Source organism: Opisthocomus hoazin, chromosome 5 (assembly GCF_030867145.1).
Source record: "Opisthocomus hoazin isolate bOpiHoa1 chromosome 5, bOpiHoa1.hap1, whole genome shotgun sequence".
Taxonomy (NCBI): Eukaryota; Metazoa; Chordata; class Aves; order Opisthocomiformes; family Opisthocomidae; genus Opisthocomus; species Opisthocomus hoazin.
Genome location: NC_134418.1, coordinates 12,781,937 through 12,840,382, shown reverse-complemented (window position 1 = coordinate 12,840,382; position 58,446 = coordinate 12,781,937). Strand labels below are relative to the sequence as shown.

Below are 58,446 nucleotides of genomic sequence, written 5' to 3'. Positions count from 1 at the left end.
GCCCTGGTGAGGGGGTCTGTTATCCTGTGTGAGAACCTGGAGGAGCAAGTTATGTGGGCATGGACAGACCCGAGAGGCTTCCTCAGCACTGTGCACTAAGCTGCGAGGAGCATTTCTCCACAGGATGTAGAAGTTTTGGCGTATTTCTGCACCTCTTCCTTCTTGGTTGTCCTCTCTGTGACCTTCCCCTCCCCTTTACTCCTCCACAAGATACTAGAGGTTCTACTGGAAAAAAGGCTGCAGAGTAGGCAGGATTTTACAGGATTTAGTTTATAAGACCCGTTAGAGAGGTCTGATTCTGGAAGCAGGTCACAAGTGCGTGCTTCAAAACCAGTCTCTCCCTTTTCTGATAGTTCAAGACCTCATGGAACTTTTTATCTTCTGAAAAAAATCTATAATCCTTCATTGGCTGATTCATGTTTCTGTAATTAGAGTTTTCTCCCATTCCATAATTCGCAAGCCAAGATACTGTCTGCTTTGTTTACATTTTCATGAAGCTAATACTTGGCTGATTTTACTGGAGTGTGATTTTTGACAATTTCTGTATGGATCCTTCCTTACTTCTTTTCTTATCTTATGCAGAAACCTTGCACAGTTAGTCTATCAGTTAGACTATATGAGAGACTATCAATGAGAGGATAAATTTATCCTGCATTTAATTTTGAATATTGGGAAGACACAAAATTGTAAAATTGAGCATTCAGTTTCCCTGAATTAAGGGAAAATATAAGGGAAATTGTGAATGATTTTTATTTCTCCAAAGTGGTATCAAAGCATATTTTCACATATTCTTTTTTAATTTCAGAAATTTTAACTTAAAGCTGAAACAGCTTAACATAAAGGTTCAGATTAAGCAAGCACATGCATTTTCAATGTCTCTTGGCTAGTTTAAAGTAGTCTTGTGAGCACCTAATATACTATGCATCTGGTGTTTTATTGAAGTAACAATGAGTGTGGGATATTCAGAAGTGTTTTTCCATTGTGGTTCAAGTAGTTTGGAGAATTCAAACATAATGAAAACAGTCTCATGACACTTGGAGATACTATTTTTTTTCATTTTTATCTAATACAGTGTTACTACACTGCTTTTAATGACTTTATACTCCACAAAACATCAAGCATAATCTCTAGAATATATTATGCAAAAAAATTCCTTTCAGACTACAGAAAAGAAATTAAATCTGTGCATTGGACAAGCACAGGAGAGCAATGAATCTTTAAAATCTTCATTGCACTTTCAAAAGTAGTATAATTTTTTCTCATGGTATTGATTAGTTATGCTATAGCAACTAAGTAATAAAGTCATTAAACCCACTTCTATACTACCCGTAACACATTTTGAGTGAAGAGGCTCAAATGGGTAACTGAAGAATGTGTATGCCAATAAGATTCAAGTATTCATTAGCTACATTCCCATATGAAATTCTTGGTAAAAATTAAATGTATCAAAAAAGTACAAAATTTAATTACAAATAGATGGAAGATCGCAGAACCAAGATTTGGTATAATATGTGTATTTTCAAGATCTTAGATATTTTTATTCCTTTACTGCAGCTCAGAAATTCTTCGTGTCTGTGTTTTTGCAAACATACAATTCATGTTAAGATTTTAGGCCTGGTTTTATTTCGCTTAAGTAACTGCAAAACTTATTTTCATACAGTAGAAGGAGGATTGGGACACTATACAAGATATGTGAAAACAAAGATAATTGTTACACCTCATGGAATAAAGTGTCCAAGTTACAACCCTTGAGCTTCCCAGGCCTACAGGTTCAGTCAGATGAGTATAAGCATCTCAGATATGCACGCAATATATTGGCCAATGTCTGAATTTTTACTATCATGCTCAGCTGCTGTATCCCATATTACAGGGTGTGGTGGAATATCAATGTTTAAAATCATCCATATCCCGAGGCAATACATCTGAATAAATGGTGGGAAACAACATGTATTAAGTTCATCCAAATTTGGAAAATATCTGAAAATAACCTGAAGCTATTTTTCTTCCTTTCAAATGCTCAATCCATTAAGGGGAGGTGGCTCTTTCCTGGGTGGATTCAAGTATCATTTTTCATTGGTCCAGACTCTACTGTAGATTAAAATCATGTCCATTCTTTAACTTCATCTTTCATGAATAAAAACAAACTAATAAAATGCTATGGAAGAACTCACCACGAAAATAATCTGTTTCTTTATTATGGAGGCTTAAATCATCACTTAGAAATAGGCTTATATACTTCTAATTGAATTTATTACAATAAAAAATCTTGTTACAGATTTATTTCACACACCCTTTTCCAAAGAACATAGAAATTTGATTAAATCCCAAGAGCCTACTCTTAGATGGATTTTTTTAAATTATTATAACGACTCCACTAGAAAATCACAAAGTCTCTGTGGTTTGTATTTGGCACCAACATTGCAATCCCTAGATTACCATCGTCCTTATACATTGTGATATCTGTAGTGGTCATTCCGGTAGCCACTTTTCTTCTGGAACCCCAAGGACCTCAGAAGTGGGATTTAATAAAAGCAAGGCATAATATATACCACTGGTGTGAGACTGGCAGTAGGAAATACCAAGATGATGGTAAACTGTCTTAGAGCTCACGTCAGACTTCGCTGGGATAAGTACTTTAATGGAACAGTGGATAAAGCTGAAGTAATAAATGCCAAACTATGTAAAACAGTGTCTCATCATATATTCTCTTGTACGAAAATACATTATGTCAATGTGATTCAGTAAAGATTTGAAAATGAGTTGTTGGGACTTCATAATATCAAAATGGAATGGATTTCAAACAGCAACATAATTTTGGGCCTGTTTACATCTTTTGAAGAAATCTGGGTGTCTGTAACTTGCCGATGATGGCAAATTGAAAGGGGCTAAATTCACTACTGAGGATAAGATCAGAATTCAAATATCTTTGAGAAAAGAAACTTATGTTAAAGACCTGTTATGGAAAGTAAATGTGGAATGGGGAATAGCTGTGTGACAGAAGAGGATGAACATTGTTATGGGTGACAAGTCAGACATGAATAAACATTTTGGCCATAGTATAAAAATGGCAAGTTTCAAATCAGTAGAATTGTCACAGACAACATACAGAGAAATTTATTCTCGGTCCAATGAGGCCTTGGATGAAGAACTGTGTCCAATTTAGGCACAACACAAGAAAGATGTTGACAAATTAGAGTACAAAGAGGAACAATAAAACTGATAAGAAGTTTAGAAAATATGAACTTTGAGGAACTGTTGAAGGAACAATGTTTGTTTAGTCTAGAACAGACTGAGGGTAGATATAACAGTCTTCACAATGTAAAAGCCTCTTATGAAGAAGATAGCTATTCTCAGCTGCAGGGGAAAGGAAAATAAGATTTATATTGTGTATTTTCATAATAGAAGAGTAATGAAGTACCAGGTTCTGTTACATAAGAAGAGTCTCCTTCATTGCAGCTTTTAAAAAACAAGTTAAATGTTTGGTGGTTTTTTTTTTTTTTTATATTTGGTATCCTGGTTATAGTTATTTCTGCCTCAGGGCACCAGGGTTGCACTGGATCCTTAGCGATCCTTCTGATCCCTTGCATTTGTGTGCTTTCAGAATTTAATTTGACAAAATAGAACAGCTTAAGCTACGGAGGGATCAAAAGATGGATCAAAAGAAGGATCTGTAAATGTCCCAGAGCCTCGTGGATATAAGCCAAAGCAGATGGTGATTCAGACTCTTTCATGTCTCCCTGTCCAACCACTAAGTAAAAAGGCGTTATTTCATTTGGTTGTGTTCTGTAGGCACAAACCATGCTTACATCACTGGAGTGAGAGATAGGGGAAACCTGTTTTCTTTCAATTTTGTATGCGTATAACCATTTCTTTGGCACTGTCAGTGCTGATGTGTATGTGACCAGTGCCAAAGCTGCAGGCGTTCATGTGATTTAATCAGGCTGAAGAGTTCAGAAGAGAATTTGAATGGTGGTTATACCAAAACACTGGATAGATGCTTAGTAAGGAATCCCATATACTACAGTGACTGAATGGGCTTTGGTCTACCCATGCTAAACAATAAAAAAATCTTTTTGAAATAATTAGTTTTTCAATTGTATTATTCTTGCGCTCAGACAAGCTTAGTGCTTGTGAATGAAACCAGATATGACAGCGAAAGAGACAGACATAATTTCTTTATCTGCACAGGCACAGCATGAAATACAGTGGCAATGCTGATGCTAAAAGGCTTTCTCAGTTTATGGGAGGATAGTTTAGCCTTCAGGCTGATGCAGAAACAATTACTTACCAAGACCGACAACTCTGATACGGGTGCCTGTCCACTAGGAAATGAGATTGAGAGAGGAGTGTAGGCTAATGAACAGCTGTTACTAACGTCTTAGACTTTCAACCCGTAATTTAGAACAGAAATGCAACACCCGTTGCCTGTTACTGGTCTATTCAGCAATTCATTTCCACTACTAAAACATTTTTTACAAGCAGAATTGTTTTATAGGCAGTTTTATTTCAGCTGAATGTAAGATTACCTAATTTTAACTGAAAAATGCAGCTACTTCCAAAATTTTAAAATATTTATCAGGAAGAATCATTTTCAATAGTGGGTCAAGCATGACACAATCTTTTCCAGTAATTTTTCTTGTTATATGTTTCTTCTGGCTTACATCTCTTTTCCACCCATCATCCTCAATGAGAATACTTCAAAGTACTATTGTGTGGGCTAGACAGATGAATGAATAGGTCAGATATTAGGCACCTGACACCAGTCCTCCCAACTCATGCTTATCAGCTGCTTAAAGCAGTCTAATGTCCATAGACACTTATACTTTTGGCCACTGGATTCTCTTGACTAAATGTTCTTCCTGTGGTATAACCATTGTTCCCACATCATGAGCAGCTCAAACCTTATAGCTAAGTTCCATCAGCATCTGCTAATAAGACATTCTTTTGCTTATTTTGATTGACACCTCAATACAGAAAGCAGTTTAAAACTTGCTTAATAACTAAGTCTTTTAAAAAGGATAACTGAAAGAGGTTGCTCTCCCTAACCATCAGGCACTGTTAATTTTGGGGAAGAGGTGATAGAAAATGAAGGAAGTTCTATCAATATGTTCCTAATAGGCCAGTAAGACTGTGAAATCACACGGAGTCTTTCTGGCTTTGTGGTTTACCACAAACTGATGGTCACCACTACTGAATATCTTAGTACTTATCCTAAGGTCCCAGATAATCATACATGGGCTTTGCAGTTCCAAAAGCAGGTTCTTCTTGGAAGAAAACTTTTCTTTCAGAAAATGAAGCCACACCAGTAACACCGTGGGGCAATCGCCATAAGCCTACAGTTGCTGGCTCTCAGGTGTATGAAAAGTACAATGAACTCAGTGTTGTAAACTTCCAGTAGACATCCAGTTGGCTTTGTTGATTGGCCTACATTGGCCTTTCAGCTTTGGGCATTGTGGTTTGAAGTTGATGAAAACTCAAGCAAACACCCTGACAACTAAAAGACAACTGCTTTTTCAGTGACTACAGTATTACTCCAGTAGTGCTGTAAAGTTTATGAAGATATAATCAACAATTCCATAGTGTCAAATCAATAATATGTGCAATAAATTATCTGTATCACTACATATCTCCAAAAATCTAGACTCATGAGAGCTTTCTTGTGTTTAATTGGCAAAGTTCATGCAACTGTACAAATTCTGGCAGCTGAAAGATTTGTTGTCATTGAGTTTGGTGTCCCATTTCAGGTATAAACCAAGAAACATACCCTAGAAAGTACACCATTTTTAGCCACTGAGTTTATCAATTTCATTGCCAAGGAAAATATTTTCAAAATTGAAAAACATGCAGGCGTTATTTTCATACTTGTTGAAAAAAAATTTCCACTGCTACACAAACACAAACACACCCGTGAGCACCAATCCTCAGTGAGGTAATGGCAAAGCTCAGAAGCAAGTCTGCAAGAACTGAGACTTGCTTATGTGAACAAAAAATATTAAATTTACAGGCTGGGTGGCTGACTGCTGTCTTCCACAGGTGCTAGACATAACCTAGCAAAAGAATTTTTTTAATTACTGCAGTCAGTTTTTATTTCTGTTTGCTGTTATTTATAGAATATGCCTGTCAGAAACTTTTGATCTTAATCCCTATCTTCTAATGACTGAGTCCTTTAATTTTAATGAATATGCATATTTGTGACTGAGACTAGTGGACTGAAAAGACAACACTGAGGCTGTGGTTTCAACCATGGTGTTTGCCCTTATGTGGCATAAGGGAGAATGTGGTCCTGGTTCTGTTATTAAGAACAGCCAGTCTATTACTGTAAGCAGTATGTTCTGAAATTATTTGGAAATACTTTTTTAAATTAAAAAGTACTTTCCTCTTGGTGAAAAAAGTTCAGTGTATAAAATATTGGGAAAATAAAGTACCTAGTATAATTTTTAATTTTAGAAATGTACAGAATTTTTTGCCTTTCTATAGAACTGGTGACTTAGTGAGGACAGAGAAGCGAAGATCAATAACTTCCTTTTTTTTGCCCTTCTATTTTCACTGAAAATTTACTCTTTCTTGTTAAGTTGTAACCAGAAAATCCAACAATTCCAAAGGCAATTCCCTCAGGCAAAATGACTATTAACATGCACATAAAAAGAGACGTCTTCAAGAATATTTTGTCTGTGGGGTTCATAAAAACAGATTTCTGAGGACAATTTTATCTCTCTCCAGTGGAAAATTTCTGCAGACTTATGAGCCATTTTGAGTTATGAAATGATACCAGTGCTGATCGTATTTCTCCATGGAAAATCTTAACCTATATCATGAGGCCTAAAGGAAAGCAAAACAAAACCCATTTTCTGTAGGAGAGAGCCATGAAGCTGGCTGTGAGAGTAACAGCTTATGTAAATGAGTTTCTGACCTCTCCCATAAACAGCTTCTGGGATCTCTACCAGTGTTACCCAGACTGAGCAGATATCACACAGAACAGAGATCCTTAAAGCCTGCAAAGAGAACCAAAAATTTCCCCTAGGAGCTCTGAAAAGAAATTCCTAGACACAGATGTCTGTGTACTCCTGGGTGTGCCCACAAAATCACCTCTGTAGAATGAGGACCGTAACCCCCTTCTCTAAATAGTTATAGTCTAATAGCAAAGGTGACACAACTACTAAGGATTAGAAAAAACAGCTAATGATAGATGTGGGCCACAGAAAAAGTCACACCATACTGAAGCTTCTAAGAAAGTCAGAGAGCCACCAGTGAAAGCAGAATGAGTAAGGAACACATGGTTAAAAAAACCCACACGAAAAACCTCAAAAAAACCTCCAAGCCCCAAATGGCCATCACAAGTACCATAGCATGGACTGGAGAAATTACTGTTTCACAGAAGTTTATGACTACAGAAATTCAGAGCTTCATTCTGTCCTTCCATTCAACAGTCTGGGCATTTGACATAAGTTACGCATAAGGCAGCTTTTTCACGAGCTCTTTGAGAAGGCAGACAGACTCAGTCTCTTCCCCTCAGACCTCACACAAAGATGTCCTAAAAATGCTTGCTGTGAACAAAGCGGTTACCTCCTCTGGTTCCTTGGGAAATGAAATGTCTTGCAGTGTAAGTCTGGGAAACAAAATGATGTATTGCCAGGTATACATATCTGACTGGTTTTCTATCTACAGGAAAACAAGATACATTTTGACTTAGATATATATTGAACAAAAGGTAACACACTCTCGAGCCTAGCTGAGTGCTGCTTTATCAGTCTCTGAGAAAAAGACATTTTTTTTCAAATGAAGAACATATTGGCGGTAAGTTTAGGATAGTGTTATTTAATTTTTTTTTAAAGATAATCTCTGCCTTCCTATGAAGTCTATAATGATAGCACTGAACTAAGGGATAACGAGTTTAATATGAAAAAATAGAAAGCATACAGAAAAACAGCTGCTGGTGCTTATTTAAACCTATGTATACAATCAAAAAATGGTAACAATTTATCTGTCTAAAGCATGTCAGATAATTTCTAGGTCAAAACCCAAATGAAAAACCAGAATTCCTACTACAGCAAAATTCTTCATTATGCTCCTCTGTAACATGGTAATTTTTGGAATTATTGTTGCATAGAGTAAATATTCTCCTATCTATCAGGGTTTCAAACTCCTCAGTGAAGAGGCCTGATCCAATGCCAAATGAAAGCAATGGAAAAACTAGGACAGACTTGAGTGGGAGCTGAAACAGTCCTTGGAGGAGAAAGCCTGTTGTGAATGAAGTTGCTTCCTTATGGTATGGCTTTCCTTGAATGGATGCATATTTCCATAATTAAAACTGTTTTCATAAGTGAGGTACATTAACTGCTGCAGGCCTTAATGAAGCAGACAAGCTGAAGGTCCTACATTATCTTCTTTGCTCTGCGGCAAAAGTATGGTTGCTACATCTCAAGTAATCTGCTCACAATTACTTGTGAAAGGGCTTTCAGTAACACTCTTGAAAGAAACAATGCAAAGAACAGACAACAAATATTTAGAGTTAAAATGTATCATTTGAATATCAAAATAGGATATTGAGGGGAAAGTTGGCAAAAACAATGCAAATCTTGCTAGTGTTTTCTACAGGAGAGATATTAGAACAGTTCAAGGTCCTTAATTTCATACACTGAAATAATTTTAGGTTCTTTCTTTCTGAAATTATACTTTCTTCCATCCCACAATCCAACTGGTATCATCAGTTTGGTACTGGTGCAGTGGAATGGAACTGATGACACAGGAGGATTTTTGCCCAACCCAAATGAGTCTATGTAATCAATTTTTTAGCTAACACAGATTTTCCTGCCTCTCTGGTAATCCTTGCTATGCAGGATATGTTCCCTTCTTAAGGGAAGACATATTCCTTACATTCAAAAAAACACAACCCTTTGAATGCAAATAAAATGACTAATGCTTCTTTAAGCTCATAGTGGTTCCATGCAGTAACTTAAATAAGAGGCTATTAGTTCATCTGTGACTGAAAACCAAAACCAGATGGATTAGCTTGTTAGAGTTCTCACAAAATACAGCTATGAGTTATGGTCATGGCGGGGAACAAATTTCTTTTTCAGTTGCCTTCTTTTAAGCTTCTCTTTCAGCTGTTTCATTATACTGGGCTTTTAGAAAATTGTTGCATCTAATCTCTTCTAACAAGTCTCACTGAGTAAGAAGGAAGGAGCAGATGTTATTTTCAAATGTAAAAATGTAGGTAAAAGATGAAACACAAGTTTGCTAGGGACAGTTCCTAAACCCTACACGTTCTACTACTCTCTCCTCTGTCAAATTTGAAATACAGTTACAACAACAAGAAAAAGATATATTGGTCTCCTTTTAAAAGCATATTCTCTTTTTTAGTGTTTGTATGAATTTCGGACTAACGAATTCATGTGATGGTGCCTGCTGTTCGTTGTTCTCTGTGTGTACATGAACATGCCTAATGAAACAAACTCGTCAAAGGAATTTGGTATAAAGATACCAACAGTGTGAATCGTAAGGGGCTTTATCAGGAAACAGGCAGCTATATACCCAGCTTGGTCAGGACAGTACAGTTGTATGCATGCCAAGAAACACAACTTTATACATGTAGGGAAGTTTTAACAGGAAAATGACATGTATTGCATTTCAGCTCATAAATGCACTTTTTTGGTTGCAAAGAGCTTCTGCTCTGAGAGTTCTGGCAGCAGAAGTGTGCTTTTGAGTCCCACTCCTGTTCACATTGGAGTCAGTGGGATGGCCTCCACTGCTGTCAGTGAGTGAGTGGACTTGTTGGATCGTTCAGCATGTAAGAACACTCTAGACCCTCTCAAATTTCTTTGAATCCAATAAGCAGTGTGGCTGCTCAGTCCCTGACAGAAATTCCTGAAGAGGTTCATCAGGACTTGTCACACCAACAGCCTTCCACCATTCGATATGCCTCAGATGTAACTGTCTGGGTAACTGCCATGCCTCAGCCCCCGGCTATTAGGGTAATTGCCATGCCTGCTTGGCCTTTGCTTGGTCTACTGGGACTACCAAGCAGTGTCCCACTTCAGAACGTTGGAGCTAGCAAGCTGAATCAACCTTCATTTATTGTATTATAAAATCTGAGCCTGGGATACATACCTAGTATCAACTTCATTGATTTTATTGGGGATGTAGATATCTATCTACAGGACTGAGATACCAAACAGCCATTAGATGAGAGTAAGTTTTGATTCTGACTAACTTCATTTTTATTTAAAAGTAAATAATGCAGTACGGATAGCATCAGTTTGGAGGGCTATTCAGCTTCCCAACCTGTTACGTTTATTACACATAGCTGAGCTGATTCCCATCAAAAGAAAGACTGCTGGTGTCTTCTGTGAAAGATGAACTAAGTCCTTTTCAAGCTCTCAAATGAAACAAGACACAATTAATGTGATTCCTCTCACCTAACTTCAAGGACTGAATTCAACTGTCTATCAGAGCAGATTGTGATTTTTAACACCATAATATATTCAAGGCATTTGCATAGGGCTGCCAGCAACAATAGGGCATATGAGAGAGCTATGGCCTTCTGGAGCGTCAGCGTCCTTTTGCAGACCAGATGGAATACCCTGGAGCAGCTCAAATGGCAGTAGGTCCATATGTGTGCAACTGAATTGAGTCCTAAGTAGCTGCAGTCTACATGTAACTTGGGTATCCAGGCTAATTTTAACATCAATAAAGTTAATATATCGGTAAAATACAGAGAATTATTTGTCTAACCTGAAGGTAGACACCCACATTTCATTAAATGAATTGCACCTTAAACTCTTGATGATACTTACCAAATGAACTAAACATTCTGCTTTTCTATAACTCAAAGCCCGTAACAGTAAAAATAGCCTAAAGAGCCTTCGTTTTGTGGTTGACCACTGACACCACACTGAAGTCTTCATTTCTCTGCCAGTGCATCCAGATTGATACATAAGGATTTTCTCCTCAGAGAACTGTTATGGCTCTCCAGCTCTCATAATTTTCTGTATCTCCCCCAAACTGAGTAAAGCTGTTTCAGTTTAACCATAGACTTAGATATCCAAGAGGCAGCTGTCAGACTGCAGAGACAGACTTTTTAATAAGACATCTAAGTTCCCTTTGCATTTTGCCTTTTCACTAACTTCTTTTGATCTTTCCAGTTGTGTCTTGAAATCTGTATTTGTATTGTGGAACTTGTACACACTCTGGAAATTTTATCCTGCCTGTATAATAAAGAACCAAGTTATCAGCCGTTGATTTAAAAGTTTCTTAAATTTTAAGGCACTTTCTTCAAGTCAGCCCCTATACAAACCTAGATTATGATCTCTCCAGATCTTGTAAAGCAATGCAAGCTCAGAGTGGCTAAAATCTGAATGGAAGCTGTGGTCTCAAAGAACTGCCAGGTGCTGCAATGAAATGGTGGTAGGGATTCAGAAGACGGCAGTCTTCCCTCCAAGTCAGCATCAAACCAGTGCCTGATGTGCTTCAAAGACACACTGTACTGCTGAGAAAGGTAAACCTGACTCTTGGTGACTTGTGGTCAATTAAAGATCTCACAGAACATTTCACAAGGGGGAAGACCTTAACCTTGGTGTCCTGGCCAGATTAGACAGTATTAGCAAAAACAAGTCTAGAACATTTTGGGTCTAGTTTTGCATTCCTCACTCTGAGTTGGGTGCCAGGATCTCTCCTCGCGCCTTCTGAACTCAAATGAGTACTACCAACTAAAAGCTGCATTGGATTTGGCCCTAGAATTAGTTGCCTTCTAGATCTGCTGTCAGCTGTGCACTGGGAAATCCACCAGAAGAGATGGGCTTTTGTTCTGGTTTGGTTTTGATGCTGTCAGGTGAGTGGGAGTTATCTGAACTCCAAAGGCAGAAGTGGAAATCAAAAAGCAACCTAAATCCCAAGTGGTTCTGTCCACAAGCAGATGTTTTTAGACCATTGTGATTAAAAAGCTTGCATATGAAATCATCAATTACAGAAAAAACCAGATTGTTGGCACTTAGTGCATTTCAAGAAAAGAACATTACAAAAATCTGGAAAGAAAATTGCTAAATCATATTTACTTACTAAATATTGATACCAGATGAGTTGCCATTTGTGGATAAAAGCATTTCAACATGATAAATGATTTCATCTAAAAGGTTTTGTGAAATGTATTGTAAGATGTAGAACACTTAAGAGGATAAAAAAAAGGGAGGACAGGTTGGTCTATATATGAACAAGCAAAACTTTCTAAAATGTCTTGAGTACGACATGTAAGGACAAATATCGTCACAATTCAACAGGTTGTTATACCCTGGGGACTGGATACAACAGACAGACTTGATTGATTAGTTTGGAAAACTAAAATGTTGGGATACTTGCACTAAGCGTCTGAGATACCACTGGGAATTTGCACTGAAAGGCACAACTTGTCCCAAAGCTATCTGAAATACACCTTTAGAAGCAGTTTTTTCATTATTCCATGGAATATTTTGGCATGCAAAAAACTTTTCAGCCTGACACGAAACACTATAAAGTGATATCCTTACACAGAATCCTTGGGAAAAGGAGCTATAGATTGAAAAGGGACTGACTTAACTTGAACCAATCATATAATTTATTTGAGTGATGTTCATGGCATCCAAGTCAGACACCTGGGATAAGGGTCACCTCTTCAGATGTGGGAGGTGAAGGAGGCAGGGGGGTAATGGAGAGAGAGCAGGAGAAAGATTCTTCAAGAAGGCAGATGAGAAGACAAAGGTGACGTTAAACAAAGTAGTTCTGATGTGACAACCTCTCAAGAACTTGTGGAAGTCACTACTGACAGAGTAGATGAGCAGCCAAGAGGGCCGGTGTGGATGAGGTGAAAAGAAAAAACCCAGAGACTGGGATGGGAATGAGAAGTTTGAATATCAGGTGAGGAGAATGAGTGTGTAATGAGGGGCCAGTGGTAGGGAGAAGTCAAGCAGTGGGTCTGCCTGAGAATATTCAGAGGAGGGAGCTGAAGGAGTCACATAGCAAAAATGTCAGAGTTCTGCACCAACATCAAATACCTCTGAAATCCCACGTGAGCACAGTCTAAAAGATACCTATCATCTCCTTCTTAACCCTTGCTGTTCCGTATAAGTGAAATTAAGCTATTATTGCTATAAGTTACTTTTGGATACATTGTCTATGTAGTGGCTCCCAAACACTGATCTTGCTGAGGACTCAACCCTTTTACTATGATTTCACAGCATGGAATTCTAATTCTTCACTCAATCAAAAAAAACAAAACACAAAACAGAAAACCACAACCAAAACCGTTGTCTTGCTGCCTCTCACACACACAAAAAAGTTATCAATATAGTGGAATTTTATGGTACGGGTTGATTTTAGAACTTAACTACCAGAGAGCGTGTCATAGAAAGGGCTGGTAGGGAGATTCCATTTTATAAAAAATCGTGTCCCTGAAGGAGAGACAGTTGTTTGGCCCTGTTAGACCACAGAGTACAAATACTGTGTAGCAGCAAAAGTATAAGTATTTACAGGACTTTACTAGACGTATCCCACTCAGCTGAGTATCCTAGACTGTGGAAACCATCTCTCATCTGGACCCTCGTATTTTTAGGCTCAGAGAAAATAGTGGGAGCTCTCAAAGACAATTGCCAATAGCTTGTTAAAAAAAAAAAAAAAAGGACATTAAAAAAAATTCCCTCTGGGTGAGAATGGTCCATAATTCTGTTCCTTGCTTCCAGGACAAGCTCTCCAATCAGTATATTGCCTGCTATACAAAACATGACCAAATATCCTTCTCCTCCAGCACATCTTCTGAAGAATTAGGCAAATGTGCAGTCAAAGATGACACCCAGACGCCTAAATAGAGAAGCAATTTCAGTCCTGAATTTGCCTCACTGCAGTGACTGCTAGCCAGCAATGTCACACCTGGCCTGTTTCTAAAATTTTCAGTTACCTGGTTGTGAGGAATTCCATCTCCTCTCAGTTCCTCATGTCTTTGTGGCACTGTGTAATGCCAAGCACCTCCTCTACTGCCTTTGAAAACTAAAACTCACCCTAATCCTACTAACAGAGGATTTATGGGTTAATTCAGTGCCCTCTTCCTTCTATATTAGTAGGAAGGGCTGGGGAGAGAGGGGCTGGAACATAAAGCTTTGAGACTCTTTGAGCTGACTTAAAGGCAGCTCAAGAGAGAGAAGCGCACACCAGTTGGGACCTGACTGGTTCATTGCTGTTGTTCCTGAACACCAAGAAACTGGCAGATCCACAAAATAACCTGTCCTTCCAACTCATCCTGCCAAAAACGTCCAAAATTAAAAGATCTGTCTGTGGACAAGCTTCATGAGCTTGAGCGCTGCTAGAGATAGAATTTTTGAATCCTTGTTTTTTCTTGCAACAATGAACATCATGTTGTTTAAGTTTCTTTTCAGACTTGATCTCAACTGCAAATACTGCTATGTTCATCTTGTTCTCTTCCATATGTAGTCACTGCTCTTTCCTAACAACTCTGAAATGCAGCTGCTCCATGACAAGTAAAAGATGAGAAAACAGGCACGCATGACTCCTTGACTAGCAAAATTTTCCAAAGACTGCGCCAGGAGCACACAGAAGTCCTGGGGATAGCAGTAAATATACATTCTCTTGGGTTCTTTGGAGGGGAGAGAAGGTAAGCATCTCCTCTTTTTCCTCCCTCACATAAAAAAATACCCATAAAGTCTGCACGTTTCCAAATACATTTTATTCTCTGCTTTCACTGTAGTAATATGACTCGGTAATTTCATTATGCAAATACCTCTAACTTAGAGTGCCTATTATTCGCTCTTCTTTCATCCAATCATCACAAAAAAAGAGACAGATTTTAACCTATCTGGTTAAAGCACTTTGACAAAAATAATTTGGTGAGAATACTGATTAAAACAATTTTTTCATCAGGAAAAACTGCGGGAAATTTCATATACAGGGCAGCTCTTGGCCCTGAATGGAAGAGGAGTGTGAAGCAGACATGAAAGAGGTACAACATCCATCTGTTTTTCAGTGTGGCTTCGATAACGATATGCGGAATTTCAACAGGCATCTACGTAGAGGGGGTGGCAAGCAGAAAGCCTTGTCATGACCGCTAGTGAGTTTTCACAGATAGTCATCCGTGGAAACAAACCAGAGCAATGCGATTAACGAGCTGGAATAACACGATCTTGACAAGTACTGTAGTTTGTGATACAATGTTCCTTCACACTGCACACATCTGTCACAAACAGCCTGATGAAATCATTTGCCATTTGCTTTATCTGCAGAAACATTCTTTGTGTGTTGACATCATACAAAACATGCCAGGGTAAGCAAATAAAACTCCATGGCGAACAGCTTGGCCTAACAGTAACACCTGTCTTCTTAACTTGCTCTGGCCAATTATTTCACAGGGCTGAGCTGATAAAAACGCCCACCGCTCGGGTGAGAAGCTCGAATAACCATCTTTGCAGTCTAGCCCTTTTGCCCAAAGGCAGTCTGAGTGCCAGCGTTCGGCAGAGACTTCCAGTTCAAAATGCAGTCATGGTGGCAGGACGTGAGAAAACTGCGGCTTCCAAACCAGCAGCACCGTCCAGTGCAAGAAGTGTCAGGTCAGACTTGCTCTGTTCTTCTCCAAGGTCTGTTTTAAGCCACTGCAAATGAGAGGACACTGACTCTTTGGACTGGCCCAGAAAGACTACACTGACGTTCTTGTCTTCTCCACACTCAATCCTTTGTTCTCCACTTTATGGTTTCACTCATCCTATCAACCTCTCTACCCTGGCTTTTGAGTTCTGCGAGCTCCTCTCTGCTGCCATCATTCAGCCTTCACAGGCAAAATTCAGGCAGTGTCGTAATTCTCCTCATTATGCTTACATTGTCTTTTTCTTTAATTCCTCAGAAGTAGTTGTACTTACCTCCAACTTACAGCAAAGTTTCTAACTCTTATAATTTTATGGCAAATCTTGAAAATGGGATGTTTTTCTTCAAACATGAACCACTGCAGTAATTTGAGAGTCTCCAATCCATAATAAAACATTTTTCTAGCTATCATTTCATGGAGGAAGCTCAAAAACACAACTCCCAAGCTTATAAAAAGAAGAAAATAAAAAGAAAGCAAATATAGATTATTAATTTTTAAATTCATAACTAGAAAAAAGCTCAGGAGTTTGAAAACTTCAGGTTGGTAAGACTTCCAAACCCACCTTCAGTAGGCTTCCTTTGGACTTATCGTTTAATTAGATAAATTTGATGAGAAAAGCACCCCATACCCTAGGCAGGCAGCATTTTTATGGTAAAGCCCCTAACCTTTTCCAAGTGAAATTGAACAATTTGTCCTTTCAAGGATCAAGTAGAATAAAGCTTTTTTTCCATGAATTTAAACTTTTTACTCTGATTTCTAGAATTAATTCTGTAATTAATTCCACAATTCTATTTCAGCCTTCCAATCCTTATCCCTGCTGGCACCCACTGTGCAGACCCTCTCACGGAAAGACTGGCTGATATCCAGCGACATCCACACCACCCTTCTACAATGCCAAGCTACCATAAAAAGATGCATAAAATCTGCAGGCCCCTGAAACTTGTTACTCTGCCAGCAAGGAAAAAAAAAAGTCACAGAATATGGGATGGTATCAACATGAAAAATTAGGGAAGAGATGGAAGACACGAGGAGGTTGATTTTGTGATGTTGTAGAGAATATCCATAGTTATATACTGACTACCCAGTGATACCAATAATGATAGTACATGGAAAGCAAGTTGGATTAATACATGGAATTTGCACATTTAAAACAGTAATTAGCTTACAAAAAGTCTTTTCTTACTTGCTGAATAGAATTTAATATAATACACTTGGTATACCTCTCGTCACAGTACATCCTCCTCTTGGCAAGATTCCCTAATCTTGCCAGTTTTTCCAGGAGATAATACATGCCATCTGGAGGAAATGTTTCTCTTTCTCCGACCCTCCCGTCTGTTATATATTTCTCTTTGATCTCCCCATCCCCAGCACTTTATCCTCTGATCATCCCTAGACCTCAAACTCTAGCTGTACAACCATTTTCACTTTCATTCTCACTGTATTTCTATATGGGATTAGCCTTGCGGTTTTATGATACTACTGAAACTACTAGCCTGCAATAGTCTTAACTGAATCCTTCTTCATCTCGAATTCTAACCCACCTCTTTCTTTCTTTTTTCTTGAAATTCTGAGTGAGCTTTCCTAAACTCATTTTAGGACTTCTGCTATCTGATTATATGCTCTTTAATCAGGCAGACGGCCTGCATTATGGTCACAAAATCAGAAAAAAAGCAGGAAGGGAGTTCAAGATCCTACCTACCTAAGGCAGGATCAGTTCTTTCTAGAGTAATTTCTGAACAATAACTATGTAAGCTTTCTTATAAAGAAGGCCTTTAAAACCAGAGATTCCACATCCTCTCCACAAAACTCTGTCCAATGCTTTGTTATCTTTATATTTAAAAATGTCAGTCCCTTTATATTTAGAAAAGATCTTCATAGTATCAATCCTAAAGTTCCCTAGCAGCATTTTGAGTGTTTTTTTCTTCTTGAGCTACCCCAGTGAACAAGGAGAACAGCTTGTTACCCTCTTCTTTCAGCAACCTTTTACATATTTGAATACTCTTATCATGTCCCTTTTCTGTCTTCTTTTGTTTTAGACTAAACAATTTCAGACCTTTCAAGCTTAGCTTTAAGGCACTTTCTAAACTTCTGATGATTTTACACTCTTGTGGATTCTCTCCAACTGATTCACGTCTTCTTTGAAGCAGCAAATGCAAACCTAGGCACAGAACTCCAACGGAGACCTCACCACCTGTGAGGGAAGATGAAATATGATGGGTGGGTATGGGCTTTTTTTTTGTAAGATATACAAAGGTTCTATGTATTTCAACAAGGGGGAGAGGCTTGGGTGGTTTTGGTGTGTTTAGTCCCTTAGTCCTTCGCTTATGAGAGACCATCAGCCTCAGTGTATAGGCTGATGGTCTCTCATAAGCTGGAGAACTTGTATGCGGAACGGTGTTGAACCAGTCAGTCCCTGTTTCATTACTGGATTGCTCATTACTTATGCCAAAGCGTTGTACTTGGCACTTGTCCTTATTGAATTTCATCTTATTTACTGGAAACATTTCTCCATTAAAAAAAAAAATTTTAAATTTCAGTTTTTCTGTTCTTTTGTCTTGCAGTCAGCTCCAGTTATAATAAGAACAGTGCTGCGCTCAAGATACACTCCTATGGAAATGCCTGACAATTTCAGGTAGACTATGAAGGACTGATGAATCTTTTTGGACAGCAGAACTCCAGGAAGTTATACATCATGAAGTTTCACCCCGGCTTAAATTTCACTGTTTAATTATAAAAATATTTTCAAAGACAGTAACAAAAAGATTAGTAACGTCAGTATGTACTTGTATGACAGTCACAGCTTTTACTCTGTCTACAATCCCTATTATTTTATTATAGATGAAATTACATTTGTGAGACATTGTACATTCTTAAGCACAATGTGTTAAGTGTTACTTCATGGTCTTCTGGGAGCGTACAAGCTCATTTTATTTTCACTCTATTGTGAACTGCACTTCTAGGTTGCTTCTAACAGTTCATTAAGAGCATCCTAAGGTGAAACGTATTGGGCCCAGCCGAGAAGAAGACATCTAAAAGTGACTCTTTCCCTTTCACGCAGTCCATTCAGATTCCTTCCTCTTTCTTTAATGCACTATATCCTTTTTGCATGTTGCATGATCTTGCAGGATATGTATATTGACGGGGACACATCAGCTGGGATGAAGTTATTCAAGATTCTAGGTATTTGTTCAACAGCAAAGCAGAGCATGGAGCAGAGAGAAGCAAAATCCCATTTACATTTGTATGTTTTCCTTCACTTCACTACAGCCATTTATTAGAAGAATAAGGAGTTTCTACGGCTCATGATCATTTCCATGTGACTGTTGGTTCCACAGATTTGAACCACACACAAATCTATTGAGTTAAAGCAGACACAGTGTGGGTCTGGCAACATGTCTCATCTGAAGAACCCACAAAGTGTGGTTCAAATTGAAGGAAATTTCTCTTTCTTTCAGATAGCCCTACACATACTGAACTGATAGCAGTTGGTGTCACTGTATTTCTCTTTGGAGAGCTAGTAGGAGGTAAGGAACAGTACAGCAGTATTTTTACAGCACTACCAACTTAGGTATCCTGCTGAGCAGTGACTTGACCTTAGCTCTGCCTGGTCCACCCAAGCCCTCTCAGCAGCTAGCTGAGCTTGCATGTTGCAGCTTCAGACCTGGCAGCGCTTGCCAAATGGCCATTCACATGACGTTTCTGGCTGATCAATGGAATTAATTAATAATTAATAATAATAAATGCATGGAAGCCCCTGCAGGAGGGTGAGCTGCAAAGCAGGAAATCTGCATATGACAATGAGTTTGATATTCCTTGTTGTCCTGCTTCTGCACAAAACTCAGGCTTCTAACACTCTACATAAGAACACTCAATCTTCCAGAGTAGACGGCATGCCTACCTTCAACACTAAAATACCAAAGCCAGTGCTCTTGACCACAAAGATCAGAGAATTGATTCTGAGTCTTCTACAGCTCAGAAAAAAACACTAAAATTTTGTTTGCTGGATCTTGCAGTGGGGAAAAACAAAGGGATCTTCTCTTTCCCTCTTTCATTCTCCATTCTTCCCTCTTCAAACACACATTTTGACCAGATCTACACTTGTCTCTTTATACACACCCTCACACATCAAACAGCTCTTCCAAACACAAGTTGTCATGCTTCATTCTTCTGGATACCTTTCAGTTTTATGAATCAGTATTTTCTAATAAGAAAAATAGACTCTTTTTTTGTTCTCAAACACCTGCTCAGATGTACACTTCTCTTTTCATTGCAGACCCTATATTTAATGCTAAAGTCTGAGATACAATTCCCCCTTCTACAGCTAGAAAAAGGCCTGTTAAGACTGTGATCGAATTTAAAGCATATGACTTCTAGGCCAGATCTGTAATTAACGGTCTGAATTTCCTCCCCTTAAACATACCAACACAAACTGTTCTTTTGGCTAGAAACAGAGTCAAGAACAGAGCAGGCTGTGGCATTTCCTTCAAATCATCCTGTCTCTGTGCCAAAAGCCTACCTTTTTTCCTTGCGGCAAACGCAATGAGTTCAGAGTAGCTGTGTATCATGTTGGAGGAGAACACGCTCTTGTTTTTTACTTTGCTTTCAGTCTACTTCGAGAGTATTTCTTGAATACGTTTTTGGACTCATTAACACTTCCAAAAATTATTCATTGGCATCAGTTTGTGCAGAATACAGAGAAGAAAAATGACCCCTAATTTTCAACTACTGCTAGCGGACAGGGGAAAGAAAAAGAAATTATCCTTAAAAGTATATTTCTAAGGCACAGCTTGCCTGGCTTACAAAGGCAGCTGAAAAAGTTCTCACTTTGTTTGAACGGATGTGTTTGTGAAAGTCTAATTTCTCCCCCCACCTCTTCTTTTCTTCTGCAGTGTCCAGACTGGAAAACAAACTGACAGATGTTCTCTTGGATCAGCTTGTGAGACTTGCAATGTCAGGAGAGCAAACAGACTTTAGCTGTTTAGTTCAGGAAATGAGATGCAGACAATCTGATAAATAAACAGTGTTTATTACTCCAGTTTAAAGTGGGCTTTGGATTTCTTTTCAAAATACTCCTACGAGGAACTGAGGATGAATATTAAACATGTGCTTCTAATTTAGAGACCTCAATGGCGAGGTCACAGTGGTCTTTAACTTATAGAATTTGCATAGTGAGGTTATAACAGAAGTGACTGTTTCTGAACTTTAACCATATTAAAGAAACGATAACAAGAAATTTCAATCACATAGAAATTCACTCCAAATAAACTTTCAAAGCTTGGAATACACAAAGATGAATTAGAATAACAGGATTTATAACAGTGTGTGAATTAGAATACTTTGTAATTTAAATTGAGAGAGAAAGACACAGAGATTTAAATCAGCTGATACACAATTACCCAAACTATGCATTTTAATGGTACATGGGGTTGTAAATTTAGATGTAGGTATCATCCAAATGGCGCTTCCTTTACCAGCAGCATATAGATCCCTAGTGTAGCACTAAGGCATCATTTCACTATTAATTCTTGTAGTGTCATGTGCCACCCTAATTCTCTGTGGTGGCTATGTGAACTACACAGCACATAAGTGACCAGAATTCATGCCTCTGACGACACACGTGCAAGCCAGGCAGAAGCAGGAACAGCTGGGGACCATAAACCTGCCCTGCATCTACACCAGGAGATGCAAACAAGCTGGCACAACAGGACAATTAACTTCATAAAAAGCCAACAAGGACTTTTTTCCTACTGTGAGGAAGAGAAGAAGAGGGTCTAGAATGCAGTAGGTGAGTTTTGGAGCTAACTCCTGATATTCCCTTAGGGCATGGTGAGTACATGCTTTACCGTCCTTTGGGACTTGCAAAAATCACAATTTGGCCCTCAAGAGAGAAGACAGATACCCGTTGAGTCACCAGTAACATTTCCTGTATTGCGTTGGATTTGCCTTGAGGCACCTCCCTTCCAGCTATGCAGTAAGCATCCCTTCTACCAGACAGAGGTGATTCAGAACCCACAAAACGGTCATTTTTCCAAGTGATGGAGAACTATTACTGAATGAGCTATCATTTAAATAGCTTTTAGTGCCACATTTGAATTTTGAATGAATTCAAATTCTAGTGAAAGGTGTTCAACAAGTAGCACTGAGCCATAAAACCTCTTACTCACTATTCCCAAGAGGAACACCCAATACTTGATGTGACTTTCATTTTTTGCCTAGTCTTACTCTCTGCCTCCCTCTCTTTTTTGTAATAACGAATTTTGAAAGAAAAAAAAAATAGTTGCTGAGGCTGAGGTATCCCTTACAGTTCTTGGTTTATCTCCTGTAATAAACAGGAGATTGATCAGCATCCCTCACAATACATTTAATACCCAGTCCTAGCAGTGGCAATACTAGACGCGTGCTTATCTGAGAGAAATTATGTCATCTGTTTTATTTTGGCTACGAGACAACAGTCAGCAGATAATGCCTTTCAGATTTTTTTTTCATCCTACATTAATGAGATGCAGACTGATAAGCCAGTTATGAAAGATTCTGTGAAACTCCTCACTCTTGTCCTAGATTGGAAACTCTCCAGTCAAGGTTGCTGTATTTATCTGTTCATATTCACCTTGTTTTCCTATTTCCTGTTCGAAGTCTTCAAGTGTGACTACAAAAATAGTGAACTAATAGCAATACCAACACAGCTGTGAAAGATTCTGTAGTCTAAGAGCAGTAACTCACAGGCTGCTATTTGTAATTTGAAACATTTTCCCCAACCTCTTCCATGTAACTGTCATCATAAATAATGAAAATATTCATGTTACCTACACACAGAGCTCTTGTTTCTTTCTGATCCACATTTCAGACCTAACACTTTTAATTTTTATTAGTCTCCTGTTTCCTTAAAGGACAAGTTTATATCAAAACACTAACATTTTTTGTATTTTAGATATTGCTCTATAAATAAAATTATTTAGTAAATCTTACCTTTTCAAAAAGTGGCAAGATCTGTTCTACAGCAAAATTTTACAGTTTTCTCACGACAAGGTATGTAGTGTCTTTAGCTGTCCTGTACATGTTTTTTTGCCGTGAGACTGCAGCTATTTGGAGAATCCAGTCTTGGACCCACTCTGCCCCTATAACAGGGAAAAACAAAATGCTAACTGTAGTGGGGGATTCTGGATGCTGCCTACTGCATTCAAGAGCTCCTTCATTAGAAGGCAGCACTATACTTTCTCCCTTCTTATGACCCTATAGCCAGATGCAGCTGGTCAGTGCCTACTTAAACCTGGTTCACAGGATCCCATCAGAAGAAAGTCCGGGGCAGTACCTTGCAGGACTGCATGAGTTTTATCCCTTGCATGAAAAGAAGGGAAGGGGGAACTGCAGGCAGAAGTCAAGGTTGGAAGTGTCATATGCAGCAAGTAACACTTGCCAAGTTTGGTATAGTCTCTGGGTGAGCTATGTCAGAGGTCTTTCTCCTGAATCCAGGTTAACTTTTCTGGAAGCCATACCTAGATTAATTAATTTGAAAGTTATAACTAGTCACTACCTCAGAGCACATGTGAGTGTTTTGTTGATACAGATGGCACGCATGGGCAAGGTTTACTCTGCATGTTATGAATGCTGTGTGGGTGATCAGTTAACAGGGCTTGACAGATGATCTATTCCACCTGACAGTGTTACTGAATACTTTGTGATTAATATCAGATTAAAAAACCCCAAAATCTCAAGAATTATTGCTTTGGCAATACTTTCAATTACTATTATATAGAAGCTACCAAATCTGTTGTTGAAGTAAATGACAGTGTGAAGCCCCATGGATCCCTTCGGCTGTTGGCAGGTGTCTTGCAAACTTGCTGCGATGCCAGGCATGAATGAGTGGCTACCAGGGGTATGCTCAGCTCTGCTCGTCTCTGCTTCATCACCTGCAAGAAGGGATTCATGTCCAAGTGCCACCGAGTTCAGTATTACAACAGGTGCCCAACATTGACTGGCCTTTGGTGGCAGCGGTGACAAATGTCCTTATGGACGCTGACCACATTACGGACAGGTGTGAGGGAAGCCAAAATGGCTGCCGGTTTCTGCCCCCAGCACTCACAGAGGTCACAGCTGCCCTCTTCACAGACATTTTTCTTACACGTGTGTATCTGCATTTTTCCAGCCCACCTCGCTCGCCGCAGCCGGCTCACCCCCCTGCCGTTGCCCCCTCGGGGCGGCGACTTACCAGCGGCCGGGCGCCATGGCCCCCGCACCGCCCTAGCCGAGGTGTGCGGGCCCGCCCCGCGGGCAGCCAGCCCTCCTCAGCCAGGCCCTCCCCTCCCCGGCCCGGCAGCCCGCCCGCGGGCAGCCGTCCCTCCTCACCCAGGACCTCCCCGCCCGGCGGCCCGCCCGCGGGGAGCGGTCCCTCCCCGGCCGGGGTGGGGCCTGGCCGCCGCCGGGCTGCCGCGGCTGTTGCTGGAGGCGGCGGCCCCGGGCGCGTCCCCCATATAACCCCGGCGCTCGGCGCGGCGCCGTCCTCACTGTTTCCCGCGGCCGCCGGAGGACGGCGCTCACCTTGCGCGGCTGCTCGGCCATGGCTCGGCGCCCCAGCCCTGCGAGCTAGTCCCGGGGAGCAGCGGAGCTCGGGCGGACTGGGCTGGCCTCGGCTCCTCGGCTTCGTACTCCAGCCTCCTTCCTCGCATCTGCTGCTCTTTCCCGCTCTGCCCGCAGAAGCCCTGCTCGGGGCAGAAGGGGCTCTCCCTGCCCGTGTGTGCATAAAGCCCTTTCCCTTCCCTCGCTGCACCGCGATTGCACCTTCCCCCGCCTTCTCCACCTCCTCCCCGCGGGCCGGGCGGGCTCCGCACCCCTTCGCCGCCGCTGCCCCCACCCGCAGCCCGCCGAGGATGCGGGTGTCGCTGCTGAGCCCGCTGCTCCTGCTCTCCTTCGGCTGCAGCCCAGGCGCCGCGGAGCCCTCGGCGGCCCGAGCCAAGTGCCCGACCCGCTGCGATGTCTCCAAGTGCCCCAGCCCCAGCTGCCCCAGCGGCTACGTCCCCGACCGCTGCGGCTGCTGCCTCATCTGCGCCGCGGGCGAGGGGGACTCCTGCGGGCGCAAGGAAGACCCGCCCTGCGGGGACAGCCTCGACTGCCGCTACCCCATGGGCAAGCGCTTCGCCAAGGGTGTCTGCCAGTGCAGGCTCAGCGCCCAGGTGTGCGGCAGCGACGGCCGGACCTACGACAACGTCTGCCAGCTGAAGGCGGTGAGCCGCAAGGCGCTGCAGCACGGCCTGCCCGCCGTCGCCCAGGTCCAGAAGGGAGCCTGTGAATCGGGTAGGAGCATGGCGGGGCCGGCCCCTGGGGCGGGGGGCGGCGGGGGCGCGGTGCTTCCCGGGCTGAGAGGAGCCGTCGTCTTCAGGGAGCTGGGAAGGCCGGGTGGCTGCAGGGACCGCAGGAGGCTGCAGGGTCAAGGGGAAGGGGTGCTCAGGTCCTTTCTGCTTGGCAAAAGGCCTCCTCCGTGATCCTCAGCGTGGGCCAGAGGCCTCGGGGTGAGGTGTGGGAAGGTTTCCCCCGGTAGCCTGGTGGTGGACGCCCCGGCGCTGCGCGTGTCGCTGCTGCGGTGTTCCCGCGAGCAGGAGGCAAAGGCCCGCGACAGCATGGCCGTGAGCCGGGTGGAGGGCGTCAGGCTGCCGGGGCAGGGCCGCGGGCACGTCGTCAGCCGCCGGCCCTTCGGAACGCAGGGTGCGCTGGCAGGGCAGCCGTACCGGCTTGCTCTCGTGCTGCCGACGCCGTTTCGTAACGTCGGTGTTCGCTGCCGAGGCGCTTTGGCGGTGGCGTTTGGGCGGCGTCGCAGGATCCATTGCACCGTGGCCTGCAGCAGCAAAGCAGGGACCCGGGAACGCTCGTGCTCTGGGGCCTTCCTTCCCTGGCCGTCTGTGGGATGCTGACCGGGTTCACCCGCAGGCATCGCTGGGCAGAAGATGCCTCTTAGAGCCGTGTAGCTCAAGCAGGGCAGAAAAAGCACCCTGTTGTATATAAAACACCTAAAACATAGTCTTTTGCCTGTTTTGTTTTCTTTTCATGAGGTTTTTGTAGTCTTGTAGAATCTAAAATGGGGAAAAAAATGCCTGTGAACCTCCTTTACAGTTTAAAATATTGACACTTAGGATATCAAATGCTCTTCTGTTTGTAACAGGTCACGTACTAAGGCCTTTGGTTTGGTATTGCGATATGCTGTGGCAACTTCAGGCTTGATGGTTTAACTGCAGAAAGTTCAGTAATCACAGAAGTTGCTACTTTTTTTTTAGTATTAAAATAAGTCACTTTATGGAAGTGTTAATGCTGCTAATATCTTTTCTCATACTTACTGATATGTTATTTTAAGGGATTACTTCTGCTACCTTTCTCATAGTGTTCCTGGAAAGAAAATTCGTATGTATAATGGAATTTTAAATCATGCATTAGTGTTTCCATTATGTCAGGTGAACCACTAACCATCCTGTTTATTCATAGATGGCAAACTTGCCAAAATTATTGGGAGGGGTCAGAGAGAAAAGGGCTACTATTGCAGCCTTTCTGTGAAGAGGGGACCTTTCATATATCCTGCTCCTGAGAGAAGGTAGGCTGTGGTGCAGAGAGGGAGGAGGTCAAACGCTATTCCTGGAGATCCTTGAGGAGTATCTTGTCAGAGCCAAGGATCGCTCCAGATGCCAGCCTGGAGCTGCAATGATCGGTCTCTCCAGTATTTTGTAGTTATAAATTGCTGTTTGCCTCTTCCTTTTCACATCAGCATCCGTGAGCTCTAGTACTCCTGATACTCGGCTGGAGCTGATCCATGGGAAATAATCATAATGTTTAACCGAAATGAGTGAGCTAGCCTGCATGTAAGGACTTACTGAGTGCTTGGGGTTTCATATATATGACATTTTCCTTAAGGAATCCTCCTGAATCTACTGTTAATAGGCTTAGGAATTTGGAGCCATGAGACAGAGGTAACTTTTTTTTTTTGTCAAGCAACTATTTTAGTGTTCACTTTGTTTTGGCTTTATTTTTTGTCTCAGAAAACCTCAGCTTACATGAAGCATCTGGTTCTCTGTTAAATTTTAATTTTTTTTTATTCAATTCTACAGCTGCACAAACTGAAGCTTAAAGAAACCAAGTGTCTTGCCCAAGGTCAGACTGAGTTGGTGGTTGAGCCAGGAATAGAACTCAATTATGGTATTTTTTTTTTTTTAACAATAACATGCAATGATTGTAATAAGAGGTTTAAAGGGAAGTCGACAGTTCAGAATTACTGTTGAGTTTCTCTTTTCCCTGTTCTTGAAAGAAATTTGGCCTCAAATGACTCAGAGTTTGAAGGGGTGAGCTAGTTAGGAAGTAAATCCAGTTTCCTTTAACCATACATATATTAAAACAATCTCAGATAACAGAAGCCTTACGTGGCGTGGCTTAGACCATTTTCAGAACATGCAGTGACCCTGAGGAGCAGATTTTGAAATGTCTGCTCCTGTCCATTTCCAGCTGCTTATGTTGATGTTAAGTTAGATTCTGGCTGTGAGGCTGAGAGAATTTAACTGTAGTTTCCTAGTGACAGAAGTGTGGAGAATGAGGATGCATGAAAAAGGGTTGATAAAGGATAATAAAGGATGCAGAAAGGAAGGGAGGAAAGAGGTGCCTAGGATAAGTAAGTGATAATTCCAAATTTGACAGAATTTAAAATATATTTTCTTTGTTGAAGGCCTGGATTAGCTTGAAGAACACCGTGCCAAATTTTAGGTTTTAGATACAATGAACTACAGGAGGTGTGTGCACTGCATGGCGATACAGGAACTCTAACATTGATGTGCCATTGATATGCATATGCCCTGAAAACTTACTCGTGCAGTTAGCCTTATGTACCTGAGCAGACCTATGGACTTCTCTGAGATGCTAATAGGAACAGTCCGCAGAACTCCTAGACAAATTTAAACTCTATGCTACAAATAATTATTTCATTCTCCTCTTCAGCACAACATACCTTAATATATGAGAATTTTCTGAAGCAGCTAGCTTTTCTTGTGCCATCTGTCACCTACTGTGAGAAAGACAAGCTATTTCAGGCTAACGTGTAAGTAGTGGTATAAACATTTATGGAAGACAACCTCCATGATCAGACCCATTCTTACAGAGCCCTGTTTCCCACTGCAGCAAATCTTAACTTTTAACAATGCCACAGATCAATCTATTAAAGTGTCAGACTCCTCACTCAAAGGATTCAAAAGGTCACCTGCAGTCTATGTCCAGTTTATGTCAGACTGTTGCACAAAGGGCTGTTTATGGTCTCTCAGTACAACATTCTTAGTACAGTTAATAATTCCCCGCAGTGTTATTTTACTAATAGCTTCTGTGAAGACAGTTCAGATGTCAACAGGTTTGTATTTTTTCACGTAGGACATGGAAGCAAAAAATTATTTTTTTTAAAAATAAGGGTGCTATTTTATCAATGCAACAAGGAAAACTAAAAGATCCATTAGAAAACTTTTGAGGACAAAAGTACCAGAAAACAATTACGTTGCCTTTGACACTGATTCTTTGCAGATTTCTGCCTAAGCATGACTGTGCTTCTGCATTGTTTCACTGAAGTCACTCTCGGAAAGTGCTTATGATGTAAAGCCTCACCCATGTCAGTCAAATACGGCGCTGTAAGTTCAGTTTCCCTAAAGAACCATTTGAAATAGGATTAATGCACGAGCAGAGGCATTGCACAGCAGTTCTGCATGGGGTGTTTGGAGTGTGCCTGTCCGTAACCTTGAAGATACAGAGGAACTACTGAGCAGATAATTACTTGCCTTTCTCAGAATTTGGCCCAGTAAGAGACACTGAAGTCTCCTGCTGATATTATTGTCATCAAAGCCTTACAGCTGCTTCCAGCTGTATTTAGGGAAATGCACTGCAAGGTATTGGCTGGAAATGCAAACTCTAGTCACATTTCTTTACTGATTGTTTTCCTTATGTCTGAGTTTGTTTTGAGTTCCTGCAGCTAAGGCTGAACATTGTACAGTGTTTGGTAAATATTCGGAGTATAATACTTCACTGCTTTGTATAGGATAGCTAACAGGAAAGAGATGTTCTCATTGCATCTCCTTATGAGAGTCTCTTGGGAAGGAGGAATAACTGGCATCTGAAGTCAGTGAGGCAGTGAGGTGTCTGTGCTGCAAGGCATGTGCCAGTCCGACTCAGTCTGGCTGTTGTGATTGCTGCACTGCACAAGAAAGCCACTTTGGTGTTGGTTCACCAGATTGGTTTCATCTGTGCACGGTAGAGATCCATTGTATAAACAAGTTGCCTGAACCATAATGTGGCATTAAACTCACCAAGGCTTTATGGTCAGTGCACAGCTATGCAACTTGATCTCAATGCTGAATTCATCAGAAAAGCTGCCCATGAACCTATGTTTCCAGCAGATGTTTCTGTTTTTTAAGCAGAGACGTTATAATCTTTTATTTGTCTTTCATTTCTTTCCATGAAAGCACAGTAGGGACAGTGTTTATCCCTGGTGATCAGATCTGCCAGGTTGCAGTCCTCCCTTAGACATAATAATTTTGCTGAACACACAGATCTTTTCTGAAGCTGGTTTTAAAAGGGAGATGAGGGAACAACCTTAAAAGAACACGTTTCCCAGGCTCACAAATTCTTAATGAATATAAAGTTGTGGATTTTAATACGATGTGTTGTCTTTAAGAAAGCATTGAATGTGATTGGATTTAATTCTTTTGCAGGTGTAAATGGGTCTAGCTTTATTGTCTTTGGTGGGATTATGATGATTTATTTCTGCTGAGTTTTTTTTCCAGTTCTCTTTGTACTACTTAGGCTCTACAAATTTGTTGGAGTTGTTCCTGATTTACAGGATTGTTAAGGAGATTGGAGTGGCTCTGTTGTCTCTGCACGAAAATAAATAAAACACCATTAAATGAACTCATAATCTGTAGATAACACTACTATGCAGAAAAAGTCTTAAGCTGATAATAAGGATACTCCTACCTGGCAGGCACTTAGCTTTAGCTGTGTAAATCCAATGTTGTTGGAGCCCATAGAACTGGAAATGTAAGATGAAATCTTACAGAACAGGTTGAGCATCGTTAACTCCAGTTTATGCACTTGCATCTAAATCTGTATTTTGAGTGTTCTGTGGGAGGAGCTGGAGAGCTTCTGAAGATCTAATCACTTAACTGAAATGATAGGGTGAGGGGTGAGATCTGCTGAAAATCTGGTTGGTTTGTGGCTATGGAGCAAACTGGAAAAATCTAGTTCTTCTGGTTAAGAAATGTGTAGAAAGCTAAAGACTCATACAGTATAAATTTGATTTTGCTTCAAGTACAACCTGTTTGCAGCACCTTTGATATCTTTGTTATACAACAGACAGTTAATTGGATCAAATCATGGCTTTTTGCCAAGATAAATTAGGTTTGGTTAGTGTGAGATGACTTTGAACATGTAGTAATAACATGGAAAATAATGGATGTTATTGAGAGACCTGTGAAAAAATATGTGGCAAATCTCAGTAGGTCAATAGGTCAAAATACACAAAGCTGCTGTAAACTCAGAGTTTTTGTGTTCACAGTCCAGCAGAAGTCTGAGAGCTGCGTGAAAGGCTGCAAGACAGGAAGAGTATTGGGGAGGGGGAAGACACATGTTTAATTTTATGTTTTAATAAGAACTGTAGCAGCAGCTAGTGTCTACCAACTATTGCAAATTAAAGGATGGATTGAAGGTCTAACATAAAGCCCTGATTCTGCTACTACAGTTATAACACTTGTTTTCACAGTGACCTTACACAGCTTATACAATGTTGGATGTTGCTTCCGTCTTCAGTTTCTCAGGCTGCACTTTCTCCCTTTCAAAGTATATTGGGAACTTCTGGTGAAAATCAATAGTTTAATTATTATGCACTAAAATGTTATTAATAATAGCCAACATTTCAGTTCCCTTAAATAAGGCTACATGTGTGAGAGTAAATGCTAGTTTGCAGTTACATCGTCCAAGTCCACAGTTTTGAGTTCCTGGCATGTCATATAGTGGGTAAAGGTTCTCATCACTCCCAGCTTAAAGAAAAGAATTCAAGAGCGATTAGTTTCTATGGAGGCATCTCAACTTCATAAGTCAATTTTCAGCAGTATTTAGTCCCCACCAGACAACAGTAAGAACAGCTCATCTCTACTCAGACTAGTAGATCTTCAGCTACACCTTTGCTACGAAGCTTGCATGTCCGTTATTCCTGATCCTCCTTTGCTTCAGATTTCCCTTTAATATAGAGTGGAGATTTGGATTCACCTTCAGGTTTGAGTGTTCTTGTCTTCTGACCCCAGCAGATTGGTTCTGGACTTCTACTTAGACTGAGAAATGCTTGCACTATGCTATGGAAAGAAGACAAACTTTTCTTCAGTTTTACAGTCTCCTCTCTGTATTGCTGCATTATATTTTCTTCGGCTCTTTCCATGTTTACATTCATCTGCTACCTCTCTCAGACATTTTCTCTCTGCCTACCCCAAATCTTACCTGGGAAGCCTCTGCCACCCATGACGTTTCCCTGGTGGCTAGTTGGGACTGGTGCAAAAGTGAGTTCTTTGGCAGATCTCCTCTGCTTTTGGCCATGTGCAGTGCTGTGACAATTTGGCGTGGGCCCAGCAGTTCAGTACTCAGCAAATGCAAAGGGATTTAGTTGCCCTGACTTGCGCAGAGCTATGCTGATTTACACCAACTGAAAGCATGCATTCACTGTACTTTTTCCCCTCGGTACTATGTTAGTTCATCAGCTGAGGGTCTAGCCGACTGTCTTTCATAGGTGCAGTCATTTCAATTAACATAAATGTGATGGTAATGTTATATCCCATCAGTGAACACTGCTGTGTATGCAGGTATTCAAAGTCATGTTAGTAGACTTCAGAGAATATACTGCATAATCAGGCAAGCTGCTTGTGAGGTAAAGGTAAGATAAATCTTCAGTGACCCAGTAAGCAAAATAAATAACAGTATATTGTGCTTAGATTTGACTGTCCTCTGATTTCTGTTTGCAGTGTGTCTTAGTTAAACTAAGTACTGAAACAAGTATATTCAATTGGTTAGAGGGATTTTTCAGAGTGCATGAGAATGTACATCAAAACGATAGACTGAATCTAGTCCTGCCAAGTTGTTCCTTCTGTTTATACCGTGTCATGTAAATTTAGCTTGATAAATATAAACATGGTTTCTTTCCCTCAGAAGTAAATCCCATGTCCAGTAACAGGAGAAAGAACTCATGGACTCCTATGGAGAGATGCCTAATTATCTTGATCTGGTTTCTTCAGTACTTTATTCCTTGGTACCAGTGTTGGGTCCATTCCATAAGTTCCTGTCTTTGCTTCAGGTCTTTTGGATAGTTTGGTAATGTGAGGCCTCTCACTTTCTGACTTTGTAGGTCATTGAATACTTTATTGTGAAAACTTTCTGAGAGACCGTAGAAACTAGTTCTCTGTCACCTACTATCTTGTGAATTAATTCAAAAAATGGAATAGATCAGCAAGACATCTTTTTCTACAAATAGGTTAGACTCCATTGTGCTGTAATCTTTATATTCATCCCAAGTAATTTACAGGTTATAACGTTCAATGTTCAGTAAAACACCTGTAGGTGCAGATTGGTGAAAATATCTTTGAAGTAAGAACTACCCAGAATACCTCAATGCACAGGAACTCTTCTCTCTTAAACTTCTCTCTCCTTTCTTTTCTGTGTATCTTTCCTTTTTGTGTGATGCCCCCTACCTACTTTCCTTTTAAAAACTTGGGTAAAGGGCAGCTGATGAAGGAAAAGTATATACTTTCAAAGCAGAGAATCTGTATCTGGACTCATTAATATGTCATCTAGAAACAGGCAAATCTAGAATCCTTAAGACCAGGCACTGACTTGGCACACAAGCTACTGTGGAGTAAGTTCATCCTTTAGCATGAGTTGAACCTAGAGCAAATCGTGATGGCTCAAATAATCACTTCGGAAGAGTTGATATTGTTTAGAAATTAGAACTTGAAGCCTCTTGCTCCTGACTAAAAGGCAGAAAACGAATTCTGTCTCCTGGGATAAACAGTGTGCCGTTGCACCAGATTTCAAGAAAGCTAACAATGTTATTGCTGTATCTGATCACAACTCATTTACTCCCTTCCCTAGATCCCATAGTTAATTTTAAAGCATCAGTCTGTGAACATGAGGTGGCTATTTGAGTGTGGCGATATGTCCCCTAGCATATGTTTAAAATATGCGGTGATGTGTCCCCATGTATTACGGATTGCAGATGAGTATGACATTCTAGCACAAGCAGTATTGTTTGTGATGTTAGAATCTGCGATGTTGTGAAATTAGAAGCCAGGATGCTGTGGGCTTTCTTCCCTCTCCAAGATCTTCATTCTGCAGAATTACATTCTATATTCATAAATGCTGTGTATAGTGCTGTTTAACGTGGTATCACACTGACTTTTATCAGAACTCTTAATATTTAGTAATCTGTTGCTATGTCCAGCTGCTTGTGACAGCTGAAATGTGAGTTTGGAAATCTTTGCACTTTTCAGGTGCAGATTTCTAATGATTACAGCAGATTTCTAATGCGTCTGCTTCAAGAAAATCTTAACTTCTGTTCTAAATGTGGATCCCAAATGCTGCAGCTGTATTGCTCAGCAGTTAGACCACATCTAGAATACTGCATCCAGTTTTGGACCCCTCAATACAAGAAAGGCATTGACAAACTGTAGTCGGTTCAGGAGAGGGTCCCAAGAATGGCTGGGGGGGCTGGACATGTCTCCTGTGAGAAGAAGCTGAGGGAACTGGGCTTGTTCAGCCTGGTGAATAGAGCTTCGGGAGGATGTAACAGCAGCCTACCTGTACTCCTGAGGAAGTTAACAGGCAGATGGAGCCAGGCTTTTTGGAGTGGTGCATGGTGGGAGGATGAGAGACAATGGGCATGAGTTGAAACATGAGTCTCAAAAAGAGAGGTTTTTTGACTAGGTCTAAGAAACTTTTACCTCATGGAGGACAGTGAAGCAGTGGGACAAGTTGCCCACAGCATTTCTGCAGTCTCCGTCCTTGGAGGTTTGCAAGTCCCAACTGGACAGAGCCTCTTGAGCAACCCGATTTGCCTTTGTAGCCAACCCAGCTTTGAACAGGAGGTTGAACTGGAGACCTCCTGAGGTCCCTTTCCACTTGACTTATCCTATGACCCTATGTGTTTTGTATAATAGTAGCTGTCCTGAGAAAAATACTCCAGACAAGAGTTGTAGACTGCCAAGAAAATCAAAGAACTTACAGCCAAGTGATGTTGATGTTTAATTTTCTCAGGATGAAGCAAAAAGCTGGATGAGTTTTGAACAACCTTAATGACTTTGATTCCTTTTCCAGTGCTCGTTTGGAAACTATCCCAGCAGGAAAACCAGACCAATTTGAAACATTTTTAACTCACCTACTTGTGAAAAAGGATATTGTCTTATTAACATTTACAATTCTTTCTGCTAGTATAGGTCACCTACAGTCCAGCAGCCCAAGATACAAGTTCAACTTCATAGCAGATGTGGTGGAAAAGATTGCACCTGCAGTTGTGCATATTGAACTCTTCCTCAGGTAACACTTTCAATTCTTTGTGTTTTAATTACATTGTTTAACAAAGGTCTACAAAGATTTTCCAGTGTAATAACTTTCACTTTGAATTCTTGAAGTTCACAAAATACTCAGAAATGATACAGTAGCCTCATTTACCCAGAGAACCACCCATTTGTGTGTTTTGTTCCTGTTTAGTAGATCTATTTTATTGGGCTTACAGTCTTTACAGTACTTTACATATTGTTTGCCATAAAATAAGTCTGTCTCGTCTTTGGAGGTCTTTTCAGGCCTCCAAACTAAAACACAGGCCAACATGCTAAAAAGTGTTGCTTCTTGGATTATATTTATTATCTCAGTTGAAAAAAAACAAGTGCAGAAGCTAAGCTGGAAAAACACAGCTCCTAGTTGTTTATTTTACTTTCAGTGAGAGATGATTTTATTTTGGTAGGGAGAACATTAAGAGGTAGCATGTTGACCGGACGTAACCTATCTAAACACAGAAATGGTTTCTGATAGAAAAAAAATGTACTGGATTGCTGACTAAAACATACCAGTATTCAGCGTACTGAAGCTGGAGCTGAGGAGGTGAGTTTAACACTGAGTGCTCAAAACAGCCTGGGAGGCAGGTTTATCATTGACTGCTCAAACCAACCTGCTGTCAGAACAAATTACTGCAAATATTGTGTATACTCCATTACCTGAATACCCTTCTGCTTGGACTACTCTAATTTTGCATAGGCATAGGAATTTCCTGGAGAACTTTTATACGCTTTCTTAATGTGCAAAATCAAGATAATCAGGTTTTCTGAGACATAGCTTTTTGCACATGGTCATTGGTCTTTTGAGAGAATGTTACAGTTGAAGTTGTCTAAGATCTTTGCATATGAAGTTAAGATTGTTTGTTCTTTCCCTATAAGTAAATGTTTGTCCAGCAGCCTGCTGGGTGCTAATTGTGATACTGCCTTCTGCCTGGGATTGGCTCCAATTCTTTCTATAGCCCTGACGTTTCAGACAGTTTCCTAATAAGGACCACATCTTGGAAGAAAGAAGAATTTGTGGACTTTTTCTCATCTTCTGCTGCCCAGGCACTTTCTGTTCCCCTAACAAATTGAAGGTCATTACAGCAATTGTTCATAGAGAAAAGTCATAATACTTTAAACAGTTTATAAAGTCTTTTAGCTGTCTCTATTGCAGCAAATGTTCTTTCCCACCAAGTTTTACCCATTGTTGAAATTTTTCATTGATTTTCTTTCACATTCCCAGTCCTTTCAGTTTCCAGGCATACTTTTTCCTGCCAGTCTGCACTTGGGCTTCGTGATTCCCTGAGATGTCACCTCTTCCTTTACTTCTCTGTCCAGCTGCAAGGTTCCTCCTTCTTCCCCTTTACTCATTAGAGGATCAGCCCATTTCTCAGCTTTACTATCTCCTGTAGTCATTTTCTTCCTGTACAGGAGCAGCAACTGGTGGGATCAGATGGACTCCTCCTCCTTCCCTGTTTGTCACCTAGCCTCTTTCCAAGAAAGCCTATAAAAATAAAATTGGAAACCAAAGGAAAAGGACCCTGCAGGTTGTCTGAAAACCTCGGTTCCTATCTTTGGGGCAGTCACAATTTTCTGAAAAGGATCTTTTCTTTGTCCATTTTTTTAAATTTAATTTTAGTAAGGGTTGTAACATTGGTCATCAAATGCTTTGTTGTTTCTCAGGGTGAAATGTGGTAAGTGATTTCTAATGTAGTCTTCTCTAAGTTATGCTTCCCTTATGAGTTATAAGTACTTGCTTTTTGTACAGGCACCCTCTCTTTGGTCGAAATGTCCCGCTTTCCAGTGGGTCTGGGTTTATTATGTCTGATTCTGGTTTAATTGTGACCAATGCCCATGTGGTATCAAGCACCAATGCTATATCAGGGAGACAACAATTGAAAGTGCAACTACAGAATGGAGATACCTATGAAGCAACCATCAAAGACATTGACAAGAAATCTGACATTGCAACGATAAAGATTCACCCTAAGGTGAGTGGCATAAACAGATGAATGAATTAATTTGGGAACCCTATTTCAGTTTCATTATTAGCACAGAGTGGTTGGCTGGAAGATGTGTTTAGGGATTCCTTGGAAATACATCTGGGGAAAACAATGTACTGAACAAACTTTCTGTAGGCTTGGAAATTTTTCGTATCTTAGAATTAAATTACTTTGTCTTCTGTGCTAGGAACTGCTAAAAAAGAACAACAAAAAAGTGCAGCTTAGTTAATATGTGGCCAGATTCTGCAATCTTTACCTGAAGATCCAAGCTATTTTGGCTAATCCAGTGCCAGTACATGGACTGCAAGGTGGTACATAGTGTAGGGAGAGTGGCAGGCTGGTCAGCAGCTGGTTAGTATGCTGTTTCGAGGAGGAGAAGAGGACAATCTGCTGGAAAACAGGGAGACCTGATTCAGAATCTTGCTGGCTTTTTTGTCTGGATGAAATTGAAGGGTGCTTCTGCTAGCAGTTTGTTTCTGAAGACAGTTTAAAGCAGTAACACCCTGCAGTATGCTAATTTTACCCGTCATAAGTTTTTGGGTATGTGATAATGAGTGGCTCTTTCATTAATGTAATGGGAAGTGTATGTTCCTAACTTCTGGCTGATCTTTCCAGTGAGGTTATTTGCAGTTATAAACTAATGCTTATTTCTTTCTTTCTGTGTTTATTTAAGAAAAAACTACCAGTATTGTTACTGGGACACTCTGCTGATCTGAGGCCAGGAGAATTTGTGGTGGCGATTGGAAGTCCATTTGCCTTACAGAACACTGTGACAACTGGTATTGTCAGCACTGCTCAGCGAGATGGTAAAGAACTTGGCCTGCGGGACTCGGATATGGATTACGTTCAGACAGATGCCATTATCAATGTAAGTACTAGGTATGTGAGGAGCTAAGCTTCATAGTCCTGGGGCCTTCAAATCCCCACCTATTCAGCAAAGTGCGTGCTCTGAAAGATGAATCCACTAAATAAAAGCAGCTTTGTTTAAAAACAGTGATAGGCTCTACATTTTATAAAAGACTATGCAGTGGCTGCAAGTTGTGTTCAGGTAGTAGTGTTGTGGAAGGTATGTTAAATAAAACTGCCCTCTTTGAGGTTGTCCACGAGGATGTTACATATGACAGACTCTTCTCATTCTGTGGATCTCGTGCAGTAACACATGGTTGTACAGACCAGCAATAAATCAACCCATTTCTCTCTCTGCTTGTTCAGCTGATCTGGCCAAGCAAGCTGTAGAATAGAGCCAAGGTTTCTTTCATCTCCATGCATTAGAACCAGATGGAGTAGTCAAGTTCATGGTATCTGCTTCAATTTAATGACAGGACACCCAGGTGAGAACTTAAGGAGAGGGCTGGGTTGTATTTTTTTGCTGTTGTTCTTGTTTTCCCTTTGCACGTCACATTCCAAGTAAGAATCTAGATGTAAAATAACAAAGTTTGAGATACAGTTCAGACTTAAGGGTCATAGCACTGCATATTGTATAGAAATGCAAGAAAATAATATCCCTTCACAGCAGGTTGGAGGGATCCAAAGAGTTTAAGTAAAGTCCTTGGGTGTGTATATAACTCATAGTGGTTCTAAAAAGAGCACTGCACACATCTGAGGTAGAAAATGGCCTGAAATTTTATGGCTTAAATCTGTTATACATTGAAAGGAAAGTATTTTCAGGACTTATTTGCTGAACCTCAGTATCAAATTGGATATAACAAGTCATAACGCTTAGTGTTTTACACATGCAAAGTGCTTCACAAATGTTTATCAACACTGACTTGTCAAGAGAAATTGTATGGAAAAAAGAGGGTAATTACTTTTTGTGCTAAGGTATGACATGAAAGTGAGATTTTTCAAAGGCTTCCATGTGATCCAGGAGCTGAACCTCTTAAGACATTTACTTGGAATTACTGGGAATAGGAGAACTTATGCAAAATGGGTTTCTTGGGAGCACACACTGAATTGGTGGCAGAGACACAATTAGAACATGAGATTCTTGACTTTGCCTATACACATTCATCGAGATCAAAGTGTTTTCTTGCATATACTTAGGCATTCACTGCCATCAAGAGCTAATGAGCAAGTTTAGACAGGAATAGCAGAGTGTGTCAGATAATGCTGGAACAAATGGAATAGTGATAGCAGAGGAGGTAAGGAAAATGACAATATATTTGAATTGCTTTGCCATCTTTTGCTTTGCGCAAAATGCAAAGATAGTCCCTGGCATAGGGATGCTTTGTGCTTAGCTAATGCACTAGTTTTCTCCAGAGAATGGGAGGAGTTTGAGAGCTGGTCTATTCAGAGGATTCCTGTGGCTCAGCCAAGACTTCCCTGCAGGAATGTGCATGCAGCTGCCTTCTGGGAAACGCTAGGACAGCAGGAACACAGGGCAGGAGAAAGCAGGGCCACACATTCCTAGATGGAGCTACGCTGCACATGTTGAAGTTCTTTCAGTATCACATCTTTAAAGCAGAGGACAAGTGAATGAAAGATGACATGCTGAGGAAGGCTGAAAAATCATTATCTTGGTTCCTTTGTCTCAGTCAGACACAAAAATCAAGTCTGTAGCCTCTGATCACTGAAAATGTACAACGTGAAAAACTGATCTCTGTTTAAACTCAGACTTTGAAGCTGTTTTTAAATCTTTAATGTCTGTTGTATTTGTCTGAGGTTCTATAAGGTTTGCTCAGTACTATCTAAGTGCAAACAGTTTATATGGCTCATGTTGCTGTCATGCATCACTTGGCTTTTGTTTATTTTGAGTGTTAAGTTGCTGCTCTTGGCTATTCAGTAGACCTACTTGAAAACTCCGGCCTCACTCAGAAATAAACTTGTTGAACCAACATGAAGATGGACAAGGAACTTCTCCAACTCCCATTTCCTGTAGTCCTGCGGGATGTTTCCTTAGAAGGCCATTAGGTATCAGGCAATTTCAGACTGCTCAGAGCTGCTATGTGCTCTCCCTAGAGAGTGTTGCATGTCTGGGGTTACTAAATCCTTACATAGTACCTACCTCATAGCAATATGCTGTGATTAAACATGTAAAGCACTGGGTCTAAGCTTCGGGTCTAATGATTTGGAGTGGTAAGTTGCTGCTCCTAACTTAAGGCCTGTTTCTGAAAGGAAAAAACATCCAATCATAAGTATGGACGAGTGGGGTAAGACCTGCCTGTAATCTTCTGTGATCAATCTTGTGGCCTTCAGTGCTGCCTAGGAAATAACCTGCTCTTTTTCATTTATTACAAACAAAATACTCTTTGAAATGAAAATTACATTTCTTACAATGAAGCACCAATTTATTGTTCCTTTATGTCATTTTTACAGTATGGCAACTCTGGAGGACCTCTAGTTAATCTGGTAAGTCCAGGTGACTTGGATTTTGTTCTGTTTGGTTTCAAGAGCTAGTTTGAAATAAGTGGGAGAATATTTTTTTTTTTTTTAAAAGATCCATAGGTCATACCACCTTCCAGTCATTCAAGCTAATGGTAGGCAGATACCCTGAAACTAATACAAACTATGCCAGTTAGGTCTCAGTTCATAAACCATTGAAAAACATTTCCCTGTAGAGCAGAGGAAATTTTGCACAGCAGTAAGGAAAGCGGGATCTGGTAGGAGCAGTTGTGCTCATTCACACTGAAACCTGGGATGCATGGCAAGGAAGTGACCTGGTTAATCCGCCCAACTGATCTGAAAATCGGTTGCTTTAAACCAGCACTGATTTTGCAGGTTGGTGAATTGTGGCTGTAGTGGTAGTAGTGACTCCACTGCCTGCTCAGTGGAGGGAGTCTCTTGCTGAGTGGTGGGATGGACCTTGGACGAAGAAACTGTACTGTAATCTCTCTGGCCATCACAGTTAAATGCAAAAGGGATTGTGAATCAGAGCCCAGATCCTCCCTTACAAGTAATGTTTGTTTTTTGAGTGATTACAACGCTGTAAAATTTCTTACACTGGCTTTTAACACGAAATGCTAGGCAGTGAGCTGGACCCTATCACTTAGGAGCAAATTAATTGGGTGCTGTCTCTCAACAGGATGGTGAAGTGATTGGGATTAACACCTTGAAGGTCACAGCTGGAATTTCTTTTGCTATTCCTTCAGACCGCATCACTCAGTTTCTCACAGAGTCTCATGACAAACAAAGCAAAGGTAAAGTCTGCAAGAAACAGTGACATCTTCCAATTATTATCCTGATCTGTTGGTAAAGTGCTAAAAGACGTGGGTCTGGGATCCTGTTACTGAAAGGAGCAGTGTTATTTTACAATATAGAACACCATAGACTTAGAAACAGAAAACAATTTCACAGAAGTGGGAGAGAAGTTTTATTACTCTAACCCCCAAAGACTAGACAGTGTCTGTGTAAATCTGGGAAAAAGGTCCTCTGAGGACAGTGAGAACACAGATGAGTCATTACAGTATCAAATGATCTTAAGAACAGATGGTGACTTGTTGAAGGAGTCTTATCCTACTCTTTCACATACTGTCCCACCAAAAAGGTGTACTGTGGAGAGTAAGGTCAAAACTTTTAAAACACTTGTCCACAGATGGAGTGTAGTGTGTGCACTATCAGTAGATTATCTTTATTTTGCCGTGGTCGTCTATGTCAGTGCTATGTAATTGGATATTCTCATAGACCCTCAGACCCCAGTGTGTTAATTCCTGAAGAAATACATGGGGAAGGCAGATGGAGAGGCATAAAAACAAAAAGGCCTCTGCACCAAAGAGCATATCAATCTAAATACATCAGCAACTGTCAACTGCAGTTCTCTGGACTCTTTTTATATGCCTGCCCCGTATCTGTCACACTGCAGGAAGTGTCATACTACATGCTGCAGAGCCAAAGCTGATCTATTAATGCTTCATCCAGGCCAAACCTTGCTTTCTCTTTTGCTTGCCAGTTTATCTGTCCACACCCTTCTCATCTTGTATCATGACTGTTGGCTGCTGCTTTTCTTGAATCTTTTCCACATTAATCTTGTCTTCTCCGGAGTTCATCCAATTGTTGATGGCAGGGTTGTTTCCCTATACCGTTGTGATCTCAGTGTTCACTCACATACTGCTATTTCAGAAAATTCCCTTAGTCAGAAGTTTTAGAATTATGTATCTGTTTATTCACCTAGGTTGCTAACAGTTTGTTGGCTTCTGAGAGAAGCAGATCTGTATTGCTGGTGATATTACGCTTCAGAACCAAACTGCTCATTTCAAAACAGGGAGGAGCAATGGCTCACCCTGCAGGCATGGCTCTAGAGGCATGAACCCAAGCCTTGTGCAGAAAGCCCACCATCTGCCGGGGAATTCCTTAACAGCGGCTGGAGCTTGGTAACTTGGGATCAGTGCTGTTTAAAATTTTTGTTGGTTACTTGGACAGTGGGATTGAGCGCACCCTCGGCAAGTTTGCTGATGACACCAAGCTATGTGGTGCGGTGGACACGCTTGAAAGGAAGGGATGCCATCCAGAGGGACCTGGACAGGCTTGAGAGGTGGGCGTGTGTGAACCTCATGAAGCTCAACAAGGCCAAGTGCAAGGTCCTGTGCATGGGTTGGGGCAATCCCAAGCACAAATACAGGCTGGGAGGAGAATGGATTGAGAGCAGCCCTGAGGAAAAGGACTTGGGGGTGCTAGTTGGTGAGAAGCTCAGCATGACCTGGCAATGTGCGCTCGCAGCCCAACAGGCCAGCCGTATTCTGGGCTGCATCAAGAGCGTGGCCAGCAGGTTGAGGGAGGGGATTCTGCGCCTCTGCTCAACTCTGGTGAGAACCCACCTGGAGTCCTGTGTCCAGCTCTGGAGTCCTCAGCACAGGAGAGACATGGACCTGTTGGAGCGGGGCCAGAGGAGGCCACAAAAATGATCTGAGGGCTGGAACACCTGTGCTGTGAGGAAAAGCTGAGAGAGTTGGGGCTGTTCAGCCTGGAGAAGAGAAGGCTTCAGGGAGACCTTACAGCAGCCTTCCAGTACCTGAAGGGGCCTACAAGAAAGCTGGAGAGGGAATTTTACAAGGGCACGTAGTGACAGGACAAGCAGTAATGGCTTCAGGCTGAAAGAGGATAGATTTAGATTAGATACAAGGTAGAAATTTTTTACAATGAGGGTGGTGAGGCCCTGGCACAGGTTACCTAGAGAAGCTGTGGCTTGCCCCTCCCTGGCAGTGTTCAAGGCCAGGCTGGATGGGGCTTTGAGCAACCTGGTCCAGTGGAAGGTGTCCCTGCCCATGGCAGGGGCATTGGAACTGGATGATCTGTGAGGTCCCTTCCAACCCAAACCATTCTATGATTCCATGAAAGTCAATGGAGGCTAGAGACGCCACCACTGAAATAGGCCAACTTGCTCCTGCAGGCACCTTTGCTTTCAGAGAATGATGGAACTTGCTGGGCCCAGCTAGGGGGCCTGGGAGAACTTTGCCTATGGAACTCAAAGAAAAAAAAATAATAAAATATTCAAATTTGTCTTATGATTGTAATGTACTCTCTGGTCTTTCTGATCGTTCTCCTTCTCCCCTAATCAAAGGAAAAGGATTCACACTTACTTTTAGCATCAGTGTAACTGTTGCTACTTGGCACGCCCTGGGCACAGGCGATTTTACAAATGTTTGATTTTTTAATTTATTTTTTTTCACTACTCTGAAGTACCTCTTCTACTATTGCTGCAGAAAGAAGAAGAGTCACTTAAAGCCCTTGATGCGTAGAGAAAGAGAATTTCCAGGAGAGATTTCAGCTGTATTTGAGACGTAGTTTGCATTTTTTAGGCTTTTAGTAATAGCTTTCAGGTTTGTTGTATAGGCGTTATTTCTTGCCATAAGGAATTTATGTAAGCAGAATTTTTGGGATGTTTTTATCATGTTTTCTTTTGCTCCAATTACGTTTGAGTGGGATCCGCCCTTATGGTGCAGTTAGGTCGTAGAAAGAAGTTTAAGGGTATTACCGTTTTGCTCTAAATATCATATTGCCTGAAGATGATAAAATTCCATTAGGAAACTGTTCTTTCTAGCTTTACTGTGGCATATAGGAGATACTCAGAATATTGTGTAAAAAGCTTGAGCTTAGTCTTTTTAAGTCTCAGTTGATCCGATAACAACCAGTTCTATTAAGAAGGCATATATTTTTGAAGTCCCATCCATTGTATATAACTGCAACTATATCATCTACCAAAGTACAGGAGCAGAAAGGGGGAACAGGAGGGAAAGGATGGTATTTGAATGAATTATTTGCACTGATTATTATTATCTAAACATTCTATATTACATAATGTATAATACATAATAATACCGAATGTATTTTTGACAAAAGATTTACCACACTCTGCAGAGATATTTATCTGATGAATGGCTTAAAGCCTTTGCTAATTTTGGGTTCATCGTTAATAATGTTAACCACCTTTTGTAGTTACGAATTCCTAAACTGGTGCATGAAGTTGAGTGTCTCCATCTATATCTTAGTTTTAACCATCTGTGTGTTCTGTATTTACTTCTGGAAGTCATCTTGATACTTAAGCATGGGCTAATTTTTTTTTTACTTCAGTGTCTTTTGTTGTTATCCCATAGGAATTTCTTAGTTTCAGTCATGGCTCTGCATCTATTCCTAGTTTAGACTTGAGCAGAACAGTAAAACTAGAAAGTGTTCAAACATGGATTCTCTAGGGTGGAAGACAGAAAGCTAGCAATTTGACAAAATACTGAACAGAAAATCAAGCATAAGAGATCAGCCTGGCCTGTCATATGTTAGCAGAAAAGTAAATAAATCTTGCTTCAGATGGGTAAGGAGAGATGGGGCAGTTCCGTGTTGGCCACACCCAACAAGTATTTTATGTCTATCCTCGTATACATCTCCAGAACACTTTATTAGTTATGTTGAAAGTATATGCTTACCTGTGTATTTGTGTGATTGTTACTGATAATTATTACCGATAGTCAGGAGGGCTGCTTAGGAGGCTTTCTGCATACGCATTCAGGCTACTGATTGAATTCAGCTGTGCAGCTTATATGGTAGCTATGCTGCACGTAATTCAGCATTATAGACTCGAGCTGGTTTCATGGTTTCTGTCTGGCAGCGGAATATCTTTCTTAAATGTTTTCAGGACTGCTCATACCATCTGCAAGACAATCTAAGTGCAAAAGGAGTGAGCAGAGAAGTAGGAGTTTTGCCTGCCAATTAAATAAAAAGTGCAGGATTTGTTTCTTCACTCGGAGATCTTGGTGATGTCCTGGCCCCACTGAAATCAGCTGCCATGGGTATGCTTGTGTGCCAGTTACTCATCTCTACAAGAGTCTGAGTACCTGACCCCCTAATTTGGATTTATCAGTTCTTTTTGCCACAGTTTCTAAGTCATAGACACTTCTGCCTTCAGCCTGTGTTTATCTGTCTGGTTTGTATGTCTATTGTTACAAGCATCTATAAAAAAAGAAAAAACTAACAGTTAAGCAAATACTTGCCTTGCTGTGGAACAGAAATCTCTGTAAATAGTGAACTGCTGCTAGATACTTGAGGTCAGCTGCTTGTGACTTTCTATTAACAGAGAACAGATTCAAGTTTTGTTTTAAACTGGTGGTTGAGGCTGGTTTGCTTGACTTTGTACCACTGGAATCAGTGTTTAATCTGGCCTGGTGTTTACAAGAATGAAATGTGATTTGAGTATCTCTCTATGCTGTAATCTGCTCCAGCTTTAAGCTGCAGTGGTTTCACATTTGTTCAACCTAATTGTTCCAACATATTAACCTTCTTTTAACTACTGCTGGGAGTTCACCCTGGTGACATGCTTCTTAGATTTATGATCTCACTTTATTCCAGTTCTCTTAATTATTTTTTCTTCTGCCTCATGATTGCACAAATTTCCAGAACAACGGGTTTTGAGACTTTTGATTCACAGAGCAGATGTAATATGACAGTGGTAGCTGCAGGTGTCACATTCTGTTCTGCCAATGTGACTTAACCCTGATGTCAAAATGCCTGTCCTTTAGGATGATAAAACACTACAACTGTTTGTCTGTGCCTGTTCAGTCTCTACTGATACTTCTGATAAACTGGACAATTGTATCCCCACTAATTATTGTTGATGAAAACTTTGGGTTTTGTGCAAGATGTTTGACTTGGGTTGAATTGAATGGGATAGACTTCTGCAAAACAAAAGGCCTGATTTTTTTTACCTGTATTCTGACATACAGAATGACTGGAGGGTGAGAAGGAAATGTAGGCTGCAGCTAAAATAATCCATAGCTCATAGCTATTAGTTTTACTTTATACAATACCGTGCTGCTGTTATAGTATGAACCACTATTTGCAGTATGGCAAACTTTTTGTGGAGAGAGGGCTGAAGGCCATTTTGAATTTCAGTGCATGAACAGGAGTGAAATAATACCCCAACCTGCCCAAAGATGAAGGTGGAATGAGACTTAGTCGTGCATAAGTCTGTAGTCATCATATATATATATATTTATTTTTTTTTCCCTCAAAAAGCCTTAGTTTTACAGGTGTCATTAGCCACTGGGGAAATAATTCCCTTTTAGATCAGCAGCATTTCTGCTGTGGTTTTTCGTTTTTGCCCAAATCTCCTCCTTGATGTTTTGTTTCTTCCAGGTCAGTTTCTTTGTCCCTTACTTCATTTTCATTTTTCTTTCATGTAAACATTCCTAACTCAGCCCCAGGAGTATGCTTGGTGCTTCTGCATATTTCTGCATTCCACAGGCGATGACCATCAGCAAACTGTTTAATGCAAACAGTAAACTGTCAGTAGAGAGTCTGTCATCTATGTGTCTCATGAAGACACCTTCATCATTTAACTGTACACATCACAGGGATGGGGGCATTATTTTCAGGTTGGAGAATTAACATGTCTGGATATTTTTAAAAAGTGAAAACATACATTTATGCCATGTAGGCTAGAGAAGCACTATGAGCACACTAGTTCATGGCCATGCCCAAAGCCTTTCAGACTTTGATTTTGAGTAATTGGACTTCTTCATGGCACCCTTACTATAACTGATTTTGATCTCATTAGTTTTACTTTAGAGGAGAGCCAGAACATTCCAGAGAAAAGCAGGGATGATAGCTACAGATGTAAGATTGTTCAGAGTGTAGTAAAGCCAAGGTTTAGTAGTCAACATTTTCACTGACGCTAATGGGAATAATGGACATGTGTAAGATTCAGGACTAATTCCTTTATTTGGGGTTATTTTTCCTGGAAAGAATAAGAGCTAGAGGAGGCTGTGTACATCTCCTTTTCAAACTTTTTGCTTACATGAGAATATGGATAAGCTCAAAGAAATTGTGAAGTAGCTATGCTGGAACAAGTAAGGGGAAATGTTGTTTCATACCGGATATAACTAACTACTGAAGCATTCACTTCAGGAAGTCATTAAACTAAATTTTTTTCATAAGACAGCTGTGCAATATTGTGACTACTAAAAACCAACTACAGAAAAGTGGTGCTGTTCCTAGAGGAGTGGATTTTCACCGTTTAAAATTCTGTAGAGTTCTGGCTAAGGTCTATGGTTTTTTGTGGTTTTTTGTGGTTTCTTGTGTTTGTTTTTTTTTTAACTTGCTTTTCATTTTTTGGGGTAGGAATAGCAAGCCATTTGTATTAGAATCAGTGTGGGTCTTTTGGTTGTCCTTTCTCTGAAAGGTGGAGGTTTTAATTTCTTTAAATCCCATTTCTACATTTTAATGATAACACCATATGATTAAATTGTCTTGACCAGTTTCAGATTAAATGATAGTCGGTTATAAAATTTTCCATTTACTGTCACGTGACACTAGATCACAGAAATTTTCCTGAAGGAAATGTAAATGAGCTCTCTTACCCTCACTTGCAGGGAGAGGGATTGCCATTCTGTGCACCAAGGCTAACCAGTGTAGATGCATATGATTTCTGTTTAGTTTTCTTAAAAGCTGATACATCCTGTTTTAACTGACAGGTATTTTGGGTCATCAAAGTAGTTATTTTTGTCAGTGTTTGTCTAAATTTCTTAAACATCCTCTGTGTTATTTTCAGATGGGAAGAAACGTTTCATTGGCATCAGAATGCTGACAATAACGCCTGCGTAAGTATCTCAGAAAGGTAATCTGTATGATTCTGCATACAAAATGTGGTCCGTAGGGGTTCAGAACTTCATCATTCAGCTTTCATTACAAATCTGCGGAGAATCCAGAAGTGGGTATTAGCATCTATGAAGTCTGCAAACATTTTAATGATATTGGTGAAATATGTGTTCTGAGACCTGGAAAATCACTGTCAGTCATTCTCAGAATACTGATGATAGTGGATGCCCTGTTGATAGCTGAGGGAAATTAAGAAGAGCCTGAACACTGATTTTGGTTTTTGATTAGGATGTGTGGAGTTGCACCAGGTTTTAGGTGACATTTAAACAAGCTGCTGCTTTCAGGTGACCATAAGTGCCAATGACAGATGAGCTGCCTGAGGGTTTGGCAGTAGTTTTATCGGTACCAGTGGAGGCCATATGATGTGAGATTTGGTGCTGCTAACTAAGCATTAACTGGAAAGAAAGTAGTTGCTAAAGTGCAGAACAAAAGCTTCGTGCCTCCATGTTAACAAGGCCAGAATATGGACACCTTCTTCCAGTTGTTTACTGTCTTTTTTTCTTTCATATTGCTGTGTGTCTTGCCATTACCTGGATATATTCTGGGGTAAAAGTTGAGGGCTGTTACACTTGTGTTCTTTCGCAGCAGTAGGCACGTTTCTACTGTGACAATAGACTACAAAATTAAGCAAGACTATTTCCAGATGGGGTTGTAGTAAAGCCACTTTTGTTTATTAAGTTACACTCTTGCAATCCTCCCCAAAGGGTCAGATCCTCGGCTGGAATGAATCGGTGTAATGGCATTAACATCACTGGGCCACCACCGGTGGAGAGAAACTCAAAATATATCTCTGTGTAATTGTGAAGTCAACACAATGTGAGATTTTACTGCTTTTGTGGCATCTAATCGAGCAGTGTAAGATGTCTCCAGGCTGATTTTCAGGAAAAGACTACTTTCCTTGGTGTCTTTGCTTTAGTCATTTAGTTATTAGCTTCCTCAGTACAAAATCATACGAGATGAAGCTGTGTGCAGTCATTTTGGCTTGCTTCCCATCTGAGGGACCCCAGGTTTTCACGGTGGACAGCAGAGTAAGCCATCATTAATTTAAAACCCTGTCTTCCTAGAAATGGGTTTTAACCCACAATGTACACAGACTTGAAATGATGTCATCTCCTCAGAAATGAGAGGATGTTTTTAGAGTCTCTGTTTTGCAGCTGGTTCCTGTCTTCTTTCTTGAGAAAGGGATGCACAAACAAATCTTCAAGAAAACATGGGGAAGCTGAAGCTTCCTTGGAAAACTCACAGTTCTGATCTATCTGCTGACCAACGTTATCAAAAGCTGTATTTTTCTAGATAAAGACAGATTAAGAATGACTTGCAAAATAAAAGAAGGAAATTGCTAGCAAATTTCTGCCTGGTCACCAGCATTAATTCTTTGGGGCAGGAATGCCTTTTGTTGCTGTACAGCAGCTAGGACAGACAGTGCTGCTGTCCCTGTGCTCTTCTGCAGTACCTTCTCTGCTACTGCTGCAAACAGCAAAAGGCAGGTTTTGCAGGAGGTGTATGAGACCATTAACTATAGCATGCTTTGCACAGGTAAGTAGTTTTGACTCTCTTAAAATCTGTGTTACTTGTTTTAACCCACATTCAACCCCCCTACATTCTCATCACAAGACAGTTAATTGTTTGCCCCTTGTTCAAGTCATTCGTTTTTCATCACAAAAAACAAGAAATAATTGAGAATTAAGAAATAAGATTTTTTTGAATATTACTGCTTTTGTAGTGGAATCAAATACTGTGTAACTTTGTTCTTCATTAGCTTGGTGGAGGAACTGAAAAACAATAATGCTGATTTTCCTGATGTCAGAAGTGGAATTTATGTACATGAAGTTGTTCCAAACTCACCTTCTCATAGGTATGTAGAGCACATTTTCTTCACAATAAATAAATCTCCCAATAGATACTAGTAGGTATATTCAAGTATTTTATGGTACCAGTCTTGATTTGTATTTAAACAATTAAAAATTGTGCCTTTAGCTTAAAAAAATGTTAAAATATTTGTGCTAAGATTCTGCTCACATTTACAAAAGTGAAGTATTTCAATATCAGATCTTTTTAAATCATAGAATCATTTAGGTTGGAAAAGGCTTTTAAGATCATCAAGTCCAACCATTAACCTAATGCTGACAAGTCCACCACTAAGCCATGTCTCCAAGTGCCATGTCTACAGGTCTTTTAAATACCTCCGGGGATGATGACTCAACCCCTTCCCTCAGCAGCATGTTCCAGTGCTTGATGGCCCTTTTGGTGAAGGAATTTTTCATTATATCCAATCTAAACCTCCCCTGGCACAACTTGATTCATTTTTGTATTCATAAATAGAAACTTGAATTAGGTTTATACGGGAAACAGGATAGCATTCACATAAGGCATTGCCAGAGCTATTATCTGAGATAATGCTTTATCTTAGAAGAAGAGACTGTTGTACAGAACAGGTGAAAAATAAATAAGATACTTCTAAAAATTATTTTAGGAATTATTAAGAAGATGCAAAGGCAATAAAAGGAGCTATTCTGGATTACGTTTGAACAGCAAGAGAGAAATAATTTATCTATAGTTCAGTTGGTACACTTTGATTGTCTTGAGATGTTGAGAGTGTTTTAATTTCCAATGCTTGAAATGCATACTGGAGAGATAGAAGCATGTGTTTGCAAATGGATGGAGTGGAGTGAGTCAGTCATGGCTAAAAGTCTTTTCTTTCCCCTTTGCTGTAGTTCTGTGGAAGACAAAAGGAAAGCTAGGCTACTTGTTTTTGCTGCTTTAGAAGAAAATCTTCAAAGAAATAATGCAAGCTTGATTTTGCATTTAGCGAGTACTGCTGATGTTTCTTTTGCAGTCGGAAGGGTGAAGTTTCCCTTCAATGGAAACTAAAACAAGTAAAAAATTTATCATGTCAGCCAAGGAGTTGGTGAATAGTCTTTGTACTCTTTCTCTGCATAGAATGCCTTTTTTTTATTGTCTTTGCAGAGGAGGGATCCAAGATGGTGATATTATTGTTAAAGTCAATGGGCGTCCTTTGATGACTTCCAGTGACCTGCAAGAGGCTGTGATGAATGAATCACCTCTACTACTTGAAGTTCGAAGAGGAAATGATGACTTGCTATTTAACATTGAGCCTGAAGTTGTCATGTAAATAGAATTGACGAAGCTCTCACCATAATTAAACTCGCTTACTCTGGAACACTAGATACCTCCTTTACAGCTACAGTAATTATACTTCCTGTTGACTAATGACAAGGTGGACTAACTTAATTGCCTGAGCCATTTCTGTACATAGTAGCTAGAATGAATTCAATTATGGCATTTACAGAAGATTTAACCTTCAAAGAAATTTAAGAACTGTGGTCTGGGCAGGGGGAGAAGGAAAACAAATTTTGGATAGCTGATAGAAATGGGGTCCACTTCCAGTTCCTGCAGGTTCAGAGCAGATTTGAAAGACCAAAATACTACTGGAAGTGAGGAAGCCTGCCGACAGGGGAAATTGTTCTTAAACGGTAGTCATGGCTGCAGCAGAACCAAGCTATTGCAGTGCACAACTGAGCTTTTTTTTATGTAACTTTTTTCAATGTGAAACTAGTATCGGCAAAGCTTGTATTTGTTCTTAGTGCTTCTATGCTACATGTCGATGCAGGTAGATTAAATCTGTAAATATCGAAAGGAACAAAAATGGTATCAGGCTATAGAGTGTTACACCCAGGTCATGCGATTTTGGAATATAGTAAATGATTCTTATAGAATTAATGCCTTATATATAAATCAAAACGATGTGCTGAACAAAGTTAAGTTTGAGAAAGTGCACAGTTTTTTAAGAATTTGATACAAATTAGTTTTGCATTTTACTGGTAAGCTTTGCTGTAAAATTGTTATAGTACTTTTGCCTTGTACTGTGTATGTTTCTACTGTAAGGAGATTAAAGTTTACAGAAATAATGTGTTGGTATAAACCTCTTCTTAAACAAGTGTCTCCCCTCCCTCTTCTGTCAGACTGGAATAGACTCTCCCAAGAGAAAATTTTCTTACAGACAGTTGGGCCCTGATGTTATGAAAACCCGTTGCAGTGCTATGGTATAATTATTGTGCACTTATCTAGACTATGTTTATAAATGCTTTGCACACAAGTCATTTATTTACGCTTTTTTCATATTTATGAATTGTGCTTTGACATCATTTAGAGACAACCTAGTTGGGATCCTGTGGTTCTCAGTTCTCCCTGTACATGGCAAGAAGCAGAAAGGAAGCACTATTAACCCTGTTCTACAGCTAGAACATGTGAGACATGTAATAAACCTGAGAAAAAAAACTGCTAAGAGCTAAATCCAGATCTCCTAGGTACCATAAACCACACAACTATCTTATTTCTTAGCAAATATTGCTAACGTTCCCAGAGAGACAGAGGAGTGTCTCCATCTGGAGCATTTTTTACAGCAAGCTCTGCTTTCTAGATTTTGTTCTTGTGTCTTTGTTTAACTCCTTTTTGCATCAAATGGTGTCTTTGGGGCAGCTAGAACCTTCCCTGTAGGTTGCATCACCTCTAGACTTCCTGGCTAAGCCAGCTGACTTGTTTGTGATGAGCCTTGCATCTTCGGGTTTGTACAACACCAGGCATGCAGAAAAGAGCAGTCTCTTCATGACTTGTTGGCTGTGACTGCAACTATACAGCTGAAAGGTGGATGGGGTATATTCCTACTGAAAATTAAAACTCTTTCCTTCCATCACATTATCACCCATGTCTTTAGTAACAGTGTGACACCCATGCTGTCACTAGGAGAGCTGTTTTTACCCCTTCACCGAGAGACGCTTGGTTGTACTTGCTGGGTGTTCCATATTCAGTATGATCAACTCCTTTCCATTCAGATACAACCTTGGCATCCAGCCTTGCAAAAAGAGTAAGCATGTTGTGAACTCAGGATAGCAGTGACGTGCAGAAGGATACTGTCATGGCTAAAGTCAAGCCTATCCATACATGTATACCATGTTAGGACTACCAGTTTACCAGTACACCGGAAGGCTGTGCTGCCATTCAGCAAGACCTGGACAGGCTGGAGAGTTGGGCATAGAGGAACCTGATGAGGTTCAACAAGGGCAAGTGCAGGGTCCTGCACCTGGGGAGGAACAACCCCATGCATCAGTACAGCCTTGGGGCTGACCAGCTGGAGAGCAGCTCTGTGGAGAGGGACCTGGGTGTCCTGGTGGACGACAGGTTAACCATGAGCCAGCAGTGTGCCCTGGCTGCCAAGAAGTCCAATGGGATCCTGGGGTGCCTCAAGAGGAGTGTGGCCAGCAGGTCGAGGGAGGTTCTCCTTCCCCTCTACACTGCCCTAGTGAGACCTCATCTGGAATACTCTGTCCAGTTCTGGGCTCCCCAGTTCAGGAAAGATGAGGAGCTACAGGAGAAAGTCCAGCACAGGGTATAAAAGAAGATTAGGGGACTAGAACATCTCTCCTACGAGGAGAGACTGAGGGAGCTGGGCTTGTTCAGCCTGAAGAAGAGAAGGCTGCGAGGGGACCTAATAAATGTTTATAAATATCTCAATGGTGGGTGTCAGGAGGATGGGGCCAGACTCTCTTCAGTTGTGACCAGCAACAGGACAAGGTGCAATGGGCACAAACTGAAGCACAGTGCTTATGTCCATTGATTAGTATTACACCAATTAAAATATATCCATGAGTGTTTTGCTGATTTTTCAAATTTTTGATCAGCAAATTGATTGGTAAGAAGACCCACAGAGTGATGAGCTTCTCTTATTGTAAGAGAAGCTTTTTGGTTTCCAGGTAACACAGTAGTGATTTTGAAATAAATTGCATAACAACTCTTATTGGAACAATACTGAATAGAGTCTGGAAGTGACATAGCGCCGTTAGAACTGAAACAACACACTGTTGTTGGCACAGGCCAAGTGCCTTGGCCTTTTAATCGTGACACTGTATGGAGGGGAGAAAGGCTGTTTCCGTACTCATCAAAAACTGCTGTGTTCTACCAACAGTTCCTTTTTTCTAAGCTTTCTATGAAAATCTTGTGGAGCTTGCAGATGTAACAGTCTGCAAGTGCCATTCCATTGCAGCAGATTCCACTCGGAGGGAATAAAGGTCAGATGAGGTTCTTTCAGAAAGAAAGCAGTGTCAGTTCCTTTGGCTGCAGGAGCATCTGTGTCACTTCAGCTGCGGCGCGGCCCTTAACGGCTGAGATGGAAGAGTAGACTTTATTAATTGCCGCTCATCCCCCTGACATCGGCCAGAGTTGCAAAGGTTAATTGCTCCGTCTTAAGATAGAGTCAGCATCTACAGATGTCAGCAGCTCACATTTAGTCTGTAACACAACCTTGCTATCTGTGTTTCTTGGCTAACATAAAATAAAACAGCAAACAGCAGCATCTAAAACAAAACGTTCAGGTAACACGGGTCTGATCTTGATCTCTCAATGAAACCGGGAGCTGCGGCTTTTCCAAGGCAACATTGAGTCAACAAGGTGAAAGTTTTAGACACTCTTTAGTCTGACCGCTCTTACTACCACGAAGATTTCTGAAGCCTCGTTATTTCTGCAAGGCCTAATCAGCAAAAGAAGGAAAGAAAGAGCTCAGCAATGACGCGATGAAAGATGTAAGCATTTTGGGGTGTTTCTCCCTGCAGTGGGAGCTGCTCAGCGCTGCCATGCAAGTTAACCCTGTCAGAGGAGCTTCCTCTCCCCTGTCCTGCCCACCCATGCCTGCCATGGGGCTGAGCACCTTAAAAGGCAAATTTTCAGGCTCGATGTTCAGTAGAAGAAGACAGGAATGAGATAAGACTGTGCATAATACAATTCCATTTGTAAACAGAGATGGGGGCTGTTGGGAAGACAAGGTATGGGTGAAGCAGAAAACAAGAAAGGGAAACGGCACAGAATAACAAGAAAAAAATTATATCCTTAGGAGAGAATATCTTTAAAGAAAAGATAGTCTGTTAGTTTCTTTTATATAATTAGATGGGCATGAGACTGGGCCAGATGTCTGTACAGCTGCTGGGTACTTGAAGACCCTTTTCTCCAGGGGTGGCATCTTACATTTATCTGTGTACCCTCAGAGCATTTTGGGATGGCAGGGAAGGGTGACATCCCAGAACACCAGTGACTCTCCCCAAGAGGAACCGGTAATGGAGAGAGCGCCTTTAGAGCGCAGTCAGTGTGGCACGCACCTTGGCACCTTCCCTGAGCTTCACATAGCAGCTCCTATGGCTGATTATTTGCGGCTGTCTGCTCCCCCACTACACGAGTGCTCCATCGCATGGGTATCAGTTGAAAAACACGATGTCACTGGAAAGAGAGGCACTTTCTATTTGCAAGCAAGGAAAACCAAGGGACTTCCTTCCTTTACAGGGGATCCTGTAGTTCTGTCAAGGAACTGGGCATGACACAAGAGCTGCGTGAGTCTTGGGGCTTGCCTGCATGTAGAAGACGGGCAAAGCAAGCTGGTGATTTGGAGACCATGGCCAACCCTGCCACACAGAGCACTCTCATGGTCTGGCAGTCGTACCTGCTGCGGCTCCAGGAATGTTGTCCTGTGTGGATCTGAAAAGGCTTGGAAAGGCTGCAGAAATGTCACACATAAAATCAGTGCACAGCAGCTCTCCGGCATAACCTGTTCTCTGCTCGCTGCTCTGTATGTTCTGCACGAGCTACCCTGAACAGCTGCATGCCAACCAGCAGTCCCTCCATTCTGTACATCTCTTGTGACTGCCTCTGTACCAGCTGTTCTCTACAAAGCTCTTCTGCGTGGCTTCTTCCACAGTGGCTGTTCCACACTTCTGCATTTTGCCCTCCGCAGCAGCTGCTGTTTGCTCTTCGCCACTGGTTTTGCACCAGCTATTCCACACCACCGTATATCCCAGACAGCAGTCTCACACTCTTTTAATTTTATTTTGACTGCTTGTTTCTTGCTTGAGGCTTTGCTGGTTTAGCAGAAATCTGGAAGAAAGAGGAAATTTTTTTTTCTTCGCAAGCTCTGAAGTCTGGAGTGCGGTGCTGAGTATTTCAAGTCCATAGTGTAATACTGGGGCAGTGGGTTGATGAAAAACTTATTTAACCGCAAGACACTGCAGGATATAGAAGGTGATGCTGCCTCTGTTTAGGCACCACCAGCCAGGAACTGGTGTTCAAAAACATGCAAGGTTGAGAACTTATCCCAGAGAGTGTGTGTGTGGATATTATGGGTATGCTTTCTGTACCCACATATAGCACTGAAGTCTGAGGATTGCTTTGAAGTAGGAAAAAGACTTAAAAAGGGGAGGGAGAGGAGGTGTAGCATGTTTATTTTATTTTATTCCACTTATTTACTTGGGTTTCTGTAATCTTCATTTAACTGGACATGCCTGGGGAAAACATCCAGGTCTGTGTTCCCATCCCTCTTCCCACAGGAGCAGATTATTTTTGCAACTTTGGTGTTCTGCAAATAGTAGATTTGGTCTTTTATCCAGACCTTCCCAGTGCTTGTATCAGCAGACACAGCTTGGTGGGGCTTTGGTGTAGAACTTTCTAGGTCATGCCATGTGTTGTAAACCGGGGCAGAAAGAAGAATCACCAGCAGTTAAAGCAGAGTTGCTTGGAAGACCTTGCTGGCTGGTCCAATTCTCTACCTTCTGGCAAACATGCGAGGCAACGTTATATTGCATTTTTCTACTAAAAAATGCTCAGCAGTGTATTCTCTAGCAGTGAACTAATGCTTGGGGAGCCCAGAGCCTGGACAGAGGAGTGGAGCTTCAGGCTGCAACAGTCACAAACAGAAAAAGAGGAAAAAGATATTTATTTTTGCTCTTTTGATTTTTATCCTCTGGGGAGAAAGGTCAGACAGAGCAGACCTCCCCCCATCGTCCCTTCCTCTCCCCCCCCGCCTTTCTGTCAAAACACTCCCCCAGAGACTGTGAGAATATGTCAATACTAAACAGCATTTTCCCTATAAAGATCTCTGGAGAATAACAGAAGCAACTGCTCACTCTTTCTTTCTTCAACAAACACTGGCCAGGCCTTCACAAATGGCCAGCTGAGGCATAGTCAGGAAAAAACAAGTTCTTAGAGGAAGGAGTCGCCAAGGAAAATAATTGGGCAGCGCGAGGGGTTTAGTGACGCAGCTGCACAGCTGCGAAGTTCAATGACTTCTTGATTGCCTCTATCTGAAGTTGTGTTCCACTATGAAATGATTTTCTACCTCCGCAACTATAAATAGCAGGGCATGATGATTTGCTGCTTGAAATCCCAGAAACAGCTTGGGAAAAATACTAAAACCAAACCCCAACAACTAATAAGAAAACAAGAAGCCTTCAACTATCTTCTCAGTAAGAGCACTGTCAAAGAGAGACACTGAAGCTACAGAATATAGTGCTAATGCTTTGAAGATGATTTTCTAACATCTCAGTTGGTCAAGAAGATGGTGCAGCACTGCAGCAGTAGTGCCAACTGCTCTGTCCTTTGGTGGGAGAAGTCCACGTCAGGGTTGGTGTTGCACCTACTGCCGGTCGTTTCATCTGAGCTACCTCTCTAGATGTCCCTCAGCATCGGCGGAAAGAAACAGTAGCTTTCCTCTTCTCAGAAAGTAGAAGTTCAAAAGAGGTCCAAAAAGTTGTGTCCTAAAAGTATTTACTCTGCAGCCTGCTTCCTGTAACGAGGGCCTCAGATGACCAGAATCGATGTACACATCTGTGCTGTACAAATCCCAGGTTAGGTGAGGTGACCTTCAATCCTACAATCTTAGCAGGTTTCAGAATAATGGAGATTTTGCCTTTGGTTACTAGCTAAATTTCAATCCAAATTTTAAATGAATGAAAAAAATCTCAACATTGTCTCGTGTCCAGCAGCAGTAAGTCGTAAAGCTCTGGGGAAATGTAATAAATTAACTCTTTCTGAGTGTATTAACACGTGATATTTCACGGTATTGTCTAGGTTGATCTACGAGAGCATGGACTAGATTTTTCAGTCGAAGGTAGCCAAATGATGGACCATGCCCCACACAAGTGTCAAGCTCACTACACCATGACATGCCTACCACAGCCACCTACCAAAGGTTCTCTGATCAGAGCATTAATTACACTTGCCTTTCTAGCTGTTTTATCTCTAAAGCTGTTTCTTTCCTGTCTATAAATCCAGATGCAAGGAACACAGGAAAATATACCTAAAGCACCAAAAATGCTCCCGAATACCTTTTTTTATGTACATAAAAATTTCTGAGCTTGAAAGTTGGTAGTCTTTGTGGTTAGACAGCAGTACTCTTTCCCACTGCAAGTTATGGAGGTCTTCTCCTGCAAGCTGCATATCCCCCTGGAAAGCTGTCTATTGCTTACATTAGGGGCATAAAGCTGCCAGTGGTGCCTCTACAGAAAGACTTCAGCGTCTGAAATATGTTACTCCTCTGGGATGAAATATCGCCATTCTGGTGTGCTAAAATATTGCCATTCTGGTCCATAAATCTTACAATGAAATCCCCCATTTAGGGAAAAGCAGAGAAAATCTTGTGACAGGTTAAGAGAGTTCTGTTAAGAGATGTTTTGAAAAGCCCTTTACAGCTTCTCAGTGGTTTGGGATGTCGGATGTCATACAAAGAGGAGAAATCAGTGGGAAGAGTTTTAGGTGATGAGAGGTTCAGTGACAAATATATACTGTTGTTTCAGGTTTTTCTCCCTGAAAGGGCTGTACATAGGGTCTGGTTTTGCTGTTTTTTTTGCTGTTCTGAGTGCTTGTGAGATTTTTTCAAGGAAAAGTTCTCTGACTTTTTGCTAATCAGTATCATTAGTGTAAATGGTAAGGGCCTAAACAACCTAAACAACCACAAACAGAAATCAGCAGCCCCTGGGAGCAGGCTGGCAAACTTCTGTAAATCACAACCACTCTTTCAAAATAAAGCAAGCTTTTCTACAGCTTGGTTATACCACTGAATCAATTTATGTTTGTTTTGAAAAGAAAAAATAGTAATTTTTACACATTTTGCACCAGTAGACATTACAGATTTGCTTTAAATTCGAACAATATTTGCAAATCTTTCTTTTCAAAGTGTTTTACCCCAAAACATGGTAGGTAACTAAATAAAATCAGTATTTACTTAAGAGAAATGTGAACCTTCTCTAGGATGATTTTTCAAATAGGCAGTATTTTCATAATGCAACATTTATTTTCCATAGTACTGAAGAAATTTGTAACCAACAGAGTCAACTGCTAATGCTGCCAACCT

At 40.9% G+C, this 58,446-nt stretch overlaps 1 protein-coding gene across 1 annotated transcript; it reads left to right on the top strand.

Moving 5' to 3' along the window:
* The first annotated feature begins 24,401 nt into the window (after nt 1–24,401).
* On the top strand, nt 24,402–51,204 carry HTRA3 (HtrA serine peptidase 3). The gene is made up of 9 exons (XM_075420439.1): nt 24,402–24,901; nt 34,084–34,183; nt 35,951–36,173; nt 36,859–37,053; nt 39,501–39,533; nt 40,207–40,321; nt 47,155–47,203; nt 49,021–49,116; nt 50,229–51,204. The coding sequence occupies exons 1-9, from the start codon at nt 24,478–24,480 to the stop codon at nt 50,392–50,394; spliced, it is 1,401 nt and encodes a 466-aa protein (XP_075276554.1). The 5' UTR covers nt 24,402–24,477; the 3' UTR covers nt 50,395–51,204.
* The last annotated feature ends 7,242 nt before the right edge of the window (nt 51,205–58,446 follow it).

What these genes read in the sequence shown, in the direction of transcription:
- HTRA3 (XM_075420439.1), top strand. Translation starts at nt 24,478, where the DNA reads ATGCGGGTGTCGCTGCTGAGCCCGCTGCTCCTGCTCTCCTTCGGCTGC. An exon ending in GAAGGGAGCCTGTGAATCGG is followed by an intron (nt 24,902 to 34,083) that starts GTAGGAGCATGG and finishes CTGCTAGTATAG; the next exon opens with GTCACCTACAGTCCAGCAGC. An exon ending in TCATGACAAACAAAGCAAAG is followed by an intron (nt 40,322 to 47,154) that starts GTAAAGTCTGCA and finishes TGTTATTTTCAG; the next exon opens with ATGGGAAGAAACGTTTCATT.